At 44.2% G+C, this 63280-nt stretch overlaps 1 long non-coding RNA gene across 1 annotated transcript; it reads right to left on the bottom strand.

The window, feature by feature from the left end:
• Nucleotides 1-18994: 18994 nt before the first annotated feature.
• On the bottom strand, nucleotides 18995-31471 carry LOC122239312. The gene is made up of 3 exons (XR_006218281.1): nucleotides 31101-31471; nucleotides 30201-30756; nucleotides 18995-19295 (listed from the first exon to the last, which is right to left on the bottom strand). It is a non-coding gene; the product is annotated as an uncharacterized LOC122239312 (long non-coding RNA).
• Between the last annotated feature and the right edge of the window lie 31809 nt (nucleotides 31472-63280).

Genomic DNA, 63280 nt, shown 5'->3' with positions numbered 1-63280 from the left:
AGGCCGAGAATGAACACTCAGGAGGTGACTGGGTAAAGTCTAGAGGTTACTTTTTAAAGCATTTTAGTCCATTTTTCTTTCCATTGTGTCTCACTTCTGTATCCGTGGCGGGTATAAACCCACATTCAGGGTAGCTGTCTGTAGCCTCTCTCTCCCTCCCACACCTAAGAACTCTCCAGTTCCCCTGGAGAGAGAAAGTGTTCAAAGTGTGTGTCTGCTTATTTCCAGCTTTGGGGAAGAAAGGAAATCAGGCCCTCAGCTAGCATTTGTGAAGCAGTGAGTACGTGTTGAAAATATCCCTTCGCCTTCACTTCCAGATGAGTGTGTTTTATGTTTTATTGTCCTTGTTTTATAGAAGGAGAGAACTGAGGGTCTGAAAGAGGATGTGATTCGTTTCAGGTTAAAAAGCCAGAGAGTGGCCTGCCTAGAATTTGAACTCAGGGCAACACATCAGAGAGCCTCCTGGAGAACAGTGCTCTCCCTGGATGGAAGGGTGTTGCTTTACTCCACCCACTGTGGGACTTCCAAGAAAATAAAGAAGTGGGAAGGGGCCTTCAGAAGAATGGAGAGGTGGCTTTCTGTGCTGAGGTCAAGGGTGTCCTGGAAGGACACGAAGGGCAGGAGGCCAGGCCACCTCCATGGGGACCCCAGAGGGTGAGTGCAGGCACCAAGATGCGGGTTGTGTGAGGAGACTTAGGGCCTTTGGTTGGGAGGGAGGAGCCCTGAACACTGAGCAGACTGACACCTTTTCCCACCATTGATTCATGGCATGGCCTTGAGCAAGGTGCTTATCCACTGCTGACTCCAGAGCTGCCCATGCTCTTTATATATCCAGAGCTTCCAGAAACTTCTTTCTGTAGTGAGATGTGTACCCTGCCCTCTATTCTACCAGCGATTGACTTCCTTCTTCATTTTCCTCAGTGGGGATAGATATCTCTGTGAGCTCCCCCACTCCCTCTGCCGTGAATAATAGGTCCAACTCAATTTAATAAGATATTCATCTTTTAAAAAACATTAAAAAAATTTATTTATTGAGAGATAAAGGCAGTGAGCAGGGGAGGTGAGGGGCAGAGAGAGAGGAAGAGAGACAGAATCCCAAAAAGGCTTCCAGCTGTCAACGCAGAGCCTGACGTGGGCTTGAACTCGCGAACTGTGAGATCATGACCTGAGCTGAAAGCAAGAGTTGGACACTTGACTGACTGAGCCACTTACATGCTGCAACAAGCTACTCATCTTCAGTGGGCAATGAGGGGCTGTAAGACGGAATGTGATTTAATTCTTACCCACAAAGTTCTCACCAAATGATGAGATAGTTGACCAGATGACCAATCCCATGACAATGTGACAAACGAAATGACAGAGGTAGGAGGGTGTGCAAAGGGAACGCTCCAGACCTGTTCAATCCCTCCAGGAGGACTCATCTGGAAGGATTCAGGGCAAAGAGGCTGGTGGCACCCCTGTTGCAGGAACACAAATTTGGAGGTAAGGACAAAGAGCTAAGGCTTTAGGTGTTTGTAGCTAAAGTGAAAGGCTCACATACGGCCCCTTATCGGCAAGGATTCTGGAAGACATGGCAGGGAAGTCAGGGGTGCATCCACGGAGGGCAGGATTTGGATCACGTACAGAAACATGTCAGTTTTTCAATTCTTGTATCTTGGAATCCTTAGGAGGTCTTGGCTTTGCAAAACAACATATTACCTCTGAATCTGAGTCTCTGAAATCCTGGCAGGGGGGCCCGTCCAGCCGGCACTGTTGCCATATGTGTTTAGAATCTCATGCACAATAATTAATTTCCATTCTGCAAAAATGAATAATTAATATAGCATCCCACGTCAATTGATCCAAACAGAAGTTGACACATATTAAGAGACACACGCTGCTGAGCAAACTTTTTAAACTGAGGCATTTTATTAACAAAGCAACTTTAAAAAACGCCCTATCTTCCAGACAATAGGAATTGAACATGTTCCAACAAAGAGGGCAGGCCAAGCAGAGGGAGTCGAGTTGAGATTTGGGGAGGGGGAAGTGATGGAAAGATTGCACTCGTTTGAAGTTGCTGGTGGGGGAGCTGAGTAGGAAGGCGAAGGATGCTCCAGGGATAGATGCAGAAAATAAAGTGACAGCCTTAAGGAATTTTAAGAGCTAAATATTTTACTTTGATTTTTAATTATGCAGCCATGATGGAGAAATATGGGCACAGTGATGGTAAAATTAGGGAGATAAAAAAAATCCAAAAACTCTCCATGACAGATGCTGGTTCGTAGATGTGATAGAGTCCTGACGGCTTCATCGTCCTCCTTATCTGATTCAAAGGTTCTTTCAATAAGTCACTTGCAAATGTGGACAGGGTTACGGAATATGTGGTGGACAAGAAACTGGACTGTGAATTTCCTGGACGCTGTGGTAAGGATCTAAATGATCCCCATTCATCAGAATTCGGAGACACTGTGAAATACATTGTGATTCACTGTTTTCTTTTTCATAACTATTTGTACTGTTACAAATAGTAATTTCCACTGATTTGGGCCATTTGGGTCAACATCACGCCTCTCTGAAAAATGCTTCTGTGCATTTGTTGGAAACATTGCGGTCCTTACTTTCAAGGAAAGTGAGCTTCTATCATGAAATAGAAGCTCAGCGTGGACAAGAAGGTACCTGCCCACCCCTCCAACACCCAACCAGTGATGAAGGTTGGAGTCTTGACATGAGCCTGCGTCTGTGGCTCCAAACCTTATGCTCATTTTGTAAAATGGGGCTATCTTCTCTTTAAGAGAACAGAAGTAGGTTTCTGACCTAACCCTAACCCTAACCCTAGAAGAAAAGACAACTTTCCCAGATGAGGAAGGGGGAGAAATAGTATAATAAACATTTTTCCTGGGGATCTTGGAGGTGTAGGATGCATTGGCTTCACAAAATTCCCATGGTACCTTCATGGACGTCAAGAGGGATAATGCAGTTTTGGATGCATGAACAGAAGTATGATTCTTAGAATGAGGGAGGTGATGGGCTTGTATGCCTGGCTTAAGTCAGATTTCTCATGAGAGTTGGCCTCAGCTTTAGGTGTCCTGTTTAAGAAAGAGTCCCTGGACCTCCAGGAGGGTAGTGAGAAGCTTGGATGGGGTTGCCATGTGAGGACACTGCAGGGAACTCTCTAGATTGCTGAAAGTGAAGCCAGGATCACGCTCTTCTCCTTGGAAGAGTGCTGATGGAAATTGTCTAACCCACCCCAGAGGCCAGAGGAGGGACCCCTGGGTGGCAGCCTCGAGAATGAGGCTTTGTTTCAGGGAGAAAGCCCAACAGCCAGCATGCAGTCAGGAGCTGGCGTCAGGTGGGGCAGAGGGAGGTCAAGAAGCCATAGTCCTTCTTCTCTGGGGAGGAGAAGACAAGAGAGAAATCCCACGCTGGCCACATGGAAGGCTTAAAGGTCCTTTCAACCAACCTGGAGTCAAGGGCGGGAAATGGGAGGTGTTACAAGGTCATAGTGCACAGATTGTGGATGTGGGCAGAGGAGCAGTTGGGTCTATTTTTGTGCTACGTTGATGACAGCTTGGTTGCTCAGCATGGGCCATGGGGTGCCTGTGAACCAAGCTTCCTTAGACCCCACTCTCAACGATGTATTGGGGTGCAGAGTAATTGCACTGTGGCCATTTCAGGCAGTGATGCCATGACCCAAAGCAGCACGGGACAGTTCTGAGCTGGAAAGCACTGTTAAAATCATTTTGGTCCAACCTTCCCATTTTAAAAGAGTTCTCTCAATTGTACCAACATCGAGACTGGCACGGGGATAGAGCAGGCTGATGCCAGCGACCTCCCTGCCGGGTGACCCTGGGCACCACCTCTGAGCTCAGATTCTGCCCTATGAAATGGGGGGGGGCGTCTGTGGGGGCTCTTGGAAATATATGTGTAAAAATGTCACCTGACATGCCTGCAGAAATGGCCACCTAATGATTGTTATTGCAAGATGTGGGCTAGCACCGGGATTTCCCGAGCCCTAACCCAATTCCCTTCCTGCCACACCGATGACCACTAGGTAGGCTTCCATTACAGACAACTCGCATTCAACCACACAATTAGTGCAACAGCGTGAGCTGCCCACGGTGTCCCACAGGGAGCCCGCGAAAGTCACAACACACTGGTCATCTTCTCTCGGAAACTTTGGCTTCAACTTCTGCCCTGTGTGTGTGTGTGTGTGTGTGTGTGTGTGTGTGTGTTTACCCACGCCTGTGCCTGGAGTAAGATCATTATCTTTCCCTGACAATTTCCACATCATCGTATCTGACAGAATAGATTTGCTGTTTAAGGTAAATGTTGAATTTCCACACTATAGGCATGTGGTCTCAATTACAGGAATCACAAATGATTTATTGATTTTTTTTCAAAAGAAAATAATGACAGAAAAATGATGCGACGACGATAGGGGGTGCAAGAGTCGGAACAGGACCCTGGTTAGAAACAATGAAGGGAGTATTATGATTCAAAAATTAATGGATGTCCGTGAAACAATCAGGAGTGGAATATTGAGAGAAACAATCCCTTGCTTTGTAACACATGCCATAGTGAGGTGCTGACTTACTTCTAGGAGATACGGTCTGAGGGATACAATTGCTATTTCAAGTGCCTTCACTTAAACAGTGTAATATTGTAGACAAGCCCGTCTGGCTCTGTGGGCAACTCCCTGGGCCTCGTTCCCCGGCTCAGATCACTCTCTGAGCAAAGGCTTGGTGTGTGGGGCCGGGGGCACTGGATGTGGAGGCAGAAGAGCTCTGTAAATGACCTTGGACAAGTTAATAAACTCTCAGGGGCTTGGTTTCCCTCCGGAAGTATATACCGAACTAGAGAGCCCCGGTTCCGTCCAGCTGTGAGAAAGACTTGGATCTTTGGATTTTTGCATGTGAAAGTCAGGCTGGGGCGCTGGGGTGGGGAGTGGTGGACACACACACACACGCGCGCGCACACACACACACGACACAATTCCTAAAGGGAAGGCCAAAGACCGAAGTTTCATTAAACACTTTTTATAGTGATTTGAAATGAAGCCAGAATCCAACTGATGGAAAGCTATAGTGAGAGCACATGGGCACACACACACTGTGTTTGCAAATGATCTCCTGCGAGCCAAGGTGGGGTGTGCGAAGAGGTTGATGTCCTTCGTTCTGAGCATCATGCTTAGCTTGGAAGGGTTTGTTTCGCCTCAGGGTTTAAACACATCAGGTTTGGTACCTTTGGTGTTTTGGTAGGGTTTTTTTTTTTTTTTTTTTTTTTGGTTTGTTTTAGTAGAGGGTTTTTCCCCCCAGTAAAAGAAAAAAAAGTTAGCTAAAATAAAGGAGCCAGGGGAGGGCCAGGCCTGGCCCGTGAAGTCCTTCTCCGAGCAGCGAACAAGCCTTCTGCAGGGGGCCGGGGGTGCTCCCTGGGAGCGCAGACAATGTGGAAGGCATTTGACTTGCTGTATGAGTTTTCATCAAAGATTTACAGTGTTCACGCTCAACAGATTCTTTGCATTAAAATCTGTGACTGTAAAATTTCAGGGCGAAACGTTGATCTTTCTTTTCCTCGTTAACCCTTCGCCCCACCTCCTGAGAGGATCTGAAACACCCTGTCTATCTTTGTTAGAGAGCTCATTTCTCCTACTAAAAATGGCCCCATTTCTTGGCACCCTGGCTCCTGTGGGACCCCCCCACACCCATCCACGTGGACTATGCCTGATGAGGTGAAGGGTGCTTGGCCCAGAATCATGAGGCTTTGCTGAAGGATCCCTAAGAGAAAAATCAGCAGCCTCCTGTGGCCTCCCCATCTGGGGGGATCTCAGCCAAATCATGCAGTCACTGAACTGAACTTGTAGGAGGAGGAGGGCCCTGTTATTCCTATTTTTTTGTGCTAAAATATGCATAAAATTTACTGTTTGACCCTCTTCAGGGGCACAGCATAGTGACACCAAGTATATTCCCATTGTTGGGCGTTCGTTCCCACCGTCCATCTCTAGAACCTCATCATTGCAGGCACAAGCCCTGTCCCCATCAAACACTCACTCCCCATTCTCCCCTCCCCCAGCCCCTGCTAACCTCTATCCTACTTCCTATCTGTGTGGATTTGCCAATTTTAGGTGTCTCACACAAGTGGGATTGTCTTTTGGGGGCCGGCTTGTTTCACTCAGCATCACGTCCTCGAGGTTCACCCATGTGGTAGCAGGTGTCAGAACCTCCTTCCCTGTTGAGGCTGGATAATATTCCGTCGTCTGGATGTACCGCCCTTTGCTTATCCATCCACCCCTCCAAGGACTCCTGGGCTGCTCCCATGTTTTGGCTGTTATGTGTCGTGCTGCAGTCATTGTAAGTCTATAGATGCTTCAGTCCCTGGTTTTAATTCTTCTGGTTGTTTACCTAGACATGGAGTTGCTGAATCGTATGGCAATTCCATGTTGAGGTTTTTGAGAAACTGCCAACTTGTGAGTCTTGGGCTGGGACACGCGGATGGCTGTGTGTGGATCTTCAAGGAACGGCCCTGCCTCCTCAGGGGCCAGAGGGGGGCTCGCGAGGCTCGGTGGGGCGTTAAGCCGTCTGTCGTGGAAATGCTGATTCAGGGCAGACCCCGGCTACTCCGGCATTTTGTTTTCGCTCCACATAAATGTTCTGGGGTACAGGTATGCCATCCTTTGCCAGAGGCTGCGCAGAGAGATTACTGGATGTGTTAACGGGAGGCGTGAGGCTTGGGAAGCAACAGAGATCTGCGGCAAAGCTAAACGTCAGCTTTGTCACGCCAGGGTGGGGCGGTAGGCCTGTGGGGTAAGCTCTCAGGACCTCAGGTGCGCCCGTGGTGCAGCAGGGCCACGGGCACCATCTGCAAGATACAGGATTGGACGTGGAGATGATGCGTTCCAACCCCGTGGCAGGTGTGGACCGGACAGTCGCATGGCCAGTCCCGAACTCACAAATGGCAGGGCTGAGACTGGAGGCTGTGTCCCTCTGGGATTCTGAACCATGTGCCCTTCCATCACAGTTTACACACACCCTGGCCCAGTTTTCCCATCTGTCAAATGGGACTCCCAACACTCCCCTACTGGAGAAGCTGCAAGGCACCGATGGGATGGCTTGTGTAAAGGCCCTGCCCATCCCTTGGCACGAACGAGCACTCACTATGTGCCCAGTGCTGTGCTGATGTTTTGCGAGCATCATCTCATGGTGTCTGTCTCTACCAGTGTTCTTGAAGGCGGGGGGTCCCAGTGCATGCAGGAGTCTCTGGGGAGCTTTGGAGAGACGGAGAAATGTGCTCAAGATTTCCCAGCTACAGAGCCGTGGGGCAATGCTCTGCTCCTCAGGCAAGGCCCTTGGCCTGCAGCGGGAGGGGTGGGCAGTGTCTGGCGGGCAGAGGCTGGCTGCGTCGTGCCCTGGCTCGGGGCTGACGCCGCTGCTGGGGCCGCCCCTGTCTCTGCCCGGTTTCCTGCGTCTGGATGGGTCTGAGGTTGCGAGTGGTTTCCTGTTTCTCTGCAGCTCAGGACTGGCCTAATTGGAAAGACATGTCAGGCTGATGTGTCCAGTGTGCTGGGGATGAGGTTGGGGGGGGGGTTCCAGTTTGCTCAAGTCGTGTCTGTAGAGGAATCTGAGTGGGGACACACGGGGGGATTGGAGAGCGCAGACCTCAGGGGGTTCTCTGAAGGGCTTCTGTGGGCGACATCACACTTATCACTTCGTGCAAAGCCGCTTGGAGGAGGCAGTGCTGAGTCCGCCCTCTGTGGCTCGCCTGTGGTGGGCAGTTGCCTCGGCTCCCGCAGCCTCCCTTCTTCAGCGTTAGGTGGGTGTGGCCCAACTTTACAAAAATGGAAGCCCATGTATGGCCATGAGCAGACACGAAAGCCTGGGATCCAATTCTGCCGATGGACAGATACATACAACCTTTAGAACACACCCCAGCTAGCCCCGAGGAGGTTTGCCAATCCCCTTCAGAATGGATAAAGAAGAGCACTCAAGTGAGCCATCCAAACTTGTGAACGTGTTCACCATGGTGGATGGCTTCTAAAGGAAGAGACAGGCATCGTTCTCTGTTGTCCAGGACTTAACTCTTCTTGATGTGGTCGAGAAATCTCCAGATTCGAATTTTGGCTTCTTGCTCTCAAATTTAGTATTGGGGTGGAGTAGAAGCACTTCACCCCATCATGTCTTCCTTTTCTTAATGTCTGACGAGCCTCAGTGTTCCCATCTGCAAAATGGCCGCTGAGGGAGCCATTGCCTTGAGGACCAAATGCTATGAACAGAGTCTGCACTCAGTCATTGATTCTCTGGCTGTTGGTCCCCATCCTCCATTCAGGATGAAGTTGTCCTTGCCTCTGAGATGTGTGGTTCTTCTTCCTAAATTCTCAATACTCCTGTCCAACAGTTCCCCCTGCTTCTGCCGGGAGGCTCATCGGCGAGCAAGGCAGACGGAGGGCTCGATTTCATGCTGTGAAGTGGCCTCCCATATGTCTGAGGAAACCATGGCCACCGCAAGCAGCATTCCATCTCCTGGTTGGTGGCGGCTGACCACAAGGACATGTGCTCGGCTGAGCCCACGCTGGCACGATCAGTCTCCTGCAGAGCTTGGGGAGGAAGGTCTCCACCGCCCCGTGACTGTGAAGTCTGACGGCCCCAGGCTCATGAAGAATAAGGTCCTGGGATGTTACAGGTGTATTGGTCAGAAAGTCTAGCCCTTCAGCTCTACCTGCAGCCAGCACGGTTCACTGTTAGGCCGGGTTGGCTCCCACGTTGGATCCCTTACACCAGGGATGGCAGGAGGTCAACAGGGAGGGGCTCCCAGATGGTGGTTCCAGATAAAATGACAAAGGAGGCAATGTTTTGTTCAGATTTCGAAGAAACAGTGTGGTGTGCTAAGGGATTTGCAGAGAGACTGGAGTTTCATTTGATCTCGGGCAATCACTGGCTGTGTGGTGTTGGACAAGTTGGCTCACTGCAATCAGTTTTCCTCATTTGTAAAAATGGGGATAGAATTGCTATGCGTGTGTGTGTGTGTGTGTGTGTGTGATGATTAATAGGAAGGAATGCACCAAGTAAAGTAGCTGGCACGTGGTAGGTATTCTATGCAATTAACTTTACTCTCCCCTTTATTTCCTCCAGTGTCCTATTAAAAACCTCTTAATCTGTTTTCATCAATGGTTTATTGGGCATCTATTGTGTGCTGGGCATTGCACTAAGCCATAGGAATGTGACTGAGGCGATCTTAGACACTGCCAACATGGACCTTGAAATCTTTCGAGGAAAGAACCCATGGAGAGAAGAAATGGCCCCCAGAATGGCTCAGGCAGGAGATGTGGAAGTGATGGGGGGAACAGGGGAGGGTTTCTACCCCCTTCAATTGTTCAGTAAATATACATTAAGGCCTTCAATGTTCCACACCACCTACCAGGCACGTGATGTACCGAGATGAATGATACCTGCCCTACTTTTCAAGGGGTGCATTCTAGTAAAGCAGATGTACATGCAAACAGACAGCTCCAGTGTCTTAGGTAAAGATCCCTTGGAAGTATAGACACCTGGGCAGAAACACTCCTTTTTAAGGCAGCATCCCCTAAGGAATCCTCAACTGTTTCCACTCTGAACATCATAACCTTGACTGTAATGGAAATCTGGGCTGGAATGTCAACTCTCCCAGTCAGGATCGCAATGGTCAACGTTCACCTTGGTTTCCCCATTTGTGGAGAAGGAGGTAAGGGGATCCAAGGTATACGGCTTCCTCTGGGCTAGGAGTTTTTTTTCTGTTAGCTTGTTTGATACATAGTTGGTACAATTCGCTTCAAGTAAGGAAGTACAGACCAAGGAGGTGAAGGGACTTGCCTAAGGTCACACGGCCAGTGGGTAGTTGAGTAGGTTTCCAATCAAGGCTGAGTTGTGTCCAAAACCCCCGTGTCTTTTGCTGTTGGTACTGCTGCACTTGGCTTCCTGCGTGGGACCCGACGATATGCACTCACCTTGGATTTACCCCAAGGCGTGGTGCAGGAGAATTTTCACGGTCTGCCTTCCAGTGGTCACACCTTTGGAGAAGGGTGGCTCTGAGTGGAGATAACTCCAGAGTGCAGGGCTCTGGGCACCATCTCCTGGGCTGAAGGTGCTGAAGTCACCAGATCCTGGGAAGACTGTTCCTCACCATATTCGGAGGAAACCCCATTGCTCCGTATTTATCTAATTGATCCCAGCGCTGGCCAGTGGCGAGCCAACATGAGGCATTTGCTGACTGTGTGCCATTCTATTTTTTGAGTTAGGATTCATAGGAAAGCAAAGCCACAGTTTTTGCAGCCAAGTGGGGAGGTGGGGCCAGGCATTTGAACAATGGGTTGGCTCCTTGGCCACCAGACTGGGCACAGTCATATTTGGTAATGTGTGGGGCAGGAAATAATTATTTATTGGTGCATTTATTTTCAGGGCTGTGGGTAACAGGCAATTGAATCCAAATATGGTCTGAAGAAAGTTTCGGTTCCATTATATACCATCTTCTGCTCTTGGCCCTGGCTCTTTTAGCTTTTGCGAATGACCTTCCAACAATTCAAACTATGTTTTCCAATGAGATTAATGTCATTCAACACATAGATGCCTGCATCCATGCTGCTTTTTTAAAAAGAGAGGCCTTTAGAGGAATCCTCGTGTGGTTTGAGCACTGGCCAGAGAATTGCTTCTCAACGTCCTGGGGAAAATGGGGACTTTGGTATTACAGCCGATACCCAGCTTTGGTATCAGCACAGGAACCCTCTCCAGGAAGTTATTGGACATCTCCTGATCTTAATGTCCTCATCTATAAAATGGGCATAAAGTGCTTCAAAAGTAAAAATGGGATGCTATGCTCTGAAGCGTCTTGATGCATGGTAGGTATCTGAACTGGGTTGGACAGGCTCCCCACCAATTCATGTCCTTCCCAGTAGCTCAGAATGTGGCCTTGTGTGATGATAGGGTCATTGCAGATGTGTCATACTTGTGTGGGATGGGCCCTTGATCTAGTATAACTGATGTTCCCATAAGAAAAGACATAGATGTGGAGACAAAGACCATACAAAGACAGAAGCAGAGATTGGAGTGAGGAGACAGCAAGCCAAGGGGGTCTGCTACCACCAGGAGCTGGGAGATCCATGGGCGATTCTATCCACAGTCTCAGAGGGAGCACAGCCATGCTGATACCTTGATTTCAGACTCCTGGCCACCAAAAATGCGAGAGAATAAGCATTTCATACAAAGATCTCACTTTGGAATCTACCACAGAGGACCGGTATCTCCTACTTGCCTACACTTGGTATCTGGAGATACACGGGGATTGGAGAGTACAGGGGATGATGAAGTCAGGCCGCCGGGTTTCCAATGACCTGGGTGAGGAAAGGTTACTTCCCTTTCTATTCTCCTACCTCTGGTCCCCATTTAGTTTTCTGGCAGAAAAACCTCAGTCTACTTTACGCACATTCCCATAATATGCAAGTTTGGGACACTGGTTCGTTTTGCACAGAGAAAACTTCTGCAAATCCTACATATATATACATACATATATATATATGTGTATATATATATATACATGTGTGTATATATATATATATATATATATGTATGTATATATACACCTATTTGGTTCCCTGTCTCCAAACATAGACTCTTTGAAGTTCACAGAGATGTTCTAGGTGCCACACTTTTCCCGGGTGGTAATTCGCCATCAAATATCTGAGTGGGCAAATGTAATTTATGCAGGCATCTATCATGCTTATAAAGGCCAATGCCATTTCTTCAGGCCCCTGTGAACACTTAGGGCTGACAGTGCTTAAATAAACTGGTTTATTTACTGCAGTAGTTACCTGTTTAAGACTAGCTGTTACGTTAAGTAACACAGAGTGCCCCGACTAATAAATTTACAGCATGCCTGTTTGTTTTACTGAAGAATTTATTGCAGTAGTAATAACTGTCAGAGGGCGAGCCTGGAGAAAGGGTTGGGGCTAACACGGGAGGATCTGTCACATGACCGCCTTCCTGATAGCCACTCTGCAGCTCTCGTCAGCAGCTCGAGGGAAGGGAAACTCGGGACCCAGCTTCTGGGGGAAAGCCGTCTCTTCTGTTCAACCCAGATGGGTGTGAACCACAGGCTTTGTGTGCTGTGGGCGTGACTTACAGGAGCCCCTTGGACCTGGCTTCCATGAATTTGAGGGGGACTTCATGCCAGCCAGAAGAGGGGAATGTCCAGTTTTCCAACCTTGGCTAACTGGAGGGTGGCCAGTGGGAAAACTATACGAAATGTGCAGAATCTTATACTTCCTGTCCTTGATTCAATCTGGCTTTCTGTTTTTGGGGTCCAGCTGGGGTCCTGGGACTGAAGACAGGCTGAGGCTGGGGGAGGGGGCAGTGCTGTGTTGTGGTTCGGAGCACAGGCTTTGGGTCAGGCAGATAAGTGCTCATCTTGGGACAGTCCTGTAGAAATTGTGCGAGAGTAGGCAGGAGGTACTTAAATTCTCTAAGTCACACATTCCTCCTCTGAAAAACTGGGATAATCATCTACTTTACCCAGTCTTTGTGAGGACTGGAGAAGGTGCTGTTCTAACTGCCCAGTACCCAAGATGTGCCAAATAAATACTGGCTGCCACTGGTGTTTTAATGGACTATTCGTAGTTCTCAGATCTGGACAAGAGAGAAGATGTGTAGTCTGGCCCTTCCGTCCTACCTTTGGGGAAAGTGCTCACAGGACAGGCCAATGACTTCTCCACGGTCCTGTTGCACATTCATGGCAAAGACTCAGCAAGCCAGGAGATCCCCTCAGTCCTAATCTTAACTGAGCCATTCAGTCATTTTGCAAACGATTAGCGGGTGCCTTCTGTGGGCTCACAAGAGGTGGAGGAAGAGACTTTGACTTGTCTCTCTGCCCTGCCAGATGGAGCCTCAGGTAGCTCTGGATCCTGAGTGTCAACAATAGGACTGGCATGGAGCGGAGAAGCAGGAGAGGTTTGTTACATGAAGAAATGACAGCCCCTGCCTCACGGGGTGAACAGCACTATGATAAAAGCAAGCAAAGGATTTTGAGAGTTGAGAGGAGGCTCCACTCCACCTCTGGGGTGGGAAGGCTTTCTAAGGCAGGATATACCCTCTCTTTGTCTTGAGGGTCATGAGCAGCTAGCCGGACAGACAACAGGGTGGGCATTGCAACCAGATGGAACCGTATAAGCAAAGGGCCCTTGACGTTAAAAAAATAGTTGCCTAGTACATGAGGTACAAGTGTAGACTGGACATGATCAGTTGTGTGTTGGATGGGGGTATGTCTCAGAGAGTCCTCCTTGGCTGCTCATTCTGCACACCCTTTGTTGAGATCCTACAGTGCACTCTGAGTGAGGCAGGGAGGCGGTCATCCTCCATATCTTGCAAGAAATTGAGGTTTTGAGGCTGAAATTGTCCTAATGGCAGCATTCATTCATCCCTTTGTTTATTCCACACAGAACCAACCATATAATTCATGGGGGCCAATGCACATGAAAATATAAGAACTTTCCCCCCAAACTGAGAATCGTGAATACTTTAATACATTATACTAATGACAACAGAGCATTAATTCAAGGGCGGAGCACTTCTGAACTTGAGGACCTGTGCAACTGTATGGGTCACATGCTTATGGAGTCAGTCCTTCTTCTGCAGGTTTTTACTTGCATGTGTTGGATCCTGGGTGTCCATCATGAGACCTGGCACAGAGGTCCAGGAGTGGCTGTATGCTGTGCTGCTGCATATATTGTTGCACGCAGGGAGTGGTTCTAGGCACTGGGGACTCAGCAGTGAATAAGCCAGAGGTGGTTCTTTGTCTCCTGAAGCCTCGTGGTGGGAAGTATAGTAAGCCAGTGAGGAATGCATGCATGGGTGGTTCCAGATAATGATAAGTGGTCAAAGGTTTCTGGGTGGGATGGAACAGGTAACAAGGGAGGCATTCCTGAGATGGTGGGGTGACATCTGGAGGAGATGCTCTGAAGACTGGGAAGGAGCTTCCCAAGGCAAAGGGAGAGCAAAGGCGCTAGGCTGGGAGGAAGTGTGGGCACAATGGTGGCATGGCTGCTGGTGACGGTGAGGTGGTTGTGGCCAGATGTCACGGGGCTCTGTGGGACATGGAGAGGACTTCAGGTTGTCCCTAAGTGCAGGGGGAGGCACCAGATGGTACTGCGCGGGTGACCTGATGGAAGCAGAGAGGTCTCTGTTCCAAGATGGTTCTTCACCCAACTCTGCCCCCGTGGTCTGGAGCTCCAAGGCTCCAGGTAGCGGTGTGGCTGGGGGAACGATAGTGTGGGAGGGTGGTTTTGGACCGACAAACACACGGAGCGCATTAGGTGGCCACTTACGGTATTCTTGTGTAACTTGGCCCAAGACTGTGAAGAAATGGGGATGTGGCCAGTGGCTCCACTCACTTCGCTCAGTGGCTCTCGTCTGATGCTAAATTTTGTTATAAGGGTAAGTAATTTTTCTTTTACCTAAAAATCCTGGTAATTATGAAGAAATGCAAGAAATTGAGAGAAGTGAAACATTTTTTAAAAAATCCCTAATATTTATTTATTTATTTATTCAGTTTATTTATTTATTTTGAGAGAGATGGGGGGCGGGGAGAGAAAGCGAACGTGAGCAGGGGAGGGGCAGAGAGAGAGAATCCCCAGCAAGGTGCACCTTGCTAGTGTGGAGCACAATGAGGGACTCAAACTCACAAACTGTGAGATCCTGATATGAGCTGAGGTGGGATGCTTAACCGACTGAGCCACCCAGGCGCCCCAGAATATCTCAATTTTAAAGAGTATCCCCTGATGAAACAGCATGTCCATACTTCTTCCTGTCATTACTATTTCCTCCAGCCCTGGTTTATGCTGCTTTGTTATTACTTTTACATTTGCGTTTTATCTTTGTTGCATCCTTTTTACAGCTTGTGTGGGTTTTTGAAAAATTATGTGTTCTTTAATAATATTTTTTTTACAGCTGTTTGATCTTGTTGCTACATTGGAATGTGTTCAACTTCCACTAGTCCTAACACAGCTACTCTGGTTCTGAGTCCATTATTTTTATCTCTAGCGTTGTTGACTGAGTTTATGGTGCCATATGTTTTTAAAGAATGACCTGGCTGCCGTGGTCCCTCCCTTATTCCAGCCTTAGTGGTATGGATTAGTTTCATGGCTGACTATTGCTGTGACTTTGTATGCAATTTTGTGTGTGTGTGTGGGGGGGTCCCTCAGAAATGTGTTTATGATGATCAATTCTCTTCTTCCTTGAATACTGAGGTCAGTTCTGAATAACTTGCTTTTCTTGTTTAGATAGCTTCATGACTTTTTTTCTTTACCCTTGAGGGTCAGTCATTTCACTTAGATTCAGTTAAACGTTTTATTATTTTTTTTCTTGAGGTATAATGTATTACTGGCTCTGTAGATTTTAGTCTGTATCTAATAAAATTGTCTTTTAAGATGTCATTGAATAGCTTTTGGGGTTTTTTTCCCCCCGAAGGACCAGTTCTACACATACTGGCTCTTACTTAGCTCTTTTATATGCATTAACCTGTGCATCATCATTTTTGTTGCTTTTCTCTTTTTCATTTTATTTTGTGTGATTTCCTCAAAATTATTCCTAATTTTTCTACATCACTTGTATTTATCTGTTTTCATGCTTCTAAAATGGCTTTCATCTATCATATTATCTTTTTTCATTCCTTTCTTTTCTAGATTAACAGTGTGTGCGTGTGTGTGTGTGTGTGTGTGTGTGTGTGTGTGATAATCTCTTTGAACTACTGTACAGCTTCCTTTAACTTATTTATGTAGAGAGAAAGGCCCTCCAAACTATATAGAGCTATTTTTCCCATCGACATAGGTTACTCCTCTTGTAAAACACACACATATCTTTTGTTTCTTCTCTCTTCTTTTGGTAATGTTAACATTTTTTAATGGCTAAACTTTTTCAGGCAACCTGCAGACAAATGTTATAAAGAAGACAGGCCAAGAGCGAGCTGACCGATGGAAGTTTCAGCTCTAGGTAAATAGAATCTTTGGCTCGAGTCAGAAGATCTATTATTTCTTTCATTCCAGAGGATGTCTTGCTTCAGTTTTCAACATCGGAGATGCTACTGTGGCTAACAGCAAGGCCACAGATTCTCTGAGTTACATTCTTGAATTTGCTGCTTCCTCTTCCTTTTGGAAACCCCCTTGACCTCTTCCTGTATTCATCAGTTATCAATGACATGATCATTCCTGGGGCTTATTCTTTAGGCAACCCATGTTCTTGAACGGGGTCTCTAAAAGGGCATTGTTCACCTCTCCTGCATTTTATATACAGCCCTAGATCCTAATCAAATAAGCATTGACAGCACTGCTCAAAAGGTTGACATTTTAGGGACAATATCCTCTGCTTAAGATCAAAGGTGGAGTGCATCTTTGTTCAGCAGTCTCCACCTCCTAGGTTTAGATCATATGGTATTTTGGTGTGTCCCATAGTTTATGGTTTGAGATGGTGGTAGTTCCCTTCTATCATTTGCAGATGGTATATTTTCTCTCTTATTCTAAGTCCTTTTTTTTAAAGATTGCCATTTTTAGTAAGGTTCGGGAGTTGAGTAAAGTAAAAACGCATTTTCTTTACCCTCTTCGTGTAAACAAATCTCGTGACCTTCAGACTAAAAGGGATGGAAATCCAGGGTCTTCATATCTCTAAATTTTAATTGGTGAAACAGAAGACAATTTAGCTTAAGAATTTGGTCTGAAAGCCAATGGATTAGAGGGCAAATATTTACTTTGTGGTCCAAGTTTTACCAAAAGGAACTTGAGCATAACAGTGATAATATTGACTATTGCTGATTGAATGCTGACTCTGGTCCAGGCACTTGGCCAGCTGCTTTGATTATTTCAGTTCTAATCCAAATATCAACCCTGTGAAGTGAGGCTTTGTTAACCCCATTTCACTGGAGAGGAAAGAGGAAATTGAGAATCAGAAAGACCGGGTCACTGGCTGATAAAACCCTGAGCTTACATTCAAAATCAAGTGAGTTAACACCATGCTCCCCCATTCTTTTCTCTATATGTTAGGTCTAAAAGTAAAATTTGAAGGGGCTCCTGGTGGCTCAGTTGGCTAAGCATCTGACTCTTGATTTCAGCTCAGGTCGTGATCTCACGGTTCATGAGTTCAAGCCCTGCATCAGGCTTTGTGCTGATAGCACAAATCCTGCTTAGGATTCTCTCTCTCTCTTTCTCTCTCTCTCTCTCTCTCTCTCTCTCTCTCCCTCTCTGCCCCCCCTCCAATAAAGGAAATTTTAAAAAATAAAATAAAATGTGAAGATAGTACAAATTACAGCAAACCCTGGTAATACTTTTTTTTTTTTCTTGATTTCCCTTTTATTTTGCTTAATTTTCTGTGGCTATGTTAATGACCCTTCATGGCTCCTTTGACAGCAGGGCCCCCCTGGCTACTCTTCTTCTGGCTCACCCATTATTAGCATCTGTTCATAAAATGGCTTCTAGTGAGGATTCTTAAGAGGTACTTGGAGGAGAAAGGGGCTCCTCCTTGTACATTTACAGCTGTTGTTAACTGGCTCAAGAATTTGGCCTATTCCCAGTTGGTATGCTCTGCACCAGGCTGAATAGAACTAACTTCATAAACTTTCTAACCTGATATTTAAACTCATTCAGGCACTGCAAATAAAACAATGAGGGGGACTATACTGAACATCTCAAGTTGTCATAATCTTGCAATTTGCTTATTTTTCTCATGGCACACCCCTAACTCCTTGCTTCCCCTTGCTATGGCCAGGGTTAGCCTAGGGGATAACTCATCACTTGTTAGGAGGAGCAAATTAACTGCCTCCATGCCAGGAGGACCCATGCATTAATCTCCATCCTTTGTGGGTTCACAGGTCTCTGCCCACAGTGGTCTATGCCCCACCCCTGGTCATGGTGTGTGCATGTTGTTGCCATACAGTCCTTTAATCTTGTATATTTGTTTAAAAATGAAAGTGTTTTAAGATACTTTAAAGTTGCTTTTTGTAAAATAAGACCAGAAGTGACTATTTCCGTAAGATCATCAGAGCTATCCCTATCAGTGACTGGTAGCCTCTGTCATGGGAACTAGTTATGGAGAAAATCTTCTGCTTAAATTCAACGATGGCAAGTTGCATTGGGTCATCCTCAAAAACGTGGTTTCCTCATTGTCCCACTGGAAACACCTACTCCACCACACTGAAATTGTATTTTCAACACGTCCTCCCCTGGTACTCTGTGGGTACCTCTGTCACTGCATTCACTACATCATATTGAAATGGGCTATGTGTGGTTCTGTCTTCCTAAGGTATGTCTAGAGTTTTTGTCTTCTCTAAAAAGCTTCTCCTTGGAATCCTCAATATCCAGCTCAGAGGATGGCAAAAAAAAAAAACAAACAAAAAACTTAATTGTCTAGAACATGTTTCCTATAGGGCATCATGAAAAGCTAATGTTTATAGAACATGCTTTGAAAAATGGCGCCATCATTTAAGAGTAGTGGAAAAGGGAACCTATCTTGCTGGTGACTTCTGGACCATGACTGAGGTTGCTGTGCACAGGGCCTGCTCATAGACTTCAAGAGTTCCTCCCCAAAAGCAGAAGCCCAAAGATCTCTGTGGGAAACCATGTTTATGACCAGCAAAGATGCTTCTTTGTTCAAATTCCAAATGGTTAAGAAGCCAAGTAACCTCTTTCACGACTGTTAAACACTTGAGCCAACACAACATATTCAGTGTGGGACTGACCTGAGGCAGTGAGACTCTATTACAACAGTCAGAGGTCATGATGCGTTTATACCCACATTGCGACACAGACCCTCAGCACGCATCCGATCTTTCCAAATATGTTTCTTCTCTTCTGATTTGATAGAAACGCTAACCAAAGATACGATAATAAAATCCACACCATAGACAATCATAGCACATAACACTTATGGATGCCACTTATGTCTTTGTTTTAAAGAATATAAAAAAAGCATTATAATGAGAGTTTCATAAAATTCCAAATTTTCAGTGGACAGAATGTTCTAACTTCATATCTTCTAAATGCTATTTTTGGCTAAGCATTGTCTTCACAGAGGCTTCATGTGTTTTGTAGCCACTGAAAATTTTAGCCAGAGAAACAATAAGATCTCACTGGAAACTCTCCTGGATAGCTATGTGGAAGGTTGATTGAAAGCTAAGAGAAAGTCTCCATAATGGGGATAGAAACCAGACCCCTTGCTCTCAAAAAATTTTTATTCTAGTCCCAGGAACCATTGTTCTGAGACTCTCTTAGCCATCCTGGGCATCGTATCTTCTGGTTTCACCACTGCTGCACACTGGGGCTGGATAAGAGAAGGAGATTATAGATTTCAGGGGCTGGAGATTATAGTTTTCAAGGAGATTTAGTTTTTAGGCAGCGAAAAAGCAGACAATCTAACCTCTTCACTTTACATTTGGGGAGGTCCAGGAAGAAAATGGCCTATCCAAAGTTCCTGGGTCAGTGTGAACATGGCAAATAGCACCTGCTCCTTTATAGTTGGGGCTCCAAGTCCAACCAAGAGACCCATCCTGTCTTGACCTGAGTGGGAGACATTGAAAGACCCTGACACTGTTTGACTCCGAATTAACTCCCCTGACTTAGTTTGGGTCACTGTGTTTCTGCTTTGTTCTGGCACCTACACTCATTTTTGGCTTTGACAACTGAATGTTCCCTAGTTCAAGGGAGCCCTTCTTACAGAGCTGACCAGTAGTCAGTTCTTCTAGGGCTGAGTTCTATCCAACACTATTATTTGGGATCATTCCATTATCAGGGAGGGAAACCCAGCTGAACCTGGCTTAAACCAAACAAAAAGAGATTAGTGTCATCCCATAACTGGAAAGTCCAAAGGTGCTTCTTGTTTCAGGCATGGTTGCATCTAGGAGCTGCATGATGTCACTCAGGCTTGGTATCTTTTCATTTCTCCTCCACGTTGACTTTATTTACTTTTTTTAAGTGATATCTCTCCTTCTGGTGGCCCCAGAAAACCCTGAGTTTAGAAATCTGCCCACAAAGAAAGTGCCCTTTCCTTAATAATTCCAAGTCTTTCTCTGTTGAGCAAGAGTTGGGATCACACGCATCCCCTGGTGTCTGGGAATGGGGTTACATCAACCTTATTTGAACATACACGCTGATAGTGAAAAAAAAAATGAAATTTCTCAAGAGGAAACAGGGATGCTTGTTGTCAGAAAAAAGGGTAATCTAGTTTGGGTGGGCAACACTAGCAGAATCTGTCCTCCTGTTTGGCAACCTGTCCCTGACTATCCTTGACCTGATGGCCAGCTCTGAAGCCTGCTAATGGACTTCTTCAAGGTCCCATGGCTTAGTCTGGCCCTACTCCCATTATTTCCCCATAGACTCTACCCTGGGCCAGTGAATGCGGACATGTCCGGCTGGCATCAGATCCCAACTAGTGCTCCAGAGCAAGTTAATGGCTCTTGTGGGACTTAAATTCAGCTCTCCTGGCTCTTCTGCCTGTTGCTCTGTTCTAAAGAGTTGACTGCATTAGGAAATCAAACAAAGAAATTAACACAAAGAAGCCTTGAGTGTGAAAATGTCAGCCAGCCCACAGTCAGAAGAAAAGACTCAAAAAGTAGAGTCAAGGTTGCTGTTGGGTGTTTTTGTTGTTGACGGGCACCAAAGTACTGCCATCCGGGGAGCAAGTTCTCTGACATGCGGAGGAAGCATTGACTTCATTAACTCGTGTGGGAGTGCGGGCGGGGGGAGATGTCCCTGGGAACTTTTGGCAGCCTTGAGGGAAAAGGATGGTGATGGTGTGTTTCATATTGAACTTGGCATAAATGAGAGTGATGGGGGTGTTCAGAGATCAGATGGCACTTCTAGTTTGTCTGCGAGAACCTAATTACTGACCTGACACCCGTTGCTTCAAATAGGCCACGGAAGCAGCTAACTGGTGTATGGGAGCATCTGGTAACGCAATTACCCTGTCAGCTCTTTATCCACTTGTAGCCCTGTCATTAGACACTTTCTTTTCCTTGATATTCTTAAAATGTAGAGTTACCAACCAGAGCAATTTAAAATGATATATAGTTATTTTTGACTCCTCTCCTGTCGAGGGAGAACTTCATAAATGATGTCACAATAAACGGAATGTGGGAGAAACCTCCGACATAAAATTTGTAAGGGCAGAGACCGTGGGAGGAAGAGAAAGATCATCGCTGGGGCTCCCAAGCGCTAATGAATTAACAGGGAAACGGTGTTAATGAGTTCCGAGGAGGGGTTGTTGTCAGAGGTTTCGAGGTAATAGTAAAGAGTTATGGAACCAGGAGGCAGAACCAGAAGCATTTAAAGTGGCCCCCGCGGCTCTAGAAATAGAGAGTAGAAAAATCCAGGGGATAGGTCCCCGAACTAGGTAAAAAAAGTCAGGGCAACAAAGAAGATGACGAAGAAAGAGCAGGCATCAGGGTGTCCTGGACAGATACGAGTTGCTGAAGGCGCAGTGCCTGCTGGCAGACTCACCTCCCTTACACTCCTGGGAACAGGGGGGAAGCGAATGAAAACGAGGGGAGCAGAGTCCTTCAAAACCACTCCCAAATTAGTAGGGACAGCCTGAAGGGTGGAGAGGGGGGTGACAGAAGACTCTGTGGATGTGAAGTTAGCCACATTGAGTTTGGGGACACCGGACTGCAGCTGTTTTGAGTTGCGCACGGGCAGATTTCATTCTTCCCACACTTGACTGAGGAATGATTTAAAATTCAGAGAGTTTTAATTATTTATTTGCCCAAGGCTCACACAGTTCCCAGGTGGTACAACGGATTCCACCCAAGGTTTTTGGAATTTGCCATGAAAATGCAGATGCGGTCCCTGGCTCAGAGCTCTCAGCGTAACTGGGGAGGCAGATATACATATACCGCAAAAACAATGTAATGTGGAAGGAGTTAGAGCGGAATCATTGCCCCCAGTCTTTTCTCCAGCCCTGTATCCCACCAGGCTGTTCTTTCCTGTACCAGATGTTTGTGGGCATCACCAAAATCAAGGACGTGAAACGATCTTTTAAACTCCAGAGGTCTCTGGAAAACTGATAAAACCCTCTATGCAGTCCTTGAACAGCCGTTGGAGTTCAAAATTGCTGCCCAATTTATTTAGGTGAGATCTTACTGTCAACAGGGAACGCTGGTTGTCCAAGCCCCACAACATTCGATGTGTCTCCCGATCACCAAGGCTTTCTCCAGCACATCTCTTGTTTCTTTCCTTAAAAACCTGCTCGGCAACCACAGCATGCCAGAGTCCATGCTGGGAGTGTGACGTTGGAGACCCAAGCCAGAAGTAGTCTCAAGGAGCTTTCAGCCCAGAAGGGAGGCTAATACTTGGCAATGACCTCTCTTATGGACCTTGGTCATTATGGATAATTGTCCTGTCTCAGTGCCTATTTCACTTGGTCACCTTCCTTAACATCCAGATGAATGTCTCTCTTTAAATTTCTGTCTTGTCTTTGAAAACTTCCCCAGTTGCACAAAGACCAGAAAACCAGCCTCACCCTTGAGTCCTTGGTGGATGCTGTGTAAACCTCCATGGAAGTGCTCTCCCATTTTACTGTCTTTGTCTCGTTGTCTGCTTGTTGCGCAGAGTGGCTTATCTACACCAAGAGAACAGGTAAGTTTGATTTAGCACTGAAAACAAAGCACCAACATGATGGCCAGCATAAGTGAGAACTCAAGAGACATTTGCTGACCGTATGAATTAATACCCCCAGTGTTTGAGTGAGTGTGTTCTTCTCCAAATTTCCTGTTCATAAGTGACCTAAACGAAAACTAGCTTCTCTAAATAAAGGACTGTATTCATTTCATGGATCCCCAGAATCTCAGGGCTGATCACATTTCTTTTTTTCTTATGGCTTCTACGAAGCTCAGAACCTATTTGTAGCAAAATATAGAATTGGCTTACGTTTCCAATGACTCACCAGAGCAATAGCTTTTTTCCCCTTCTTACTATAGGATCACTCTGATTTCTTCCTCTGTTTATGTTATTCTGTAGCCTTGTCAGTTCTTTTCTTAAATAAAGGGAGTTACAGACTTCTTTTTAAGTGATCTGGTTATTATAATTCTCTGGGTGGCCACACTCCTTAAATGACTTGGTCATTGACCATAGATTCATTGCTCTCTCTTAAGTAATAATCTTCCCTCTCTCATTCTCCTGAGGGTCTCTTAGACAAAATACGGTATTGCACACAAGCACATTCAGATGAAAAATCCTATCATTGGTGATAACTTCAGATGATAGAATCTTAATAAACTTTCTGTGTTTGATTGGCTGGGATAACGAGAGATACATATCACGTGTGATAGCTGCGCGACAGAAGATAAGCTGGTCATCATTTTCAGATAAAAATGCCCATCCATCCACAGATTGCAATCGGGGGCTGCCATTGGAGTCCTTGGTCTATTCCAGTTAATTAAATGCTAAATGAAATTCAGAGTCCTGGCTCCTCGAGATGTACCAACCTGTTGCCATGTGCTGCAAAGACACAGGATACGGTCGGCAAGGCTTGCAGGGGAGCTAGTAGCTGCTCACGAAATACACGCTCTCTTGGCAGTTCCCTTCTTTCGAGAACCAATCTGCAGTGCTAACTGGCTGGCAGCTGACAGCTGTGGGTCGCACGTGCTGGGAAATGGGATATGGACATCTTTGGAGGACGATTATTCTGCCTGCCACACCCAATATGCAATTTATTGAGATAAAAGGAGAGACGGATGGGTAAGAAATTATCAAAAAACATAATAAGTGATGTTTTTCCTCAGGGCTGAAATAATATGTAAGAAATTGCATTGAACGTGCTTTCTTGGTAGGGAGCAGAATGAGTGAAAAGCGACTTTTTTGTAGACATGCCAATGTGACGTTTGAAACACTGAGGGTGAAACACGTATCCTAAGTGTTTTGAGAGAAAGGGAGTGGGGGAGGGGAAGAACAGAGAGAGGAAGACAGAAAGGAAGAGGGAAAGGGATGGGGGAGAGCTGGGGAGAGAGGAAGAAAAGAGCCACCTGCGATGAGTGAGCACAACGGGCAGAGAGGGGCTGAGAGATGCGGATATTGTCGCTCGGGTCTCTAGTGCCCCTGTGACCCGGTGTAAAACACAAGCCAGGCTTCCTAGTTTGTTAAGTGAACAGCTTGCTTGTTAAGTGAACTGTTGGCTGCTCCTAACTCGGCTACCCCGGGATTCATCTGAGGCACCATCAAGTGTGCAAAAAATAAGTTAGCCAAACTCAGTTACTGAGACTCAGTACCAGCTAATCGACAAGGTGCTCTGGGAGTTTTTCAGCTTCTCCTACTCAAAACGTCAGCTTGGATCTGTCACCTGGGAGGCAGTCTTGTGCCACCTCCCCTCTGAGAGTTTACTGATACCAGTGCCCACTGGGGAAGCGTTAAGGTGCTAGGCGATTCCTTAAAGAGCCATGTTTCTTGGCACTATTTAGACAAAGACTGTAGCAAAGGGAAAGACGAAGGGTGCCGTAGCTTAAAGTCTGTGAACGTCACGTTGTTCAACAACACAGACTCACTGCACTGGCAGACATGTTTAGCCTGGGGGAATTTCTGAGCTAACCAGTCCTTTGGTTTTTGTTTTCTGGCTGGCTTGGCCACATTCTTCTTGGCTTTTTCCACTGGGCAAATATTTATGGGCACCCTCGTGTGCGGATGAACTCAGTGGGTTGCCACGGTGGGTGACTGAGTGTGTCCTCTTCCTGGAGGCAGGCAGAATATGCTTCACCTCTGGGTGTCCACACCCGTTGGTTCCCTTCCTGAAAACCCTTCTCTCCCGATCCGTTTCTGGTCATCCACAACCCAGTCCTGAGCTCTCCTTTCCCCAGAAAGCTCTTCCTGCTGCCTGTTTCCTAGTCCAGCCGGGCCCAATGGCTCCTCTGGGCTCTTGGACTTCACCTCTGACAATGGAATCCCTAGACACAGTCCTCTCAGAAAGCATCCGGAAAAGAGTCTCTGAAGAACCAGCCGGCTTCTGTGCTGATCACAAAAGCTAAGGATCGCTCATGTTTTCCTCTTTGCCTTGGCTGCCAGGAGGTTTTGGCCCAGAAATTGTCTGAACTCATGTTACAGATACCGGCACTCCCCCTTTCTACTGCTCCTATTTTCAATTTCGTTTTATTTTCTGAACGCGTCATCCCTGTATTCGTTTTAAACTGCCTTCGATCCTCTCTAGCAATATATAGGGCACAGGTAAATATGTATCCATAAATACACAGGAGAGAAAATTGGAACAAGGGCCACAGTCACAGGCTTCCCCAGGGATGAAACTCTGGATAATAATAGGAATGATGATCCATCACTCAGAGTATATGAGGCTGTGTGGATTACAAAGAAGTTGTGCAGTGCATCAGTCCCGTGATCTCAAACCTCAGAGAAACATCTGGTGCTCCCCTCATGCCGCAGCCTTGATTTTTTCTGGGTAAGACCAGGAGTTAAGCAACACCCTCATCATAGTGCACACTCATCCTGGTCTATCGGGGCCCTGATTGTCTCTCTGTGTGGATGTCCTCTAGCCTGGACCTACTTCTGTGCTCCTCTGGGTAGAAATTGCAGTGGTAGAGATCCTGAGTTCAGATTTACCTTCCTTTTTTTTTTTCTTCTTGAATAACTGATCTTTGAGAAAACGGGCTTCAGTCCTTTTAAGGCACTATTTTGGGGGAAAAAGTCCATTAAGGCAGGAATGTTTGTTTCCTCCCATTTCATAGATGAGTAATTAGAGGCACAGAGAGTTAACGATGCACCCCGAGCCACAAGACAAACAACTGGGAACCACAGTTGAGCCAATCCGTGTCTGTCGCTGTAAATTGAAGTCTCTTTTCAGTGCGCTGTGTGTTTGTTGACCGAGCCAGGCACCTGCAGCTTCCTGATCCTTCTCACTGCTGCTGGGCAAGATCCCCGTGGGCTTCCACCCCTGGAGGGTTTGAAGTGCTTCTCAGAACCCAGGATCCAAGGTCAACTCCTTTGGATGCCAGCATTTTTTTTCCAGAACGTGGTGCTGGGAAGAACCTGATCTGTGATCATTCTATCTCAGGACAGAGGGAAAGTGGAGACCTGAACACAATTAAGCCATGAGTGTATGATGGCTGAGGTCACGCTGCAAGGGCATCATTCCTGTGATGATCTGCGAAGAGAGATGCCACTGTGGACGCCTTGCTAGTGACTCATCATTCTTCAAATCGGCATTCGGGTCTTTCTATTGTCCACCCTCTTACCTTTGCAGTGGCATTTCCCACAAATATTGATGATCATCTAATAGTCTGGTCAAACTGGCTAATGATCACATTTGTATCTTCCCATCCCCCTTTATATTTTTATAGCCTTGCACTTTGCACATGTTTGGAGCTCAGGAAGAGAGTACTGATCATGCTGAATATAAATGAACTGTCAGATAGCTGAACATATATAATTGTGGGTTTTTCTGATGTTTGGGACTGCTCACATCTCCACTTCCACCCACAGCAAAGGAAATCAAGAGTTGCCTACGTTAGACAGAAATATATCCAAGATTTTAGAACATAAGATTCGAGTGACACAGAAAGTACCTCAAGGACAAGAGAACTTCTGCTCACAAAGAGATTACTCTTTATGACATGCTCTGAACCTATTTGTCATAGTCTAATTATAGACGACTCAAAGAGTAGGGCTTGCTTATCTCTCCCTGGGAGACTCTTGGATGAGTAACTTTCAACTCAAGAAATCTGGAATTTGCACCAAAATGTTTGCCCTTTAGAGTGACCTGGGTTTTCTCCTTTATCACTTAATGTGCACATATTATGGACCCAGTAGGTGCAGAACTTCGCCAAGGCAAATGGAAATAGAGAACCAGAAAAGGTGCTCGTCTCGGACAGCCTCGGTGTGTTTGGTGTTACGGACATAAACTACTCATCTTTAAAAGACACATTGTGTGAGTCACCAGAAAGAGCCTGGGCTCTTTGGATGGGAGGAGGGGAGGAGACCTGTGTAGATGGGTTTTGGGGCTCCTTGCAATTGGAGCATGGGCAGTGGCAAGGAAGTCATGCCGGGGGCTGTCACTGGAAAGTACAGCATGCGTGAGTGACAGCCTGAGGCGGGACAGGGGCAGTGAGAGAAGGGGAGGAAGCACAGCTTCTCACACATGATGGCTGTAGAATCTACAGGACTTGGTGACAAACTGTATGAAAGGTGGTAGAAAAGGATTCATTCCTGGGGTGCCCGGGTGGCTCAGTCATTTAAGCGACCGACTTCAGCTCAGGTCATGATCTCACGGTTCGTGAGTTCGAGCTCCGCGTCGGGCTCTGTGCTGACAGTTCAGAGCCTGGAGCCTGCTTCGGATTCTGTGTCTCCTTCTCTCTCTGTTCCTACCCTGCTCTCTCTCTCTCTCTCAAAACTAAATAAAGATTTAAAAAAATTAAAAAAAGGGATTCCATACTAATAAAAACATGGTAATACAGGAGCATGCTGTAACCAAGCCCCATTCAAAAATGAGGAAACCGAGCCTTGGGGTGGTTAAGGCACTTGTCTTAAATAAGTTGCAGAGCCAGGGGCACCAGGGTGGCTCAATCAGTTAGGTCTCCGATTTCGGCTCAAGTCATGATCTCATGGTTCGTGAGTTGGAGCCCCTCATTGGGTTCTGCGCTGAGAGTGAAAAGCTTGCTTGGGATTCTCTCTCTCTTCCTCTTGCTCTCTGCCCTCTCCTTCCCACTCTCGCTCATTCTCTCTCTCTTTCAAAATAAATAAATAAACTTAAAAAAAGTTAAATAAGTTAAAGAGCCAGAATTTTCATCCTCATACTCTGACATGAGGGTCCATACGCTTTTTACTGCCTTGTCGTAAAAATAAGCACTCATTGAAAAGTGCACCAAGCAAAACAATATGCTTTGAGAATGACTTGACCAGAAGATCCTTCCCTTGTCCAAAGGATTCATTTCAGGGTTTCTATGGCAAACCACCTTAGTGAACGCATGATAACATTTGTTAAATTGATCCTGTGCCATGTGCACATGCACAGACACGCACACACACACGTACATCCAAAAATGGACATGCACAAAGGCTATAGGTGGAAGAAATCTGTGACCTCAAAGGAGGCACCTTCCCGTTCAATGCCATTGTTATGTTGGGTGTGACAGCAACTGCCCCAAATCAGTGCCCAACCCCCCTGCCCAACAGGGGTGTGTGAGAAACACCCCAGAGATGCTCCCAGTTTGCTTTTAACTTCCTTACTGTCCTGACAGAACATTTAGCAGGATCTTGACCTATTGGTTCATTGACCAATTTCAGACCTGCCACGGCCTCTTAGATCATTTATTGGACATCTCTACATGCCAGGTATTTAACCAAGCCCTTCATATGCATTGGTCTCACTTGACTGTCAGACAAACCATGTGTAGGCATTGTAAGCCCTATTTCGTAGGAACAAATTGGTCTAGCCACTGGTCCAAGGATAGTGGCTAATGAAGGGCGTAGGCTAATGTGACCCATTCCAATCCTTATTCTGCAGCCGTTGAGTGACACTGTCTTACTGGGCCTGAGCCCCATCTGCCTCTCTCAGATCTCCCCTGTCTCAGTCTACTCTCAGCCGCCCCACATAACCCGCCACATCTTATCCATCCCTGGCTTGACAGCTTCCCCAGTTTCAACCCATGAAACTTGTACCCAGAGCCACCCAACTTAGGTCCCCTTGGAATGGGAACAGGTGAGATACCAGTGGATAATCATACCCCTTTACTTTCATATGCGAATGGTCAGGGGCTATTTTGTCTTCCTAAATCCCTGATTTCCCAAGGTTCATGGGATTTCAAATGAATTGCTTTTGATCTCCCTCAAAGAAAGATTTTTATGCAGGAAAAGGAAGTGGGATTAGCAAAGGTGATTTGCTACTGTTATGTTGAATTAAAAAATATAACACAGAAAGAAAGCCCCAACTTTTTACTCACATATTTATATATATATAAAGAAATTTGGCTGATTACAACTTTTTAGATCTGCTGCTTCTCTAGTTCCATTTAGGAAAAAAAACCCCATGGCTTTATATTCCCACCCACTGATTTCCAACTAAAACAGAACTTTGTTGCCTGCTGACCCTGCTGGCTTTTTAAATGAGAAACTTATTCTTCTTAAACTGCTGGAAAATTATATTTAAAAATCAGCATAATTCCATTGCCTATTCTTTCTGGATTCCTTGAATAATGCAGGGTTGGTTCCTGGAACAACTCTACATAATCTGATGTACAAATTTGGTTACTGACATACATGGTAACTGGTGATAGGCATTGTTGCTAAGCTACAGAATCCATTTGTACGTTTTAATTAATATAATCTGAGTTAAGACTTTTTTCTTCCCTAATTACAATTTCTGGAGGTAAGACTTTGGCAGACTTAAAGAGATACTATGATAGCATTACATATATAATATTATATATGTTCTGTATATATTCCAAATTCTTAATCCACAGAATCGTAAGTTCTAAAAATAAGAAATTGTTGTTTTAATCCAGTGATCTTTGGAATTGTTTGCTACCAACAGTGAGTAACTGGAAAGGTGAGTGTTTAGCCAGGGTCTGCTACTCACCACACCCCACTCCCCCATCCCCATTAACCCAGCTGTAAATAAACTATGGCAGATCGCTTCCAGAAGAGTATCTATATTCTAACATATTATTCATATTTATATATCTGTAAAAGATGGTTTTACTTCTAGAGAAGCTATGAAATTCTCCATCTCAGTACCTCTTCATTTACCTGAAAGGAATTACATAAGCAATCTATTCTAAATTTGTCTCTTGGTTTAAGATCTCATGGCCTGGATTAGAGCAGATATAATACTTGGGGGCATTACAGCGAGTGAGGAGGCAGCTGAACCAATCTTGTGACCCAGATTGGAAACCAGGAAGTCCAAGCCAGTCAGTGGGTAAGTCATCAGATCTGGGAAGGGCTGAGACATCCGTGGAAGGGGAGTCATGAGACTGGGATCCTAGAAGGCAGGGAGTTGCTCTGGGCAGTGAAGTGCAGCAGGGATTAGGGCAAGAGGTTCTGGATGGAGCCCAATAACTTTTCATGGGTTTATGAAAACCATTCTGCATGTGATGACAGCCATGTAGTATAAAGCTACATCTGCTGGCTGCTGAAGAGATGAATTAATCAACTGAGTTGCTTGAATGAAAATAAAAGATGGCACCAATTATAACTTCCAGTATTTTAACACTGCTACAGCTGGTGTTGGGCTAAGCCTTACCTGTGTTAGCTCCCCTTACTCTCATGACATTCCCATAATAGAGTTGATGCTTTCATTTTTCTCTTCTTACAGACAAAGAAACTGAGGCTCATAAAACTAAAAGGTTACTTCTCCAAGGTTGCACAGGATTGTAGTGAGAGAGCTTGTGTTTGAATCCAGAGTGTTTGGACTCCATAGTCCACAGTCTTTCACACGAGGCTGTACTGCATTCCAGGTGAGACTGAAGACAATATAGAGGGCCGACCTCATGAAGAAATGTTCCCTTCTTTACAATGGTATGGATTTCTCCTCTGCAATCTGGCTCATAAAGAATCAGCAAGGGTCTCTTTAAAATGCAAAGGCATCCAGGAACATGGTAAGGATACGATGGAGAGCCAGTCCTACAGCATGTAGAGGACTCCGAGAAGAATACTCTTCCTCCACTCCTGGTAAAGTCTTATGTTTTGCTATGTATTTATTTACTGCACAAAAATCCAAGGGGAAGTAACTGTGCATCCAGAAATACAGAGACTATGACCCCTGTCCAGGGGAGCTCAAAGGCTAATGGAAGGAAGACCTGGAAACAAGGAAGTGGAAACATTTTCTTAAAGTGCGAAATGTATTACATCCACGGAACAAAGGGGGCAATGGCAAAATACGCTTGGGGTGATGGAGAAAAGCATCACAGAGAGAAAAGGACCTTTAAGGAGTGCAGGTGGGTTGGAAGCAGGCAAGGGGGTGTTTCACTGGGAAGGGCCAACATACTTAAGGTATGAAGGGAGGCAGCAACACGGCTTATTGGGGAAACCCTGTGCAAGAACGTGGTACCAAGAACCCTGTGCAAGAAATTAGCACCACCCCAATAATACAAGAATTTCATTGGTCCCAGTGGGCATGGAGGTCAAAAAGGAAGGCTTTTACCTCTTCCCAAGCACTCCATTGGCAGTGGCTCTAGTGTCCCTGAGAGTCTTCAGTGGTGGGAGGGGCAGCTGTATGTGAGAGTGGGACAGTGAGGAATGGCTTGATGAAATGAGAGTAGCATTTGCTCTGAACAATTCTATCTTCATTGTTATCTCATCAAAAACAAACAATTGCACAGTCAGCTCTGGAAAGCCAGGTAATAATATGCAATTCTTTGACTGTCCTCTGTAACCTTTTCCATTTTCTCACATGTCCTTAAAAAGACAGATAGAGCTACAGATGATTATCAGGTAAGGAGAGAAAAAGATAAGCAAACACAAAGTAATAATATAGTTCTCTGAAATCATTGGCTGTTCCCCTGCCGAGGATGTGCACTCAAATAAGCCATTATTTAACGTCTTCTTCTGCTTCTTAATAAAAATCTCATGAAGGCAGGGTGTTTTCTCATTTCCACCCCTGGCTACCTCTGTGAATAGGCTCTGGAAAGTGGAATGTTTCTTTGGCTTCCCTCCCTGCTGTTCTAGCTATTTCTTCCACCCTAAGGTCTTCCAAACTTCCCATTGCACGGGACGTGCAGGAGCCCAGCGCTCAACGGCTCCAATTCTCTCCTGTATTCTTTTCAAATCACACTGATTTCTTCATTGTCCCCTGGATCACAACATACATTTCTATCTCTGCACATTCGTTCGGGTAATGTGTACAGCTCTCAACAGGCTCTTCCTTTCTCACTTTGTTGGTTCCATTTTCTGGGTGGAGGTCAGGGAGTGCAGGCAGGGGATAGGCAGTGCAAGGAGAGGTGGGCAGGGAGGTCCGAAGCTGGGCAGGTCTGGGTGAACTTGAACAAGACCTGGAATGCAGCCCAGGAACGTGGTAGACCCTCACTGAGTGTTTGTGCATGGATGATCACAATTATTGATGGACTGCTAAGCTCAGGCTCAAGCTATACAGCAGACCTTAAGATTGGAAGAGAATGGTGATGGGCATCTGGCCTCTCTTCCGTGAGCAATGAAGGCAAACCTTATACCCTTCAAGTTTTAAGAGGAAACTCTGTGAAACTACGATTTAGCTGTCTCTCTAGAACTTTGGTCCTTCTGACTTCTGACCTCTAGAGGCACTAAAGTAGGTGGTGGGCTGCTGCTGTCCTCCCTCAGACGATCGAGTCCTGCGTTCTGGAACTTCCACAGAAATTCAGAGAAGGGATGGGCGTGATTCCCTTCACCCGGGACTCCTTTCTTCTTTACTCACATGGCCAAGACCTGCCCATTCTTCTAGCTTTGGTATGCCCAGCAGCCAAACTCTTGTGCCCTCGGTCGGTCAGATTGCAGGACGAAACACAGAACAGCCTGTCGAATTTGAATTCCAGATGAATAACAAATACCCTTTTAGTGTAAGTATATCCCAAATACTGTATGGGACATTCTTATACTAGGAAAGTATGTTGTTCATCAGAAATTCACATTTCAGTGAGACCCTGGACACCCTCGTCGGGTTTCCTCCACTCTGACACTGGTGCACTCCGAGACCAACACTCCCTCCTGGTCCTGAGTTTATCCTGTGCTCCCTCCTTCTTTCTTCTCCTCCCCTGCTTCTCAGAAGCAAACCTGAGGGCTCCCACCACCCTGGTCCCAGACACAGCGATCCCTTCCTTTAGGTGGTTGCGGTTGCATTCCAACCAATATCCTCATTTCCATCCCTGCCTGCTTATGTCTGTCTTTGTTCAGAGAGGCTTCTCTAAAGCGTGAGTCTAATGAGGTCCTAACTCTGCCCAGAACCCCCAGAATGAATTTCAAAGTCCTTCCAATACCCATTATCGCCTCTCTCTCACTTTGCGCTATCGTATCTGCAACCTTCCAATCTGCTGTACGCTCCTCTTCTTACTCTTTCCATCCCTTCCCCTGCATTCCCAGCACACATCGTACCTACCCCCCATACTCACCCTTCCACAAGGCTGTTGGCTCCCCAGGCGTTCTGTTCTGGAAGCTCTTCCCTCCATGTCCCTATGAATGTCCTCCTGGCTCCCTCCCTCACTACATTCCCATCACGCTGCCAGAGAGCTCCTGCTTTCCCTCTGTTGAAAATCCTGGTTTTGACTACTACCCTCTGTCGCCATAGCCTGCTTTATTTACTTCATATCACTTATGATATGTGACATATTGTATATTCATATATTGTTTGTTTATGGACAGTGTTCCCCGTGACCATTTCCACAAAGGCAGGAATTTGAGCTGTTTGGAGCCCCCGAGTATGCCACTGCCTGACACGGTGCCCGGCAGAGAGTAAATACTTAATAAGTATTGGTAGAATGAACAAGTGAAGGAATGCACAAGTGTCTGCCTCTTTTCCATAACTGGCATTTCCAAATGCCCAGTTCCTAGTGCAAAACCAGAGACATAGTAAGAACCTTCTAGATCCCCAGTGCCTCACACAGGGCAGGCACATAGTAGGACCCACATATACGTTCTTTGTATCAACTCTTGAAATTGTCTCTGGCGTTTGCCAACGAAGCAGAAGGTCTTGATTAACATGCTTCTGGAAATCCATCAGAATGTTATGGGATTTGAAAACAGCTACTGGGGAAAAAAAAAACTGAAGGAAGTAAAATCAGTCTTGGAAAACTTTGCTTTGAGTGTTGCAAACATCTTTAATAGATCCTGACTTCAAGCTTTCTCTGCGGGGTTTTGAAGGTTCAGAACTATCTAGTCAAATATATCTGTTGAGGATAAATCCATATGAACAAAGAACACAATAAACATCCCCAATTAGGAGACCAGGCAGATAAAGGACACTGGCTTTCGTGTGTGGTGCAGCAGGAGGGAGGCTTTTCCCTCAATGAGCAAATGAGATTTGCTTTCTAGGAATGCTTCCTTATAGACACAAGCCACCCCAGTCTACCATTAGGATGTAAGGACATACCTCGCAAATGGACGGGTACTATATATGAAGGGTTTGACTGTCTTCCCCCCACCAGAAAAATTATGAAATGTGTGTGATCTGATCTTTGCCCTGGGAGGATCTATGTTCTGGGGCAGCGTTACCCTAGAAGACTTTCTGCGACAATGAAGTTCCCTGTCTGGGCCATCCGGTATGGTGGCCATTAGTGTGTGTGACTATTGAGGGACCGCGTGGTTGGTGCCACTGGGGAACTGGCTTTAAAAATCTAGTTTTTTATAATCGATTTAAATTCGAATATCACATGTGGCTAGTGGTATCAAACAGCGTAAGTCTAGAATGCACAGAACACGGGAAGAGAAAGAGGTGGTGGTCGGGTCAGCTTGGCAATGTGGACATGCCCCCGGGCGCCTGGTGAGGAGGAGTCCGAATTCAACGTCTGCTCTAAACTTCTTGCTCCAGGAGGAATTTATTCAACCTCTCTGCACCTTGCGGTTCTCCTCTCTAAAGTGGGGATGATGTTAGCTCTGCCCTTTGGGGTTGTTGGAATAATGAAGCGAGCTGCTGTAGGGACAACAGGATGCACGGTGCACTTAAAACAGCTCTGAAGAAGGTGGCTCTCCGGTTAAGTGTTCTTCTCTCTGTAAAATAAAAGAAAATACAAAAAGAGTTAAGTGAGGGGTGCCTGGGTGGCTCAGTCGGTGGAGCGTCCGACTTCGGCTCGGGTCATGATCTCACGGTCCGTGGGTTCGAGCCTCGCGTCGGGCTCCGTGCCGACGGCTCGGAGCCCGGAGCCTGCTTCGGATTCTGTGTCTCCCTCTCTCTCTGCCCCTCCCCTGCTCATGCTCTGTCTCTCCCTCTGTAAAAATAAATAAACATTAAAAAATAAAAAAAAAAAAGTTAAGTGAGCCAACACGTGTAAATGCATGTGGGACACTGCCCGGCATTTGTAGACTCTATTATTCATGCAGCGGGGAGGCCGGGAGGCCAGGGTATCTATTTATGGGGACTACCTCCCTGTACGCATTTTAATCTCAGGAAATAAATATGTGTCCCAGTTCTCATGAACCCAACACGCTTCACTGACACCCTATAGTGTGTGCCAGGTGACACAAATGTGTGCAGGATACGGATTCTCTTCTCCAGGTGCTCACAATCTGGCAGATTGCCCGCAGGTGGACAGAACGTTCCAGCTCCGTCATTTACTCCTCGAGAATTTACTGAAGCCCTGCCACATGCCAGCCCCATCTTCGATTTTTCTCCAAGTGTTTTAATTCCCCATTAATATTTTCCAGGTCTTCATCTCTCTGGACTGCATTCTGGTTAAATGACTCAGGGTCTTATTCTGTTTTGCACAGTCAGCCTTTGAGTGTGGCCCACGTACAGCTTGAATATTGAGTTTGGGTCTCAATTCTACATTTTACAATTTCAGGGTTTCTTGTTTAATGGCCATTTTTCAATTAGTTGTGATCTGTCTGCTAGTAATTGATTTCTGCCTGTGCTTTTTAAAAGAGCCTCCCGTCTTGCTTTGTGTATGCTCTTCATTCGTGTATCACTTTGACAACTTTATTGTCACATTTAGAGTCTTTTCACAATTGCACATGTTATTTCCCCTTCCTTACAACAAAGTCCACCTTCCTTTAGTTGGATTGACATAACTTTTATGATGCAAGCTGTCTCCACGTGGTTCGAAACTGTAATCTGCGAGCTTTTCTTGAGTGGGGACTTTTAATCTCCGTTCTCATCCTTAACCTGAGTCATGGCTTTACAATGGCTTCCCCACCTTTCTGGGGCTTCTGGTGCATGAACTAGTGTGTGCTTCCTGGCTCTCTGCAGCCTCTCACATCTGAGCCCGATGATGGGGCGGAAGGCTGAGCCCCAAAAGTCCACCCTGGACTCTGGATTCAGTGCAGTGGTTCAACTGGGCACACTGGGTCTGGGGCTGCTTTCCTGGGTGGGCGTGTGTGGTTGAGTATATTTCAGGTATGCAAAGGAAAGTGAGGTCGGTGTTTGCTGACTGGAAAGGTGGAGCGTGCTGGGGGCTCAGCAGGTTTTCACACACTGGCTCCAGGGCACATGTGTTTCCAGCCTTCCCTGCAGGTGACGGCTGGGGGGTCTGGGGCTGAGTCACCTGCAGTCCAATGCGGGCAGAGGCGTGCTCACTTCCATGGCTGGCTCACAGCTTGTCCCCTTCTCCCGTCCCCCCGTCTGCCCCCTGGGTGAGGATGTCTGGGACCACCTGGGGGGTCACGTGACTCCGCTGAGCCCCCAACAGCCTTGGTCCCTGAAGGCTTGGGAGTGGAGTCCCCCACTGTCACGGACAGCACTTTTCACAATTGAGAGATAAACTTCTTTTGTGTTGAGTCATGAGACTTGGAGGCTTAGCTGTATAGCAATAAAACTAATACATCTCTCCCTTGTTCTTGTGGGCTTATGTCTTTAAAAATAATACCTCCCTGTCATCTGAGTGAGTGGCATTTCAGGAAGGAACATGTTCAAGCCACCACGTTGACGTTGCATCTCCTGTTGGGGTTCTCACTGCTCTGGCATTCGGAGAACACCGCGTTTTATTTTCCTGGGCATGCGTTTATTTGTTTGTTTTAAAAATGGCTTTACTAGCATGTCTATGGATCGGCTCCAGGGAGGGGGGGGGGCTCAGTTTGTGCTTAGATTCCCATCTTCAAACCGGTTTAATGTGCTGCCGGATTCTATTTGCTAATATTTTATTTAGGCTTTTCCATCAATATTCATATGCGAGGTTGGTCTGTAGTTTTATTCTCTCCTCTCTGTCAGGTTTAAAGATCCATGGTAGGTTGGGTTCACAAAAATAATTCAGAAGCCCCTCTTCCTTCCCCACACTCCCGATCAATGAAGGCGTCTAGAAATAACCCATTCCTTAAAGATCTGAAGGACCTCACCTATGGCAGCTTCTCAGCCCAGGGCTTTTTGGAAGAACAACTTTCTAAAAAAAGTCCTCAGTTTGTTCTATGACATCATTTCCACGCAGAGAGTCTATCCATCTGGGGTCAACTTCTTCATTTCTGATTTCTCAGAAAATCATTTCAAGTTTATTTGCGTTAGGCAAATTGGTCTCTCACTTTTCTTTCCACTGGTTTTCTGGTTAGTTTTTGAATTCTAATATTTTTTATTTAGGTATTTGTACTGTCAAAGGTTTTCATGCTTGATTAGCCTACTTACTTCCCCCCCCCCCCCTTAATTCTTGGTTGCTGTTAAATGCATTCTTGGGTTTACTTATTCTTGTCATTTTCTGTCTCAAATTCATTACTCTCTCTTTTTATAATTTGCTTTCCTTTGGTCTGCATGTATTCCTCTCACACTGCCCTTTTTCTTCTTTGGTTGAATGCTTCTTATTTTTTTATTCATTTTTGTTGGTAATATGAACTTTTTATAATTGTTTTAAGACACGTTAAGATAAATGTAGCTTTAGGAATAGAATCTAGTGTTTGTATAACTGTAACTTCACGTTAGGAAGATAATCTACCGTGAAGAAGACTTCCTCTTTTAAGAGAGAGTTTGTGTGTATGTGTATTTTCCTTGATGAATTTCCAGGGGGTGTAGGATCCTTTCCATTGTTTCTATTTTTATTTCCATCACCTTGTGTTTGGAAACTACCTTATCTATAGCTATCTCAGAACATTCGGTGATGTTTTCTTAGTGACCTACTTATTATTCACTTTTTCAGTATGTGTGCCATGGGACTTTGAAAAGAAGGCATGGTCCCTCTTCCCAAGGATAAACTTTGCATTTCACTGGGGCAGATGTCTGCCGGGTCGTCTCTGGCTGCCGGGACATTTTAGGACACCTTTGCTATGTTTAGGGTGTGCCAAGCTCTCTGAGTCAAGTCCCGCCCCCTTGTGTGACTCCTAAAATTTGTTCTCCTGGCTCATTTCACAGCTAAAACTCAGGCTTTGGGCTCAGACTCTAGCAAGCTCACTTACCCCAGTGATGCTTCCGTCTGGAAGTAAACGTCTTGAGAAACGTGAAGAAGGTTGGAAGCAGAATTCAGCAGGTTGGGGGCTTTAAGACCAGGAGTGGAGCAGGGTCAAGTTTCTGGGACAGAAGAGGCTTTGCTGCTTGTGGAATCTGAAGTGGTAGTGAAGAAAAAGTCCTCATTGGGTCACTTTAGAATATGATTTGGGGGAATTTTCCCGTAGGCCTGTCACCTGCTGTGTTTTTCCAGACGAGCTCATAGTTCTGTGAACTGCCTGTGTCCTTGAATGAATTCGTTTTTGTGCTTAACCAGTCAGACACAGCTTCTGTCGTTGCAGCATTGAACCTTGACTGTTAGATAAGTATAAAAATCAATTCTCAGGGCTCCTGGGTGGCTCAGTGGGTTAAGTATCCGACTCTTGATTGCAGCTCAGATCATGATCTCATGGTTTGTGGGATCGAGCCCTGCATCAGGATCTGTGCTGATAACAAGAGTCTGCTTGGGCTTCTCTCTCTGCACCTTTGCCTCTCGTGTTCTCTCTCTAAAACATCAATAAATAAACATTAAAAAAAATCAATTCTCTGTATTATGCAATTCTACATATATTGAATATACATGTTAGTTCTAGAAATAACAATAGGCTATTTTAGTTGTCTATACCCTAAATTTATTATTTTTAACTTTCTAGAACCTTTTTATTTTGAGACTATTGTAGATTCACATCTTTATTTCTTTTTACTTTTTTTCATTTAAATTTATTCTTGTGGGGTGAGAGAGGTGCGTTATTATATTTTTGTTTCTTCTTACATTTACTACATTTTTGGACATGAATTTTGCTGCTGTTTTCATTGTTGTATAAATATTAAAGAGCAGAACACCTCTATTGTGGTTTGTGTGCTCATTAAAAATGGTCATACACATCTCCTTTAAATCCCTCTGCCTTGAATTTATCCTTGCCTGACATTTTAAGATCAGTATGTACTTTGGAGTGTGTGTGTGTGTGTGTGTGCGCGCGCGTGTGTGTTTCTGTTTTCTAACCATTTGGAAGCTCTATTGTGAGTTCACTTTCACTTCTTCCGGTAGTTATATTTATAGCTATAATTTATAGAATATACATAATTTTTACTTCTTTAGACAGCATCAACTTTCCACTTTTAAAGACATGTATTGTGGTATTCTTGATTTCCTTTCACCTACCCTCCCTCTGTCCTCTCTATATCACCTGATTTTGGTTACTTTTACATAATTATTTTTATTTCTCCAGTGCTTCACACACTTAAATAATATATATTTTCTTTATTTATTAGTTTTAGACATTACAGATATTGCCCTTTCAACAGAAGAGGATGGAATATTCACAAAGTGACTTTCCCTCTCTTTCTTCCTCTTATGTTTGATAGCTTCAATGTCCTAGTAGAATACACATTCTATTTGGCAGCAATATTTTCCCACAGCTGTGCAATATTTCTTTTAATTAGTTTTTAAAAAGTAATATAATAAAAGTCATCAATTATTTTACAGAATCTTTTATTTCTGGATTGGCAACAGAGCAACTTTTCATAGCTCACTTAAGATCATGGAAACCCTTTCCTTTGAGATACTAATTTTTTGTAAAGTTATCTGTCACTTTATTCTGAAAGGACATCTTGGCTGGGTATAAAATTATTGTCTCACCCTTTCTCTGAGGATTCTGAAGACATCATTCCATTGTACTGTTGCATTCAATGTTTTAGGGAGAAGTCTAAAGGCAGGTTTGTTTTTTTCCCCTTATAGATGAGTTGACTTTTTTCCCTGGCTATAGGATTTAGACTTTATTTTAAAGGTGTAATGACTCTAATAAAATATACCCTTTGCTCGTGGGCCTACCTCAACTTGTCTGGGAGCTGCTGGCCTTTTCTGTCTGTACATTTAAATATTTATTTCAAAACCATTTTCCTTATCTTACATCTTTGGGTAATTTGTATATTCTATTTACTTTGCTCGTTAGTCCCAGGCACCAATTTTGCACACCCTGGATCTCCTTTGTCATCTTTCATAGCCATAATTTTCTATTATAGAGTTTTAACATTTTTGTTATTTTTTTCTATTTTATCCTGCTCAGGTTTTCTCAAGTGTGTCCCCTTATGTCCCTGAGCATTATTGTGGCAGAACCTATTTCCTATTGACTGCTTCTCAAATGACTTTACTTATTGGATGACTTGATTTTTCTCTTCTGCTTTTACTTGATCTTTGCCAATTTATTTATTTTATTCTGTCTTCTTCTTGTTAATAATTGGGTCCTTATGTTTCTGCTTTGTTTTTTTATTTTGTGAAAGCTGCTGTTCCTTTCAATGGGACATTGTGAAGGCACATTATTACCTTACTGAATATCAACATTTTTATTTGTCTATTTTTATTTGCCGTGTTTCTCTCTCAGGATTTTGGTGGAGGTCTCTTATTGTTTTTGGTCTCCCATTGTCTTTGAATGGGAGAGCTCCTGGGTGAGCTGTATGCTGATGAAGTATGCAAGAGAAAAATATCAGGAGGGCAACTTGGGGTGAGGAGAAAGTCTGAGTGCTAATCTGTTGTCTATGGAGACTCTGTGCCATGCCTTCATCACCTTATTCTTTGAAGAATCTGTGGTCTTCCATCTTTGCCATAAAGGATATCGTATCTCAACAAATTCACTTATGCTAGCTTAATTTTCACTTTAAAATATCTTTCTTGGTTTCATGGAAGAAAGAATTCACTTTTTCTTTTCATCTTCCTTGTGTTGTGTTCCTCTTAGAAGTGGTATGAGACCTGAAGCACATCTATTGCATTCTTTGAAAATTGATATTCACCTGGAAGTGTTTAATTACAATGTCATTTTCTTTGATCTTTATTTATGGTATATTTTAATTTCATATTTAAAAATTTTTATGTAGTAAATTTAATTGTTAATTCTTTTGGTGAATTCTCTTTTGTTTTATTATTTTATTTATTTATTTATTTATTTATTTATTTTGATTTTTAAAAAATGTTTATTTATTTTCGAGAGACAGAGAGAGACAGAGCATGAGTGGCGGAAGGGCAGAGAGTGAGGGAGACACAGAACCTGAAGCAGGCTCCAGGATCTGAGCTGTCAGCACGGATCCCAATGCGGGGCTCAAACTCACAAACTGTGAGACCATGACCTGAGCCAAAGTTGGACAGTTCACCGACTGAAGCCACCCAGCCACCCTTCTTTTGTTTTAAATCATAGGAATCCCTTCTTTATTTGCAGACTAAATAAATGTTCAGTTATTTTGGTCTATTTGATTTTGTACTCAATACACACACTTAACATTATATTACACATGCATCCTTATTATTAAAGACATTTTTGCAATGAGTTTATTTTCTACACAATAATTTGTTAGGGGGATATACCATAGTTTATTTTACCCTATTAATGTCTGTCTAGATTGCTTCCAGGATATTTCCTACTTAAGAGTACACTGCCATGAAAAAAAATTCTCTTTCAAATAAGTATTTTATTCATAGTTTGCATTAAATCTCTTAATACAGATGGTTTTGTAAATGGGTAATTTAGTACCCATTTTGTAATCTGAGAGTGGTATTGCTGGAAAGTCTCCACAAAAAGAATTCCCCGAGGTGACTCGGCCTCTAGCCTTGCTTGTTAGCGAATATTTCCAATATATTACATTTTTTTCAACAATTTCTAGTATGCAAAAATGATCCTCATTTCAGAAACCATTTATTTTTCTCATCATCTATAGCAGAAAACACCGAGGCTGAAGGATGTTCAACACCTCTTCCCAAGTTGACAGAGCCACAAATTGGGCCAGCCAGGCTGAGAGGCAGGTTTTCTAATATGTAGAACACAATGTTCCTTTCTTATTCCACTGTCTGTAAGAGGCAAACACAAGCTCACTGACCAAGAGTCCAAAGTGGAAGGTGACTTGAAAGCTGAGAGAGATCTAGATGTCTGTCAAAAGTCAAGAGACATAGCGGCTGGCATGCTGTGTGAGAGCAAATGTAGCTGGAAAATTTCTGGAGAGGGAAGCTGCCTCTTACTGCCCCCCCAAAAGTGCTTAGGATAGTCAAAAAGTCTTTGGGCACTTGTTCTGAAAACTTTTTGAGGCAAAACCCCAAGAATTTGGCCTGGCTTTAATCAAATATTTATGATGCCCTCATTAATCTCCAGTCCAAGGGTAGCACAGGCTCTCATTTGAATTTCCAAGTGGTAAGGGAGTTTTGAAAGGAAATGTCATATTATATGCACTGTTTATACAGATCAAATATGCACGTGTTGGTTTTGCAGACTGGTGTCAGTGCTGCTGTTATTTACCAGGACAGTGATAATGAGGTGCAGCAGGGCATTCCCGCTGGGGATCTCAGGAAATATCTGTGCTGTGGTGGGCCCACGGAGGCCACTTTATAGCATTCGAGGCTTCCATGGGGCCACAAAGACTTGAGAAGGTGTCTCTGTTAGTGCACTGCCTGGCAAGTTTGACTGGTGCGCGATAATGAGGTGACATTCACACCCAGCCAAGCGATGAGGAGGGGGGAGAATTATTCCAGGCAGAAAAGCCACTTCCATGACAGCCAGAAGGTCACAAAGAACAGGGGTTTCATTCATTGAAGGCTGAGTCGAGTCAGAGACTGTGTGATGGGGGAGTGACCAGGGGTGAGTAAGAACGGAAAGTAGAGCTGGGCATCTGAGTGGCCTTGTTGGCTTTGTTATGGAGTTTATTCATTGTCCTCAGGGCAATGGGAAGGTCTTTATGGGTTTTAAGCTGGCAAGTGACCTCATCTCCTTTATGTCTTAGATTACTCTGCCCGCATTGTAGAGAATAGATTGTCAGAAGGCAAGGGTGATGCAAGAAGAGAAATCAGGAGGCTGTTTCACAAGCCCTGGAGACACGTGATAGAGCCACGGAAGAGAGTGGTGGCCTTGTCGAGGCAGGGATGCAGATGGATGTATTTAGGTGCCAAAGCCAACGCTATTCAGTGGTTATTTGTAAGTGGGGAGTGAGGGAGAAGGAAGCCTCAAGGTTGACTCCCTAGTTTTAGCTTTGGTGACTATTCTGGGGGCAACTGCAGAAAACCAGGGAAGTTGGTTTGGAAGGAAAGATGAGTTTGTCTTAGAGTATCGGAGTTTGGATCGACCGCTGGCTGACCCAGTAGGAATTCAGAGGAATCAGGGGGCCTTTGAGCTGGCTTCTAAGGACGTTGCAGTTTAGATGAGGGTGCAGGTGTGCAAGCAGACAATTACCCCAGAGATGAGCAGTGCCATGGAATGGGGAGGAAGATAAAACTGTGGGGAGATGCCTGACCCAACTCGAGGAGGGACAGTAGGAAGTAAGGAAGGATTCTTAAAAACAAGACCAAACTAATATTTAATTTCCAATTTAAAAGATGATGAGGCTTTATGCTGGTAGAGCAGGTGTGGGCATTCCATGGGAAGGGACAACAGGCACAAGGATGTGGAATGAGGGACAGTGTTGAGTCTGTTTGCCTTGGAAACTTTGTCTCCACAGCACCCAGGAGTGAATAGGCACTCGGAATGTATTGGGAAGGAAGGAAGGGAGGAAAATGAACTAAAGGTTTGAAGAAGATGAATGGCAGTGAGGGCAGGGGAGCGGCAAGGGCAAGACCACACAGGGCTTGGTAAATCAAGGTGAGGTATTCCAGCTTCAACCGAGGCCAAGGGAGGGGGGACTGCTTGCATCCTGAATGAGACCTGGTTCTCTTTGATGGTATTTGCTAATGCTGTTTTCACAGAAGGGTTGGGGCTCCTCAGACAAGTGCATGAAGGAGGTGAATGTTTGGAGTTGTTGACCCGTGTTTCCAGTCTTTGTTTAATGCAAGTTCAGCAGAAATAGGCTTCTGTGAAAGTTGAAGGTCTAAGGCAGCTGTCATTGGAGGAGGGCTGAAGGGCTCGCAGGTGTGTGGTGGGAAGGACTCCCTCGGGCACTGCGGGTGGTTCCACGCCCTGCCTTTCTCAGCACCCCCACCCACCCCACTCTCAGGGAGGGCCCTGGCAAGAGAAATGCAACAGAAATGGGGAAACTGAGAGGTTGCGGAGCTCAGTCCCTCCCTGGGACAGAGAGGGTCAGAGTTCTCCAGTCTTGGGTGCCTGGTTGTTGGTGGGGTGAGGGGGGGAGGTGCCCTGGTGGGAGGAGTGGGCATGCTATAAAAATTATTTCTCTCCTTTCTTCTCATTTCTCTGCATCTTCCTTTTTATTAACACACTGAGTGAGGGACGCCGTGCAGCCAGTGGGGAGCCCTTCCTTGGGAGGTTGCATGTGATGGAAAGCACGTAAGCTTTGGAAACAGGCAGCCCTGGTTTTTAATCCCACTTTTGCTTCCTCTTACTAGTGTGTGACATAGCGTGGCTTATTTCAAGTTTCTTAGGGAGAGTTAAATATAAGGAAACTTCTTTTCCATCCCAGCATGATGGGAAGATTGCAATGCCCAGCATTGGGTAGGCGTTTAGTAAATATCCATTCTTGTCCTCCACTCATTCTGAGAAATACTTTTGAATCTAGAGATCCAAGAAGATTCTACAGGGAGGATAAGAGAGAGAGAACTTTCAAGAAGGGAGCAATTAAGGAGACTGGATACATCTCTGAGCCCAACCTACCTGCGTGGAAGAGGCATCAGAAAGTGGAGGAAAGAGCTGTGTGCAGGAATGAAAGGTATGTGTGTGGACAGAGGATCCCCTGGGCCAGCCTTCAAGGGCTCCGTGCAGGATAGTGGGTGGGCATGTGGGTGCGTGTGTCTCTCTTCTCCCAGCAGAAGAAGAGAGGAACCCCCTGACGTGTTGAGTTGGGTCCTGTCTTGTGGCTCCAGGTGTGTAATGTCTACATAAAATTTTGTAGATTACATGTTGCATAAAAGGAGTAAAGCCTGCTGATGGATGAGTGATGTGCCAAAGGACAGATTTATGACTGATGTACAGAGGCAGAGCCTGCATCTGGTAATGTGGAGAAGGACGGATATGTGATTGGTTTGGGAGGGCAGGGCCTGTGTCTGCCTGCACGGCTGTTTGAGATCTGCTATCTTTCTGGTCATCTGCCTTGGGAGGGATGATTTGTATGTGAGTCTTTCTGTTGGTTTCAGGATTGGGACACCCAGAATAAGTGTGTTACTCTGTGTAATTATGAATAATTCATGGACAAATTGCACAGTCATCCAGGTGTTATTCTTGCCATGGATTTCAGTGAATCCAACTGAACTCAGACCTATTCGTCAGAGTCTTTACCAGGCACACATGGTTATGAGACAGAACAAAATACAAAGAAGAAACTATCCAGTGGGAATTTCCTCCTGAACTATTTGTTGGATAAAAGATAATATAGCTCGATGTGAAGGGGATATGGTAAGAAGTCAGTCCTCTGAGAGCCCAGAGGGATAGTGACCAGCATGCGTGGGGAAATTGGGAGGAGTTATTTGAGTTGGATCTTGGAAAAGGGGAGGGAAGAAGGAGGAGGCTATTTCAGTGGTGAGTGGTCAGGGACATAAGATTTCAGACCTGGTTTCTGGCTCCACCTCACCTGCAGACTTGTTTTGAACATGTAGGGAAATAGTTAACTCCTCCCTTTGGTTTTCCCCTCTTACTGGAGTAAGTAGATCCCTGTCTCAGTGTCTACAACTTCTTGCTCCACAACTCATTGTTAGAAAGAGGAAGCGATGCCTTATCTAGACTTGAAAATGCTTCAAAGAGTCTATGAACACACCAAGAAACAGACTCAACTGTAGAGAACAAAAGGATGGTTACCAGAGGGGAGGTGGGTGGGGGGATGTGGGTAATAGAGGATGGGGATTAAAGAGTACACTCATCATAATGGGGGAAAAAGGCTCTCATGCTGCCCATGTGCCTTGGGTCTAGTGGGGGCTTCCTATCGCTGTCCCCAGGCACTACCCCAGCTCCATTCAAGGCACCTTCATCTTTCTCCACAACCTCACGGATGCAGTCCTTCACCCTCCCAACTATTACCTCCAGTGTCATGTGTGTTTATTTTCTCCGGGACTGGTTTAAAGCCAGTTGCATGCTTGTAAACTCCAGGAAGGCCAAGGACGTATCTGGAACTTTCACCTAGGTGTTTCTCAGGTTTAGCTTAGACCCTGCCAGGAGTCAGGTGTCCACACTTTCTTGGGTTCTTGGTGAATGAGTGGGTGGGTAAATAGATGATTGGATGAATGCAGGTAGGACGTAAAGTAGATCCTTCCTAGCCACTTTTTTCCCTATAAATTTTGAAGATAAGACCACATGCTCGCTTGCCTTACCTATATATATATATATATTTATCTGAATAATGACCTACCAATTAATCACGTATACATCAGTATATTTTCAAAAAGAAAACAGTAATATTAATGCAGTTTTGTTTCTTAGTTATTTTCTACCTCACATTACATTATAAGCATAGTCTATGTTAGATATTTTTTAAAGGAACTTAAAAGTTTCATTGTATGACTGTATAATTCATTAAATCATTCTTATTTTTTTGGACATGTTTCAGCAATATTTAATCTTTTAATATGAATAGCAAGGAGAAAATACATACATTACAACCAAATCTTTGAGGGCTGAGTTGGTTATTTCCTTAAGATGAAGTTTTAGATTGGAATAATCAAGTCAACGTGGACATATATTTTAAGACTTATGACATACATTGCCAAATTGTTTTTCTCAAAAAATGCCTCAATTTATAAGATTTTCAGCAGGGAGAGAGCTCATCTTGACATACTCTCAGTAGGTCTGTAACCAAAAACCAGATCCTGACATAGCCTCGTTAGGTCTGTAACCAGAAATCAGAAGCAGTTTGGATGTAACTCTACATTTTCTTTTCTTTTATGCTCATTGCCCTTTCTTAAACATCATCATTCAGTTCTTAATTTTGATTCATTTTCACGATTGATTTTGCTTACATATTCAATTAAATTTTTGGAGATAGGTTTATGTCAATGTATGTTTGGGCCTCTCTTCTAGCTGCGAATGAATGACTTTCTTCTGCACTCACACATGAAAGAGAATTTTGCTAGGTTGAGTCTCCTGGAGCACAAGGTCTCCCCCCTAAACTTCTGGAGCTGTTGCTTCATGAGTTTCGTCACTGAATTTCAAAGAAGGTCGACTCTATCCTGAATTTTATTACTTCTTAAGTGATCTGTATTATATACACTTAGATACTTGTAGGACTTATTTTTTTCTTTCTCCTTATAATCCATCAGTTTTGCTAGTATTTACTTCTCTTCCCTTCGACACTTTTCCTCCTCTAAACAAAACCTGCCTTTCTGATGCCAATGCCCTGGGCTCTTTGACCACCTTTCCTTAACGCATTCGACATTTTTATGGTTCTCATTACCTTCTCTCATCTTCTCCCTAATTATTTTCCGTTCTTTGTGGGCTTTTTGTTTTTGTTTTTGTTTTCTTCGTCTGAATTCTGAAAGACCTCATCACTGCATCACTGATTCCATTTATTTTCAGTGTCAGTGTTGCTCCCCAATGTTTCCTATGTAGACCCGAGGTGTCTCTGGTGTTCACACCATCCTTCTCCACCACATCTACCTCCTCTCTTCCCATTGACAGGCCTTTTGACTCTGGCTTTGTTGCTATTCATGGCCTCCAGCTGGCCCCCACTGAACATGCCCAATAATTCCAGACACTTTCTTTCCTTTCTTTTTTTTTTTTTTAATTCAGCATTACATCATTCTTTCTGTCCTGTGTTTTGCATGGACTTTTTCATGGACTTTTTCAAGGATGTGATAGTTAATCTTCTGAGTGCTTTACATACACGCGTTTGTTTTCTTCTCCTGGTGACCCGCCAGGTAAGTGTTACCTACTACAGTGTGTTTTGCAGGCGAGGACATCGTGGGCTGGAAAAGTGCATAGCTCGACTGACGTCCAGCTGCTCAAGGCTGCAGGATCTGGCCTTTAGCCCACCGTGTCATATGGAATGGATCTAGTAGGGTCATGGAAGGAGTTTCTGTGCACCCCAAACACCCCCTTTTCATAGTCCCCAGGTCAGGCTCAGACTTGGCGAGCACACAGGCTGAATGCAAAATTACCATTTCCAGGATGAACTGCTATCAGGAGCCTCTAGTCCTTTTCTGCCAAATACTGGAGACTACACCTTCCAGGATCTGTCTTGTCACCATTGGGTACCCTTGACTTTTGAGCCACTTGTTTTCTGAGTGTTATAGTCTTATAAGAACTAGAAAAAAGTGAGACAAGCAGTAGCAATGGGGATACACCTGACCTATTTTGAGTCTATGATGTACTGTGTATTATATGAATGGTACAGAATACCTGTGTCAATCCATAATTACTCATGAAACCTCAGGGGATGGGGCTGATATTAGTTAATATTCCCGTTGTACAGCTAAAAACAGAATCAGAGGCCACTGTCCTGACACCTTAAGCCCCCCCTCCCCCCCAGAGCAAGGAGGCTGATAGTGGAGGGAGAGGGAGGCAGTGGTGAGGTCACCACTCAAAGCTGTGGGGGCGTTAAGATTAGAGAGGTGCCTGGCTCCTTGCCTCAGCCACATCTTGCACTTCTGTCCCAGAAGCGCCCCTGAGGGTGGCCACAGGGGATCTCTCCCTAACCTCATCTAGGCGGGCTCAGTCTCTCAGCGGTGCCAGAATGAGGGTTGGCCGGGAAGGTTAATCTTCAGTCCTGTCCCCTGAATTATGCACTGGGCTTAATCTGGCCTGATGTTTGTGTGGGCTGATGGTCAAGCCTGGTGACAGTGATGTTTCAATGAGCTTTTGTTCTCTTTCTGATCATCTGTCTGATTTCTTTTTTGTGAACTAGTAACCTTGACACTACAACCCTTGTGGGGTGGTTGTAAGAGCTAAATAAGAATTGTGCCGGGGCGCGTGGGTGGCTCAGTCAGTTAAGCGTCCGACTTCAGCTCAGGTCATAATCTCGCGGTTCATGAGTTCAAGCTCTGTGTCGGGCTCTGTGCTGACAACTCAGAGCCTGGAGCCTGCTTCAGATCCTGTGTCTCCCTCTCTCTCTCCCTCTCCCCTGCTCACGCTCTGTCGCTCTCTCTCTTTCTCTCAAAAAATAAACATTAAAAAAATTAAAAGAAATTGTGCCAAGACCTTAGCACACAGGATGGCTGACAAAAGACCCTATTGCTCTGACTCATTCAATGACCTTAGCATTATTTTCTGTGTTTAAGATTATTGCAGCAGGGAGTAGAGGAGGCTATAAGGGGTACAAGCGGAAGACTTGGACAATGTCAAAGCCTTGGGCAGTTGTTGCTCCAGGCCCTGTCGTCTAACTGTCTTGCTTAGATGCTCCCTGGAGCCTGTGATTGTCTTTTCTCACCTCCTTCATCTCAGGCTGCTCCTCAGCCAACTCAACACTTTCCTACACATGACCACTTTGGCCATTCTGGCATATTTTCCAACATAGCTCATTTTACCCATCCGTCTCTCCATCCAACCATCCATCATCATCCATCTATCTATCCATCCGTCCATCCATCCATCCAAACGTTGATCCATCTACCCATCCATCCACCCATTCACCAATCTACTCACCCATCCATTTATCCACCCACCCAACCACCCATCCACTCATCCATCCATCATCCATCCAACCATCCATCCATCTATCCATCCATCCATCCATCCATCATCCATTCAACCATATATCTATCATCCATCCATCCATCCATCCATCCAAACATGCATCCATCCATCCATCCATCCATTCATCCATCCAACAGACATTTCTTGAGCAACTACTTTGTGCCAGGCCCTGTGCTGGGTGCTGTGAGTGTGGAGATTCACAAGGTTCAGTTCCTGCCATGTAGGTCAGCCTGACCCCATGGACCCAATGCTGCCAGCCACCAGAGACAATCCTCAGGAGCTCAAGTGCATGAGGAGTCACCTTGCAAAAAGTGAGTGACAAACTTCAGATCATTTTCCAAACAGCTGACACCACCTGTCCCACCTAGAAACACATCCTTGCATCTTTCTTTAAAGCAAATAAAAATGAAAAGCCCAAAGTGCTCCTGTCTCTAAATCATAGAGATTACAGTGCTGGCCCCATTGGCCCCTGCATTTCAGGGGTGGGAATCACCCCTCCCCTTCCTTCTGGATCGCTCTGGGTTTCTCCTCCGCACAGGCCACGCCCATTGGTGTTCTCAACAGCTGTCTGTAGAAGAGATAACTCTGGTGTGACAAGCTCTTTCAGAGGGTAGATATTTTTTAAAGATTGTCAGGATCCTGCCAGCAGCTCTTATTACTGGGTACTTCTAGACTTTTCACGGGAACAAAGTTGGGTGCAAATACCTTTCTGACGTGCAGTCTGCCCTGACAGAGAGTGTGCTATTATTACTCCGGGAGGTTAACATCCCACTGGGTTTTCAAGTCGATTCATTACTTTTCTCATGACTTGTATTTATTTTTCAGTACCTGTGAAAAAACACACTGATATTTCAATACCCGCCTTCGTCGACTGCCTGTTGTGTATAAACACTTGGGCTCCTGGAAGGAGGCTTTTTTTGTTTTTTGTTTTTTTTTTTAAATAGAAAGTTATTTAAAAGTTTAAACTCAAAAGTGAGTTTATATTAGTTCTTTTAGCATCTGACTTAAACAGGTGTTTTGTTGTGTTTTTTTTAAGCCTTCATCCCACTAGAGAATTTGGATTTAAATAGTTCAAAGATGTTATTTTAAACTTACATACAGAAAAAAATACAGGTTGGATTCAATAGATTTGAAAGAAATTCACCCCAAAATAGATGTCACCTAGCTGAGTCCCAGCTTCGTTTTCTAAGCAGCTGCTTGGTATCTCTGCACGGAAGTCCCACAGACCCTGCAAACTCAGAATGGAAAAAGAAATATCATTTTCTCTCTGAGCCCCCAACCCTATTTCTCTTCCTGTGCTGCCTTAGTCCTCGAATTAACATCCTTTCCTGTCCGATTTCCAGGGGCAGATGTTCTCGCTTCATCTGCAAGCTGTCCCCGCCTTTATCACTGAGTCTCTTCACTGTGGGTCCTGTCAGCTCCTCCTCCTGTGTCTCAGGAACCCAGGTCCTCAGGATGCAGAGGTCTGAGCCCCCTTAGGAAATCTAGGGGAGGGTCTATTCTGATGCACCCGACTGTGCCCTCTCTCGACTCCTTCTAGAGCTGGCCTTAGCACTCCTTGTTTCCGGTTTTATCTCCCTGGCCTCCTTTGCACTTTTCCCAAGATTGGTAGGACAATGACACTGATGATGCTGTTACTGCCCTGTTGTGAAAGGCAGTGGAGCTCTGTGCCTCCAGGGTCATGTCCAGACATGCTAGGGTGACATCTCAGGAGCCCTAACTGCATTTTCTCGTCTCTGACCTGACCCATCATCTTCTTTCATGTAACCTCTACATATTGATGGAAACTTCCATGCCTCCAAGAACACAAAAAACTGAGGTCAGGCTGCATGGATTCAGGTACAGTGATTGTGCTGTTGACCAGAGCACATCAAGGTTGTTGCTTTTGGCGTGAGTGCTTTAAGAGGTGTGGTCAACTGCAGTGCACCGGGGGCTCAGGAGATAGTGATAGGACCTATAGGGGGTCAGTACAAACACCAGTATCTTCACTGCGGATAGTTAGTGCGGAGGGAGGTCTTGGAGAAGACGTGAAACCCGCCTTCAAATATGCAAAGAGAGCTTCCGTTTTTAGGGACAGAACTAGGGCCAGTGGGTGGAAATCAAAGGAAGCCATTTGCAGTCTGATATGAAGCTGTCCAACCACAGCTCTCCAACGAGGAAATGGAGATGATCAACTCCCTGTCATGGAAGGATGCAAGTAGAGACTAAATGGCCTCTTGGCCAAATCATTGAAGGAGTAGAAGGTACTTCGACAGTGCCTGGCACATAGCGGTTTTAATTAGTATCATCATCATCATCAATCATCATCAACGTCACGGACTCAATTCAAGTGTTAGAGGCTGCAAAGGATCATGTGAAATTTAACAGCTCCTTTGACACTGGGATTCTGTGAACCTGTGCATTGCAAAAGACGGACACAGCTAGTGCCCGCCACAATTTATAAGCCCACTGGAACGTCTTATACCAGCAACATGGGTACCGTGTGTAATGCTCCACCCAGAGCCAGTTATTCAGATTGATTTTGTTTTCAGGACTGGAAATAGCTTTTACATAATCTCCCCATGTTGTTTCATTCCAAAGATTTATCCCTCACCTGCATTACCTTGTGTGGTTTCTGCGACATTTGTGATCAACCTTTGTGACAGCAGGCACCAAATTCTGCTTTGAAGCAAAGTAATGAGAACAATTCAAAGGGAGGCACTGCCTTGCACTGTGGCAGTGATAGACCAGGGGATTCACCATGCCATCTCTCAAGGTTGATGTCATTTGCAAAATTACAAATAAATTCTTAATAAAACCCGAACCTGCCTTTTCTGATGCACAGTCATTGAGGAAGGTCTTTTATTTTCTTCCTAACTTGAATCTTCACACCCCGCCATGTAGCAACAATTTTTATTAAAGGTGCAACTAACTTACCATAGGGTTATAAAATTAAACCTGATGAAATGTTGTTGCCAATAATTCTGGTTTCTAATATTCTTCTGAAAATTATTTCAGGATTATTGAGAAACAGAATGGCAAGCCAATCAACTTTGCACATTTATTTTCATTTTCTTTTCTTCCTTTATGATTGATTCTGGAATTTAAAAAAGCTCTAGGTTATTGTGTAAGCACAGTCTTAAAATTGAGAAATTATTACCAAAGGGGAGGCTCTTCTTGGCACTCTCGATGAACAGAAATACACGCATATATCTACATATACACACACACACCTAGGAACACACACACCTATAGATAGTTCACATTTTGGAAATGGTAAAATTTTTGCTAAAATGGCAAATGGTAAAATGGTTAAAAAACCCACATCTATGATTTTATCTTTGTATTCCATCTCTCTCTCTCTCTTTCTCTCTCCTGTATTTTTTATTTCTCTATCTATCATCTTTCTTTCTTTCTTTCTTTCTTTCTTTCTTTCTTTCTATTATCTATCTATCTATCTATCTATCTATCATCATCTCTATCAATCTATCTATGTATCTATCTATATTTATCTATCTATCTATCTATCTATCTATCCATCTGTATATCTATCTATCTATATCATCATCATCATATCTATCTCTCCATGCATCCCTCCATCTATCATCTATCTTTCAATCTATCATCTATCTATCATCTATCTATCTATCTATCTATCTATATCTATCTATCATCATCATCATATCTATCTATCCATTCATCCCTACATCTATCATGTATTGTTCAATCTATCATCTATCTATCTATCTATCTATAATCTTTCTTTCTTTCTTTCTTTCTTTCTTTCTTTCTTTCTTTTATCTATCTATCTATCATCATCATCATCACCATCTCTATCAATCTATGTATCTATGTATCTATCTATCTATATCTATCTATCATCATCATCATATCAATCTATCCATCCATCCCTCCATCTATCATCTATCTTTCAATCTATCATCTATCTATCTATTATCTATCTATCTACCTATCTATGTATCTATCTACATGTCTATCTATCCATCTGTCTATCTATCTATCTAATCTATCATCATCATATCTATCCATCCATGCCTCCATCTATCATCTATCTATCTATCTATCCATCTATCTATCTATCTATATCTATCTATCATCATCATATCTATCTATCCATTCATCCCTCATCTATCAGCTATCTTTCAATCTATCAGCTCTCTATCTATTATCTATCTGTCTATCTATCATCATCACCATATCTATCTATCTATCTATCTATCTATCCATCCATCTATTGTCATCATCATCATCTCTGTGTATCCATCCATCCATCCATCTATCTCTGAAATGCATGCAAGTATACAAGTTAAGGTCATGTTTTTATTCTACCTTGCTCCATTTTTCTCCCTTTCCCCAAAAGGAATAATTAGCAGGCATTTTGTGTGAGTTATTTTAGCCCATGCTTTACCATGTTATTTCGTGCAAATCCATGACAACAATATTTTTTACAGTAAACAGTAAACAACATTGTTTTGTGCCATATTTTAATGGTATATACAAATGGAAGAACACTGTGCCTTTGTCTGTCTTGCACCTTGCTTTACATACCAATAATACGTTCGAGAGCTCTGCATATACTTAATCTCTCTTACTTTCTTTGTAACATCCCATTTTATGGGTCTGCTGCATGTCCTTTATCCACTTTTCTGCTCTTTTTCATTTTTAGCTGTTACCAACTGTGCTGGAATGCACATCTTTGACTATGTCTTCTTGTGAATGTGTGGGAGGACTTTCTACGGGGCAGGTTATAGAATTAAGGTGTTTGGGACTTGAAAGAGAAAAAAAGTTCATCTTTATTTTTATTGACCTTTCGCTTTTCCTTCAATGGTGAATGTAGACCACAGTCTAGTAGCTTTAGCAGTGCTGAGACTTTGACACCAATGGGAAGCACAGCTTCAGGTCACATCAAGTTGTTGGAGGTGGCCCAAATATTGCTGATGCACATCAGCTTCAAAATTATAGGAGTTATGAGGATATTATGAGGGTTTTATGTTAATGAGTTAAAAAAGGACACATAGATTAAAATTCAAAAAAGTTTTTTTAAAACATTTATGGACGTTTTCAATATAATTGAAAAATATATTTCAATATAACTGATTTCCTTGGCAACCCTTGCATCTATTTGTTGTACACACTCTAACGTGGTAAGTAGAATACATAATAGACACAGAATCTAAAACGTATAATATATTAATTACATTGTGCATTACTCATTATTTATATATTATACTTATTATAAATAATACATATATTACTATGTACATATATACATATATACACATCATGAGATTGTCAATTGAATAAGCCCTTCTCCTAACAGTATGATTTCTAGGGCACACAATGTTGACAATTTCAGCTTCAGTCAAAATCGACAAAGGTCCTAACAGAAGATGTAACCATTTATTTGCCACACCCACTAGCAATAAATGAGAATGCCCATTTTGTGCACCCGTGCAGACACTTGGTATTTCAGCGTTTTTTGTATTTGCCAATCTGATGATTGAGAGTATCTTATCATTTTAATTTGCATTTCCCCTGATTTCTAATGAGATCGAGTTTCTTTTCAAATGTTTGTTGGCCATTCCATTTCAGTTTCTTCTCTGTGAATTTGAACAATACTCTTATCAACAAGATACTCCTAAGGGAGTTATGGTAAGCATGGACTTTTGGAAGGTAGTTTTTTCCTGTGAAATTACACTTGTAAGTAATCTCAAATACTTTTGGCTGATGATCTTCAAAGTGGGGTGTTCACTCAAAGGGTATACAAAATTATTTATTGTGGCATGGGCAAACATTAGAATTTATATTTATATATATATTTATTTTATCTAATAATATAAGAGGAAATTAAACTTATTTAAAACAATATATATTTGTTAATATTTACATGTGTAATTTATGACTTATATATTCATAGACACATATTAGGAAAGTATGCTTATTACTTTCAAAATACAATGGGCATAATGTTGAAAATAGTTACATTTAATGATCACCTGATATGTGCCAGGTGCTTTACAAGCATTATTCAACATAATCCTCATAACACTATAGAGTACACACAATTATTTTTAGTTTATCAAGAACCTGGGACTCAACAAAACTAAAAAGCAGCCTACAGAATAGGAGAAGGTATTTGCAAAAGACATATCTGATAAAAGGTTAGTATCCAAAGTCTATAAAGGACTTACCAAATGCAACATCCAAAAAACAAATAACCCAGTTAAGAAATGGGCAGAAAACATGAATAGACATTTTTCCAAAGAAGACATCCAGATAGCTAATAGATAGATGAAAAGATGCTCAACATCACTCATCATCGGAAATATAAATCAAAACAATGATGAGATACCATCTCATGCCTGTCAGAATCGCTAAAATTAACAACTCAGGCAACCACAGATGTTGGCAAGGGTGCAGAGAAAGAGGAACCCTTTGGACTGTTGGTGGGAATGCAACCTGGTGCAGCCACTTTGGAAAACAGTATGGAGATTCATCAAAAAACTAAAAATAGAACTACCCTATGACCCAGCAATTGCACTACTAGGTATTTACCCGAAGGATACAAAAATACAGATTTGAAGGGGTAAGTGTACCCCAATGTTTATAGTAGCATTATCAACAATTACCAAATTATGGAGAGAGCCAAATGTCCATCGACTGATGAATGAATAAAGAAGATGTGGTATATATACACAGTGGAATATTACTCAGGCATCAAAAAGAATGAAATCTTGCCATTTGCAGTAACATGGATGGAACTAGAATGTATTATCCTAAGTGAAATAAGTCAATCAGATAAAGATAAATACCATATGATTTCACTCATATGTGGAATTTAAGAAACAAGACAGATGAACATATGGGAATGGGGGGGAGAAAAGGAGAGACCATTAGACACTCTTAAAGATAGAGAACAAACTGAGGGTTGATGGAGCGAGGTGCGTGGGCTAAATGGGTGATGAGTACTAAGGAGGGCATTTGTTGTGATAAACACTGGGTGTTGTATGTAAGTGATGAATCACTGAATTCCACTCCTGAAACCAATAACTAACTAAAATAAAATTAAAAAAAGAAAAGAACCTGAGAAAGAAGGATGTTATGTAATCTGCCCAATGTTGTTTTCTTAAATCGTGGAATTAGGAATTACATTTGTATTTATATTTTTATGAGTCTGTAGTTCAATCTCTTTTTACCATACTCTGGTCTCCCGTCTGCTAAATATTAGTTTCATGAGGGCAGAGCCCATCTGCTTTCTTCTCTACTTTATTCCAATGTCCCAAAGAGTGCCTAGCATGTGGTAGCAGAACAGTCTATTTTCATTTATTGAATAACTGAAGGAAAGAAAGAAAGTGGGGAGAAAAGGAAGGGGAGAGGGGACCACATGAAATTCACATGCTTGTGTGGGAAATCAACAGGACAGGTTGTGTATATATAGGGTGTGTGTATAAAGTGTGGTGGAGTGTGGGGATGGAAGCATGGACATAGGGTGGTTATCTTGGCATGGGTTGGACTAGGGAAGGACTCCCAAATGGGAAGGATGGGAGATTCATTCCCATCATGGATGCTAACATTTGTGAAGTGTTTTGTACCTCAGTCCAGGGAGTGGATTAATGAATGAGGCGCCAGGTCTGGCCACAGTTGGGGGTCATGTGTTCATTGCTTTCACATGGGGGCTGTGGGCCTTCAGGGAGCAAGGATGTGTATAGCCTCAGCTTTGCTGTGGCTCTAGGGTATCTCTGGTCTTCTTTGTCTACCCTTCCAGGTGAAGGTCTGCCATAACGCTTACAGGGGAATACAGGACAAAGAGTTCTGCTAGACCCTGGTCTCTGGTTTGGAATACGAAGCCTGTATGGAACAGGGCACTGAGGTCATTCTCCAAGCAGGCAGGTGGGGGGGATTGTTAAGTTTCTTAGGTAGCAGGTGTCAGGCCATCCAGGTTGTGTTCTGTGTGGTCAGGAATGTGCGTATGAGGGGATGTGATGTCCTGTTGTTGTCGGGCTTGAACCCCAGTAGTCTTTCTGCCCAGCAAACATCTATGGTATCCCTGCCTCTATAGAAGCAAGCTGGGGTGAAGGACAAGAGCAAAGGGTACTGATGTGACAGGCACCGGTCGATTAGCCATCAAATAGACTTCTGTAGGCTGTGAAGGAGAGAGAAGCCTCTGGAGAAAACAATTATGGAAGACAGAGAGCTGCAAGGGCATTCCAACATTGGTGGGCTCCAACAATTCCCAGACGTCTTGAAGAACAGACTGAGACCTGGATCCAGGGATGAGCACCCGTCAGCATAGACAGCATGGAACAAGAAAGTCTACAGCAGTGAGAAGAGACAAAGCAGGGTTTGCACCACATAAAGAAATTTTGATTACATAATAGCAGAGCCCCAGTGATGGAGGAGCTTCAAGAAGACGACCTGGAAGAACTTCCCTGGGGTCTGGGGTCCTTTTCTCAGGTTGACATTGGTGACATGTACGGAGAAGGCATTCTGGACTGAGTTCACTTATTTAAAGGCAGTCCTTTTGCTGTGTTGGTAAAGTCCCTAGTCAAAGTCCCCTGGGCTGTGCTCTGATAGATTTATCTAGACTCAATGTGAAAATGGCAACCTTGAGTTTGGTGCCTATATTCAACAGAAGTGGCAGGTTGGCTGGTGAAAACTGTGGGTTACATTTGATGGAAGGAGGGGGTGTCAGAGCTTAAGAAGACTCCATCTGACCCCAGGGAATTGTTTTGATCTCCAGGCTGAATTGCGTATCACATTTTGAGTAGGAAACAGCGCTGTGGACCCTGAGCCCTACGGTGTTTTCGTGGTGTCAAACTGACAGGATTTAAGAATGGGAAGCTTGGCTTAAAACAAACAGGGGCACCTAGGTGGCTCAGTCGGTTAAGTGACTCTTGATATCGGCTCAGGTCAGGATCCCAGGGTCATGGGATTGAACCCCATGTCAGGCTCAGCACTGAGCATGAAGCCTGCTTAATATTCTGTCTCTTCCTCTCTCTCTCTGCCCCTCTCCTGCTTGTGCTCTCTCTTTCTAAAAAAATATTAATTAGGGGTGCCTGGGTGGCTCAGTCGGTTAAGCGGCCGACTTCGGCTCAGGTCATGATCTCGCGGTCCGTGAGTTCAAGCCCCGCGTCGGGCTCTGTGCTGACAGCTCAGAGCCTGGAGCCTGTTCCAGATTCTGTGTCTCCCTCTCTCTCTGGCCCTCCCCCGTTCATGCTCTGTCTCTCTCTGTCTCAAAAATAAATAAAATGTTAAAAAAAATTAAAAAAAATTAATTAAAAAATATTAAAAACCAACCAACAAACAAAAACTTTTGATAGGAGTGGATGCTGCTACAGTGGCAAAGACCTGAGCCAGATGGCCTTGACTTCGGGTGATTGTGACAAACCACATGAGCCTGCTTCTTTGTCAAAATTCGGTCTGGATGTTTTCTTTGTTCCCTTTAAGACTGGGGACAATGAATGGGAGAGCTTGCCGAATTTTGGGTTCAGTCGGCTAAGGCTAAAGGAGACAGGACTATTTTACGATGAAATTTGCCAGAAGAAATTGGGTCCTTGCTCATTAAAAATTCTTTAAAAATTGGGGCTTCTTTAAGTGGGAGTATCATGGTTAAATAAATAGTGCTAACATTGGAGTGTGGCCAGAGCGTTGTTTGTTTCCCCATCCTTTCGTACTTTGGATTCATTTTCCCCTCCATTTGGTGCTAATTGGACTGTATTTGCAAAAATTATTATGACCTGTTAACCTGTATACTTGGCCTAAGACACACTTGAAGGACTTCAGAAAAAAAGGAAGTCAGAACTCGCCTGATTTTTTTTTATTTTAATGCTCATAAAACTTGAGGCAAAATAGTTCAGTTCCATCCTGGAAAGGGACTTGGACTAAGAGCCCTTCTTTAGGACTTCTCTTGAAAACAACAAGCTTTTCCTGTTCCCTCTGGCTTTTATTATTTCCTCCCTCCCTCCCATCCTCCCTCCCTCCCTCCCTCCTTTCTTCCTTCCTTCCTCCTTCCCTTCATTCCTTCCTTCTTTCCTTCCTTCCTTCCTTCCTTCCTTCCTTCCTTCCTTCCTTCCTCCTTTCCCTTCCTTCCTTCCTTCCTTCCTTCCTTCCTTCCTTCCTTTCCTTTTCCTTCCTTCCTCCTTTCCCTTTCTTCCTTCCTTTCCTTTCCCTTCTTTCCTTCTTTCCTTCCTTCCTTCCTTCCTTCCTTCCTTCCTTCTTTCCTTCCTTCCCTCCCTCTCCCTCCCTCTTTCCTCCCTCCCTCCTTCCTTCCTTCTCTCCTTCCTTCCTTCCCTCTTTCCTGCCTTCCTTCCTATCTTTTGTTCGTTTTCTTTTAAAGTTATTTATTTATTTATTTATTTATTTACTTATTTTGAGAGAGAGAGAGAATTAATGAGTGAGGGAGGAGCAGAAAGAAAGGGAGAGAGATAGAATCCCAAGCAGGCTCTGTGTTGTCAGTGCAGAGCCCAATGTGGGGCTTGAACTCATGAACCATGAGGTCATGACTTGAGCTGAAACCAACGGTCAGGTGCTTAACCTACTGAGCCACCCAGGAGCCCCTTTCTTCTCATTCTTTGAAATATACCTGAAAAATATTAAGCAACCACTGTTGACTCCTTTGAGGAAAAAAAAAAGTAATATTCCCCCTCCAGTAGAATCATTTAACATTTAAAAAAAATACTCATTTAGCTTTAAAAATATGGTTTGGTTGAAAAGGGTCACATCTGTTTCTTGCCTTTAAAGCAGCCAGTGCAAGCAAGACAGCAGTTGGAAGGAGTGATCTGTTTCTCTGTGTGGTGTGTTTATTATCACATCTTATCACATTATATTTGGAGATAAAAAAAAATCCCCCGCCGAGGGCAGCAGCAGGGATGTGGCTCACCTCATCCCTCACAGGAACCCTTGGAGGTATGCTACTGTTTTCATCCTGCTGGGTTGGTCATAGGCGGTCAGGCCGGGACTGATGGGGACCATCTCTGGAATACAGATGCAGGGGGGACAGTCTGGAGGAACCCTCTGCTCCAGAGTGTCTGACCAGCTAGAACGAAAGTCCTCTCGACCAAGAATCCTTTTAAAGACATTGAAAGAAGAGGGATTTGATGGCCTTATGTAGCAAACAAGTGTAGTTGGGGCTTCATACACATTCATGCTCATTATTCAATAGACATTATGAGCTTCTGTTTTTGCCGGTTTCTGGGCAGGAGGCTGAGGACAGAGAAACCAAGATATAGTCCCTGTCCTTGAGGCACTCACAGTCTAGATGGGAGTCAGAAGAAGTTGAAAGACAAGTTTGGCAGCCTGTAGGGTAGAAGTAGGAAGATGCTCTGGGGACTCAGAAGAAGTATCTGATCCAAGATGGGCATATTGGGGGCAAATCATTCATTTTTTCACTATCCATCTAGCACATAAAATTTATCAATGTGCTAGTGAGTCTGAGATGTTAAAAATAGCCATGGTCGTTCCATGGTACCAGGTCCAAAATAAACTATGTGGTCCCTCACCTATCTCTCTCTCTGACATATAGACACGGACACACAGACATACATACAAAACAGTTATGACCTCCACACTCACTCATGCTCCAATCTAGAATGAGGAGTGTGTGTGTGTGTGTGTGTGTGTGTGTGTGTGTGAAATAAAATCAGATCAGATCCCTGAGATGGAATCATCACATGCTATGCCTGCCTTGTGGGCTAAACTTCATTGCTGTAGCCCTCTCTCCCAGTCTTGAGTTTTCCTTCAGAAGTCTCTCTCCTGATAATTGCAAATGGAGCTAACAAGGGGACATTTTCTCAGAAAGGGTTGGAGAGCAGGATTGGCTAGGGGTGGTGGGATTGGCAGTCATGCCCTTGACTCTGATAGCATCCACAACAAATGCTGTCCAGAAAGATGGCCTTTTGACTTGGTTTTTGCATGTGTGGAGGGTGAGGGGCTTGAGGAGTAGGGGAGATTGGGGTCCCTTGTTAAGTGCTTGGCCATCCCCTCATCTTCCCTTCCATTCCAGTCTAGAACTTTAATGGCCTCCCTAGTCTGGGCTGTTCCCTTGGGCTGGTTCCTTCTACCCAAACTACCTCATGGTTCAGAATGTCAGTGAATAGAACTGGTGTTTCTAGACTTGAGCTGGAAATTATGAGACCAATCAATTCAAAATAAAAGCAAGAGGATGAGAAGGAAGTAAACAGGAAATGGGGAAGACAAAAATCAAAGGAAGAACATCTCAAGAATTAGAAAAAAATAGCCAGGCAACATAGGCCCACCATTACTGTTAGTGTGGATTAGCAGATCAGGAGAAAATGTGAAGCAAAGGGTCTCATAACTTGCTTTGTCTGCATGATATTGATCCTATTTACAGAACTTCATAAAAATTGTTTATATTTGCATGCCATTTTGTTGTAATCAGAGGAAGGCTTATAAGGCCCGTTTTAAGGTGAAAACATGGAGTCTCAAGTACTGAGTGATGAGCCAGCCTCACTCTGTAAAAGTGGCAAGGTTGGCCTGGGAGATTCTAAGGGCACAGCAGCAGTGCCTTACTTATGTGTGGGAAGGTTTATGTGCCAAAGAGAGCGAGATTCCTGACAAGCTGAGTCATTCAGATTTGAAGGGGTGGGAATCTTCCAGAAGGAAAATGACCTGGATATGGCTTGATGGAGCTCTGGTACCTGGAGGTCTCAGGTAAGGTGCTCCCATTTTCCACTCCCTGAGTTGGGAAGTAAGCCACCAGGTGACTCCACTCAGTGGGACTCCCACACTGGGAGTGGCTTGCTGTGTGGGTTTCCCCTCCTTCGTTGGGTCCATGCACATCCAAGAAGTAGGGAGATGGGTGGCTTCCCGGGAGAGGAGGCCAGGAGCTTACAGAAATGGGCTTTCTCTTCCTTCCGCTCACACGCACAGTTAATCCTGATTCCACAAGATTTTTTAATTCCTCTCTCGTTGCTCTGTAAATAATTTTCTGCTCCCAAGTGTGACTCTGGTTAAAAACTACAGACGTTTGGGTGCAAACTGTAGACAGGTTTTTGGTGGACATCAAGTTCATACATATTTGCCTATTAAAACAGGACTCTTAAATCTCCAAGCTGAGGGGAAAAAGAAGTTAAGTCTTTAAATGCACATGTACAGACTTTTCCTGTGTAGCTGAGATTTTCTGTAGCTCTGTTTTTTATTTATGGATTTCTGCAGTTTACTTTGGATGGGGGATTATTTTTCCCTCTGCCGACTCCAGCTGATTGATTCAATGCACCTGCTCACTTTCAGATATGGCCAGAGAAGCTGCAGCAGAAGTTTGTGTCTGTATTTAAAATTGAGAATACAAATGGGTTTAAACTTGAATATTTCATCGAGACATTGCGCTTTACAAGTAATTTATTTTAGAAATACAGGCTTCTGCCTGGGCAGCGTAGATTTTGAGTAACTTGATGCTGACTTACCTCTGAATATTAATATCATTTGGGCTGTGCACACTTTGAGATTTCATGCAAACTTATCAGTGCAAGATACTTAAATAGCCATGAAGGGGATAAAGTGAATGCTTTTCTCAACATTTGTACAAGGATACTGGCTTTCCGTACGATGACTCTAACTAGTATAATCTTAGACAAGAAAAACGGCAACATTTAGAACGGAAGACAGCTCTGTTAATCCCAAAAAATACTGGATGCAATACTTAATCATCTTTAGGACCACGGAAGTTACGCGTGCTGAGTAAATGTAAGATTTTTCTGTCTTTTCTTTCTTTATTTCTTTCTTTCTTTTTTTTTTTTTTTTTTGGTCAGC

The sequence above is a fragment of the Panthera tigris genome, chromosome B3 (genome assembly GCF_018350195.1).
Source record: "Panthera tigris isolate Pti1 chromosome B3, P.tigris_Pti1_mat1.1, whole genome shotgun sequence".
In the NCBI taxonomy this organism is placed as follows: Eukaryota; Metazoa; Chordata; class Mammalia; order Carnivora; family Felidae; genus Panthera; species Panthera tigris.
The sequence above is the reverse complement of the archived record's forward strand: the minus strand, read 5'-3'. Positions and strand labels throughout refer to the sequence as shown.